This window comes from Coregonus clupeaformis, chromosome 9 (genome assembly GCF_020615455.1).
Source record: "Coregonus clupeaformis isolate EN_2021a chromosome 9, ASM2061545v1, whole genome shotgun sequence".
Classification (NCBI taxonomy): Eukaryota; Metazoa; Chordata; class Actinopteri; order Salmoniformes; family Salmonidae; genus Coregonus; species Coregonus clupeaformis.
In genome coordinates, this window is record NC_059200.1 from 32640879 (window position 1) to 32712967 (window position 72089).

Sequence of the window (72089 nt, forward strand, 5' to 3'; positions counted from 1 at the left end):
CTCTGCAGACGATAGGCTAGCCTACCTAAATAGGATGACTAAAGACAGTACAGTATGGGGAGAACAGAGGTAAAGTTAGATGGTTGTCTGTCTGGCTACTACTGCCTGAGCAGCAACCTGGTCTCAGAGCATTTGGTATTATTCTGTCCCTAAATACGAAATACTGCATTTAGTATGATATGTTACGTTTCGTATTGTATGTATTAATTTGTGGATATCCATCATCCAATTCGTATCATATGTAATTGCAATTCGTACGATGTTACGAATTAGCAAAATTTACAATATTTTAGGAATTTTCTAAATGTATGATATGTTATGTGGGGATCTATTCTCTAACAACTAGATGTGATGTCTAGCTTAGAAAGAATACATTAATGATTAAACATAATAGGTTTGTGCTGTACTGATATAGATTGTTTAACATAACAAGCTGTGATTAATGTGAGGAACCGTTAGGGGGTAGGCTGAGATAGACTTGTGACACACACACACTGCCTCTTTGTTAAACTGCTCAAGGACATGTATACTGCTACAATGAAGAAGTGCTGACTTTCTAGACAAGTTGCAGAAACAACTAATGCCCGGCAACAGGGATGCGCCAAGGGGCTGGGACCAGCCTGAGCGCCAACGGTAGGTTGGGTAAGTTTAAAACCACACCCAGCCTCTACTCTGACAGGCCCAGCCTGGAGCAGGAACTATCACTGTCAGAGTATTAAAGAAGAATCTTGGGTTGAAAAAGTTAGTTCTCTGACTGCCCTGTGTGGTGTTTCAGTGGGCCCGTATATACGAACATCAGCTTTACCATTCAAGTGTTTGCATTAATTAAAATACTAGTCTATCTTAGAAGACGTGTATTGACCTCTTTTTGTTCCTATACCAGATTTGAATTGACGCAATTTGACAGTTACTAATCCAATTTGTTGTAACTAACGTTAGCTAGGCTAGGGGTTAAGGTTAGGAGTTAGGTTAGGGGAAGGGTTAGGGTTAACTAACATGCTAAGTAGTAAAAAAGTAGCTAAAATGGTCATGATGAGATTTGAACACGCAACCTTTGGGTTGCTAGACGTTCACTTTATACATATTAGTCATTTAGCAGACACTTTTATCCAGAGCGACTTACAGTTATTTTTCATACTGGCCCCCCGTGGGAAACGAACCCACAACCCTGGCGTTGCAAACGCCATGCTCTACCAACTGAGCTACATCCCTGCCGGCCATTCCCTCCCCTACCAATTGTGCGCCGCCCCATGGGTCTCCCGGTCGCGGCCGGCTACGACAGAGCCTGGATTCGAACCAGGATCTCTAGTGGCACATTTCGTTCATTAAACAACTGATTGACAGACATCGGTTCAATTACTTCAATTCCATTTCGTTTTTTTTTTTTGTTTTTCGCGCTGTTTCTCTAGAGATAAATAAGTCACGAGAGAAATGAAGTCAATAACCATATGGGACGCTGGGCTGAAGGGAGTTGTAGTTTTAAATTAAGCAAATATTCGGCCTAGTTCAGTGCAGAAACATGGTAATAACTACAATGACCATGATCCATTGTGCCTGTTTTCTGCCACGGATAGATAGATGGATACACTTTTACCAAAGACCAAACAGTATGATTAGGAACTCTGTGCTTATATGCTTGGTACGTTGGTTAGATAGACACAGAACGCATACACCGCAGCATGCATGGGGAATGTACACAATACAACGAGGAGAGAGGGGGATAGAGACAGTTCGTGAAAGTATGCCATATCTACTTTGAAAAACAAGTAAAATGATTGTCGGACAGCTCTGCAGACGGTAGGCTAGCCTACTTAAATAGGATGACTAAAGACAGTACAGTATGGGGAGAACAGAGATAATTAAGTTAGCAAGCTAGTTTCTAGCTAGCAATAATAAGGCGCAGTCCTACTGTTAGCTAGGTAAGTGCCTTAGACCACTGCGCCACTCGGGAGACTACACCCACCCCGACCAACCACCCTCCTTTAGTTTTTGCCTTAAGTAACCTTCTGTCTTATGTAACCATACCAAATGTAACATATCATACTAATTTGAGTTTGATGAATTTACATTTACTATGTTATGTCTAGTCTGAGACCAGGCAGTGAGCATCGATGATGAGTTTAAGGAATGAAAAAGTAGTTAAGTAAAACAAATATTTTATTTCATAGTAATGTCCTATTTTTGTATGTGGACATGACAAAGACAATGGCATACTTTCAATTTTTTGGCAATTGAATGTTCACTATTTTAGGCTTTGGAATTTCCATTGAAAAGCTCATCATTTTAATGTAATTATTTCATAATGCATTAAATGTAACAACAAAAAAAACATCAAAATTGAAAACAGTGTATATTGTTTAATAATTAAACCGAAACGACCTCAAAAAGCATTAATCGCTCAGCACTAACATGTAAACATTGACATCATCATCAGTGCATGAACGTTATTTGGCTTGTGTATGTAACGCGGGCTCCAGCAGGACTCTGCTAGACTGGGTAGCAGTCTTTTTAGCTAACATTCCAGTGCCAGTAGGTAGGCGTGGAATGTTAGCTAACAAGACTGCTACCCAGGCTAGGACTCCGCCACTGCATAGTCCAATGAACCACCATTAAATTATAATGATATTAAACTTGTTTGTACATTATGAATCTGTGTCCGTTATTCTTTGCCAATAAATACAAGCTTTACTAAATAGCTAGTCAGTAAGTCTTGAATATGTAAACGCACATTCCTGAAATAATTAAAGGGCCTTGACTGGTGATCACGTGACTCAGGGGGGGGTGGTGTTGGCAAGGCGTCAGTAGACACATAGCTAGCTAGCTTGCAACGTCATTAGATAGATTTGACAGCAGTGTACAAGCTAAACGAATAAAGCAGTTGCTAACATCCTATTATATTTGTTAAGCTGTTGCTATGAAATGAGTAAAACATGGGAGCCAAAGAGTCAAGGATAGGTTTCCTCTCGTACGAAGAGGCCATCAACAGAGGTAATATAATTGATGAGTTGCTAACCTTGGCTAGCCAGCCAGTTAGATGTAAACACTAGCGTTAGCTTCATTAGCTACCTGGCTAGCTGTCTCTAAGGCTAGCTGACGTTAACTGGTGGATGGGGAATGTGTAACTAACGTTACTAGCTATAGATGGCGAACAACATTGTGACAGGCAACTAACTAGCTAGATAACCGTGTCAAGTGAACTAAGGTGTAATTAAAATATACTAGCTGGTCCAGGTTAGCTAACAAATTAAGTTAGCAAGCTAGTTTCTAGCTAGCAATAATAAGGCGCAGTCCTGCTGTTAGCTAGGTAAATTAATCCTCCTATTATGTTGTGGGTCAATTTGACCCATTTCCACTTTTGAGTTGTCTAAAATACTGGTTAACCTCTCTTTTTCTTCATGAAATTAAATGACTTTTCCTCATTTAGGGTCATGAACCTAACTGCAAAATGTGGACACACTGATGTGTTGTGGAATGTATGTGTAGATTGTGTATACAAACATGATGCTGTGGGTCATTTTGACCGGAGGCTTTTATGAGTATAGATAGTTGCACAGGTCCAAAATAAACAAGTGTCTTTGATGTATTTTGTTTTGACTGGTTCTGGTTGCACTTTTATAATTATGTTTGGGTGAAAAGGAGCTTTCCCAAGCTTCTTCTCAGTGCGAGAGCAGCAGACCTCTGACACAGACAATCAAAAATGAGCTCCAAAAGATTTTGTCAATGAAGCCTTATCAGTAATTTTGGACTGTGACAGTGAAATAGAAGAATAGGTTTCAGAGAGAGGATATTTCAGAGATAGAGGACAATGCTGTTGATGATCCAGATTGGGAATTTTTCTTTGGTGAAGAGGATTCAGAGGAGGAGTCTGCCATACATCCCCTCCATCAGATGAGAGAGAGCGAGAGCATGCAACAACCATCATCCAGAGAAGAGAGGACATGGAAGTCTAAAGATGGTAACATAGTATTGTTACCGTCACCACAACGAAGTCAAGGTAGACTGTCAGCTTCCAATGTAATCAAAATTGACTGTCTTGAGTGTGTTTAAACTGCGGGTCAATCTGACCCATACCACAATGGACTTAATTTTTTTTCAGAAGGCTATCTTATTGACCCTAAAAACGCTACTGCCCTCTGGATCAGGTAGAGGCCAACGACTGGTAACTAAGACCTAGAGCTATCTGCATTTCTGTCAACTAGAAGTACATTTATGACACCAAGTAGCCGCTGCACTGAGAGGCTAACGTCAATGCTAGCTGTTTGTTGACATTGTGTCTGCTTGGTGGTAATGTGTGGATGGGCGGATTCGATTATGCTGAGACGCGGGGCATCGGGCAAAGGCCAGTCACGTAATCGGGCGAAAACGGGGAGGAGCGCCATTTTCAAATCGAACAGTAATCTGTGCCGCTCAGTCATTTTATCAACAAGGCATCGTCCAGAAACATACATTTCTTTCCATAAATGTTTAAATTTTCGAACTATTTTTCATTTGGAAGGCAGATTAAGCATTTTTATCAAAAGCAATAACTTTTGCATGGGAAAACACAGAATCCTACTAATTACTACATGTGCTTAATTATGTGACCTTTGTTTTGAGCTGACATCGCGGGGGCTTTGAAAGGGGCACCTGGCTCCAAATCGAATGAAATCAACTTTCATCAGATGCGAAACACACCTTCATGGGCACCCGGGCGAGATTAATCGAACCCCCTCAGTGTTTCAATTTGACATATTCATTAAACACTATATATACAAAAGTATATGGACACCCCTTCAAATTAGTGGATTCGGCTATTTCAGCCACACCCGTTGCTGACAGGTGTATAAAATTGAGCACACAGCCATGCAATCTCAATAGGAAACAATTGGCAGTAGAATGGCCTTACTGAAGAGCTCAGTGACTTTCAACGTTGCACCTTTCCAACAAGTAATTTGGTCAAATCTCTGCCCTGCTAGAGCTGCCCCGGTCAACTGTAAATGCTGCTATTGTGAAGTGGAAACGTCTAGGACCAACAACGGCTCAGCCGTGAAGTTGTAGCCACACAAGCTCACAGAAGGGGACCGTAGAGTGTTGAAGCGTGTAAAAATCGCCTGTCCTTGAGTTCCAAACTGCCTATGGAAGCAACATCAGCACAAGAACTGTGTTAGTCGGGAGCTTCATGAAATGGATTTCCATGGCCGAGCAGCTTCACACACTTCTAAGATCACCATGCGCAATGCCAAGTGTCGGCTGGAGTGGTGTAAAGCTCGCCGCCGTTGGAGTCTGGAGCAGTGGAAACGCGTTCTCTGGAGTGATGAATCACGCTTCACCATCTGGCAGTCCCACGGACGAATCTGGGTTTGGCAGATGGCAGTAGAACGCTACCTGCCCGAATGCATAGTGCCAACCATAGTTTGGTGGGGAAGGAATTATGGTCTGGGGCTGTTTTTCATGGTTCGGGCTAGGCCCCTTAGTTCCAGTGAAGGGAAATCTTAACGCTACAGCATACAAATACATTCTAGACGATTCTGTGCTTCCAACTTTATGGCAACAGTTTTGGGAAGGCCCTTTCCTGTTTCAGCATGACAATGCCCCCGTGCACAAAGGGAGGTCCATACAGAAATGGTTTGTCGAGATCGGTGTAGAAGAACTTGACTGGCCTGCACAGAGCCCTGACCTCAACCTCATCGAACACTTTGGGATGAATTGGAACGCAGACTGCGAGCCAGGCCTAATCGCCCAACATCAGTGCCTGACCTCACTAATGCTCTTGTGGCTGAATGGAAGCAAGTCCCCGCAGCAATGTTCCAACAACAAAACCCTGGAATGAGTAGGTGTGTCCAAACCTTTGACTGGTACTGTGTTATATATAAACTCAGCAAAAAAATAAACATCCTCTCACTGTCAACTGCGTTTATTTTCAGCAAACTTAACATGTGTAAATATTTGTATGAACATAACAAGATTCAACAACTGAGACATAAACTGAACAAGTTCCACAGACATGTGACTAACATAAATTGAATAATGTGTCCCTGAAGAAAGGGGGGGTCAAAATCAAAAGTAACAGTCAGTATCTATATAATATAATATAATATGCCATTTAGCAGAAGCTTTTATCCAAAGCGACTTACAGTCATGCGTGCATACATTTTTTTTGTGTATGGGTGGTCCCGGGGATCGAACCCACTACCTTGGCGTTACAAGCGCCGTGCTCTACCAGCTGAGCTACAGAGGACCACAGTATCTGGTGTGGTCACCAGCTGCATTAAGTACTGCAGTGCATCTCCTCATGGAATGCACCAGATTTGCCAGTTCTTGCTGTGAGATGTTACCCCACTCTTCCACCAAGGCACCTGCAAGTTCCCGGACATTTCTGGGGGTAATGGCCCTAGCCTTCACCCTCCGATCCAACAGGTCCCAGACGTGCTCAATGGGATTGAGATCCAGGCTCTTCGCTGGCCATGGCAGAACACTGACATTTCTGTCTTGCAGGAAATCACGCACAGAACAAGCAGTATGGCTGGTGGCATTGTCATGCTGGAGGGTCATGTCAGGATGAGTCTGCAGGAAGGGTACCACATGAGGGAGGAGGATGTCTTCCCTGTAACGCACAGCGTTGAGGTTGCCTGCAATGACAACAAGCTTAGTCCGATGATGCTGTGACACACCGCCCCAGACCATGACAGACCATCCACCTCCAAATCGATCCCGCTCCAGAGTACAGGCCTCGGTGTAGCGCTCATTCCTTCGACGATAAACACGAATCCGACCATCACCCCTGGTGAGACAAAACCGCGACTCGTTAGTGAAGAGCACTTTTTGCCAGTCCTGTCTGGTCTAATGACGGTGGGTTTGTGCCCATAGGCGACGTTGTTGCCGGTGATGTCTGGTGAGGACCTGCCTTACAACAGGCCTACAAGCCCTCAGTCCAGCCTCTCCCAGCCTATTGCGGACAGTCTGCGCACTGATGGAGGGATTGTGCGTTCCTGGTGTAACTCGGGCAGTTGTTGTTGCCATCCTGTACCTGTCCCGCAGGTGTGATGTTCGGATGTACCGATCCTGTGCAGGTGTTGTTACATGTGGTCTGCCACTGCGAGGACGATCAGCTGTCCGTCCTGTCTCCCTGTAGCGCTGTCTTAGGCATCTCACAATACGGACATTGCAATTTATTGCCCTGGCCACATCTGCAGTCCTCATGCTTCCTTGCAGCATGCCTAAGGCACGTTAACGCAGATGAGCAGGGATCCTGGGCATCTTTCTTTTGGTGTTTTTCAGAGTCCGTAGAAAGGCCTCTTTAGTGTCCTAAGTTTTCATAACTGTGACCTTAATTGCCTTACCGTCTGTAAGCTGTTAGTGTCTTAACGACCGTTCCACAGGTGCATGTTCATTAATTGTTTATGGTTCATTGAACAAGCATGGGAAACAGTGTTTAAACCCTTTACAATGAAGATCTGTGAAGTTATTTTGATTTTTATGAATTATCTTTGAAAGACAGGGTCCTGAAAAAGGGGCGTTTCTTTTTTTGCTGAGTTTATATATACAGTTGAAGTCGGAAGTTTTGCATACACCTTAGCCGAATACATTTAAACTCAGTTTTTCACAATTCCTGACATTTAATCCTAGTAAAAATTCCCTGTCTTAGGTCAGTTAGGATCACCACTTCATTTTAAGAATGTGAAATGTCAGAATAATAGTAGAATGATTTATTTCAGCTTTTATTTATTTCATCACATTCCCAGTGGGTCAGCAGAAGTTTACATACACTCAATTAGTATTTGGTAGCATTGCCTTTAAATTGTTTAACTTGGGTCAAACGTTTCAGGTAGCCTTCCACAGACTTCCCACAGTAAGTTGGGTGAATTTTGGCCCATTCCTCCTGACAGAGCTGGTGTAACTGAGTCAGGTTTGTAGGCCTCCTTACTTGCACACGCTTTTTCAGTTCTGCCCACACATTTTCTATATGATTGAGGTCAGGGCTTTGTGATGGCCACTCCAATACCTTGACTTCGTTGTCCTTAAGCCATTTTGCCACATCTTTGGAAGTATGCTTGGGGTCATTGTCCATTTGGAAGAACAATTTGTGACCAAGCTTTAACTTCCTGACTGATGTCTTGAGATGTTGCTTCAATATATCCACATAATTTTCCTTCCTCATGATGCCATCTATTTTGTGAAGTGCACCAGTCCCTCCTGCAGCAAAGCACCCCCACAGCATGATGCTGCCACCCCTGTGCTTCACGGTTGGGATGGTGTTCTTTGCCTTGCAAGCAACCCCCTTTTTCCTCCAAACATAACAATGGTCATTATGGCCAAACAGTTCTATTTTTGTTTCATCAGACCGGAGGACATTTCTCCAAAAAGTACCATCTTTGTCCCCATGTGCAGTTGCAAACCGTAGTCTTGCTTTTTTATGGCGGTTTTGGAGCAGTGGCTTCTTCCTTGCTGAGCGGCCTTTCAGATTATGTCGATATAGGACTCATTTTACTGTGGATATAGAGACTTTTGTACTTGTTTCCTCCAGCATCTTCACAAGTTCATTTGCTGTTGTTCTGGGATTGATTTGCACTTTTCGCACCAAAGTACATTCATCTCTAGGAGACAGAACGCGTCTCCTTCCTGAGTGGTATGATGGCTGGGTGGCCCATGGTGTTTATACTTGCGTACTATTGTTTGTACAGATGAACGTGGAACCTTCAGGCTTTTGGAAATTGCTCCCAAGGATGAACCAGACTTGTGGAGGTCTACAATTTTTTTTCTGAGGTCTTGGCTGATTTCTTTTGATGTTCCCATGATGTCAAGCAAAGAGGCACTGAGGTTGAAGGTAGGCCTTGAAATACATCCACAGGTACACCTCCAATTGACTCAAATGATGTCAATTAGCCTATCAGAAGCTTTTAAAGCCATGACATAATTTTTTGGAATTTTCCAAGCTGTTTAAAGGCACAGTCAATTTAGTGTATGTAAACTTCTGACCCACTGGAATTGTGATACAGTGAATTATAAGTGAAAGAATCTGTCTGTAAACAATTGTTGGAAAATGTACTTGTGTCATGCACAAAGTAGATGTCCTAACCGACTTGCCAAAACTATAGTTTGTTAACAATACATTTGTGGAGTGGTTGAAAAACGAGTTTCAATGACTCCAACCTAAGTGTATGTAAACTTACGACTTCAACTGTATATATAAAAAATCACAGCCAGTTGTGGAACCCAAGCCTAAAGTTTGAGAGCTTGGCCTACTGTGCAATCACAGACCTATTAAGGCTATCTATACTGAACAAAAATATAAACGCAACATGTAAAGTGTTGGTCCCATGTTTCATGAGCTGAAATAAAAGATCCCAGAAATGTTTAATATGCACAAAAAACGTATTTCTCTCAACTTTTGTGCACAAATGTTTACATCCCTGTTAGTGAGCATTTCTCCTTTGCCAAGATAATCCATCCACCTGACAGGTGTGGCATATCAATAATCTGATTAAACAGCATGTGCTGGGGACAATACAAGGCCACTCTAAAATGTGCAGTTTTGTCACAGAACACAATGACACAGACGTGTCAAGTTTTGAGGGAGCGTGCAATTGGCATGCTGACTGCAGGAATGTCCACCAGAGCTGTTGGTAGAAAATGTAATGTTCATTTCTCTACCATAAGCCGCCTCCAACGTCGTTTTAGAGAATTTGGCAGTATGTCCAACCGGCCTCACAACCGCAGACCACGTTTAACCACGCCAGCCCAGGACCTCCACATACGGCTTCTTCACCTGCAGGATTGTCTGAGACAAGCCACCCGGACAGCTGATTAAACTGAGTATTTCTGTCTGTAATAAAGCCCTTTTGTGGGGAAAACTAATTCTGATTGTCTGGGCCTGGCTCCCCAGTGGGTGGGCCTATGCCCAGCCATGGATGTGCCCCTGCCCAGTCATGAGAAATCCATAGATTAGGGCCTAATTAATTTAATTCAATTGACCGATTCTTATATGAACTGTAACTCAGTAAAATCATTGAAATTGTAGCATGTTGCGTTTATTTTGGTTCAGTATAGCTAGCTGACAGCTAACATTAACTAGCAGTATACTAATGTTGTTTGTGTATTTGTGTCTCTTCCTGTACTGTATTGTTGACATTGTGTCTGTCTGGTGCTGTGCCAATGTTTAAATTTATGTTATGTTATGATATTCAGGCCTAGCCTAGAGCTGGAACTTGTGCAATCAGGGACCTAGAAAAGCCATATAGCTAACAGCTGATGTAGCTAACTAGCAGTATACTGTTGTTGTTGTTGATGATGGTGGTGTATGTGGCTCTGCCAGTACTCTATTGTAGTGCTGAGCACTTGCAAGCATTTACAAATCTGGCTGAGTGGCAGACATAAACCTTCCCGCAATTACTGATTAGTTATGATAGTTGCTATAGTAATACAATTTAACAGCCATGGTAGTCGTGGTTGTAGGTTTGGTTTATGAAGATAGCCTAAGCTTGTATTGGTGACCATGGTTTAATGCTCTGCCTGACCATACAGTCCATGTTTAATTTACAGAAAAGCGATTGTGTATATTCCTCACAATCACTGTGTCTCTAACCCTCCCAGTCACTGATGTGGAGCTCCAGCGTCTGAAGGATGCCTTCAGGAGGACCAGTGGCCTGTCCTGTTACATGAGCCAGCAGTGCTTCCTCAGGGAGGTGCTGGGAGACGTCGTACCACCCAGGGTTGCTGAGGTGAGCCTAGTTCAACAGACAAGACGGCCCCGGTGTTACATGAGGTCTGATGGGAGAGTCTCCATGTCATTTCAGCAAGCCATGGCACCCACCATCTCAGATTGTTCTTATATCGTTTCTGTAGTTAGAAACAGATAAGATTAGCATTCCTGCTAGAGGTCTTCACGGATCCACCTGTACCCGAGACCACCTGTCCGGATCCAGAATTCTAAATAATGTCACGAGTCTGGTTTGGATCTGATATGATTGTGATAGGTCTCGGGTATGTGTAATTTTAACTGACTTGTCAGGAAGGCCGAACGCGACTGTTGCAGTAGAGAGAGAGCGAGAGAGAAATGTTATAATTTATAATTTGTTTTTCACGAGAGTGGCGCATGTAGCTTGTTGTTGGCCAATCATAAGTCATCAAAGCGGCAATAGGCTACAGCCATAGAGCCTCGCTCCGTGTGTGGCAAAAGTTAGGAGATATCTAATCGATGGAAGATGGAATTACAAGTTAAAGGAGAAGGATAGGCGTCTCTAGCAACCGAACCGATAGAATGAACGACCAGCCGGCTTGGGTAGCAACCCTAGATTTGTGTTGGGACTATATCTTGTGGAAGGATGAAATAGTAAATTAATGAAAATATGTCAATCATTATTTGAATATGTTGGTATCCCGTTATATAACGGGTTACCAACACCCGTGCCAATATACAGTGGGGGAAAAAAGTATTTAGTCAGCCACCAATTGTGCAAGTTCTCCCACTTAAAAAGATGAGAGAGGCCTGTAATTTTCATCATAGGTACACGTCAACTATGACAGACAAATTGAGGAAAAAAAATCCAGAAAATCACATTGTAGGATTTTTAATGAATTTATTTGCAAATTATGGTGGAAAATAAGTATTTGGTCACCTACAAACAAGCAAGATTTCTGGTTCTCACAGACCTGTATCTTCTTCTTTAAGAGGCTCCTCTGTCCTCCACTCGTTACCTGTATTAATGGCACCTGTTTGAACTTGTTATCAGTATAAAAGACACCTGTCTACAACCTCAAACAGTCACACTCCAAACTCCACTATGGCCAAGACCAAAGAGCTGTCAAAGGACACCAGAAACAAAATTGTAGACCTGCACCAGGGTGGGAAGACTGAATCTGCAATAGGTAAGCAGCTTGGTTTGAAGAAATCAACTGTGGGAGCAATTATTAGGAAATGGAAGACATACAAGACCACTGATAATCTCCCTCGATCTGGGGCTCCATGCAAGATCTCACCCCGTGGGGTCAAAATGATCACAAGAACGGTGAGCAAAAATCCCAGAACCACACGGGGGGACCTAGTGAATGACCTGCAGAGAGCTGGGACCAAAGTAACAAAGCCTACCATCAGTAACACACTACGCCGCCAGGGACTCAAATCCTGCAGTGCGAGACGTGTCCCCCTGCTTAAGCCAGTACATGTCCAGGCCCATCTGAAGTTTGTTAGAGTGCATTGGATGATCCAGAAGAGGATTGGGAGAATGTCATATGGTCAGATGAAACCAAAATAGAACTTTTTGGTAAAAACTCAACTCGTCGTGTTTGGAGGACAAAGAATGCTGAGTTGCATCCAAAGAACACCATATCTACTATGAAGCATGGGGGTGGAAACATCATGCTTTGGGGCTGTTTTTCTGCAAAGGGACCAGGACGACTGATCCGTGTAAAGGAAAGAATGAATGGGGCCATGTATCATGAGATTTTTAGTGAAAACCTCCTTCCATCAGCAAGGGCATTGAAGATGAAACGTGGCTGGGTCTTTCAGCATGACAATGATCCCAAACACACCGCCCGGGCAACGAAGGAGTGGCTTCGTAAGAAGCATTTCAAGGTCCTGGAGTGGCCTAGCCAGTCTCCAGATCTCAACCCCATAGAAAATCTTTGGAGGGAGTTGAAATCTGTGTTGCCCAGCGACAGCCCCAAAACATCACTGCTCTAGAGGAGATATGCATGGAGGAATGGGCCAAAATACCAGCAACAGTGTGTGAAAACCCTGTGAAGACTTACAGAAAACGTTTGACCTGTGTCATTGCCAACAAAGGGTATATAACAAAGTATTGAGAAACTTTTGTTATTGACCAAATACTTATTTTCCACCATCATTTGCAAATAAAATCATAAAAAATCCTACAATGTGATTTTCTGGATTTTCTTTTCTCATTTTGTCTGTCATAGTTGACGTGTACCTATGATGAAAATTACAGGCCTCTCTCATCTTTTTAAGTGGGAGAACTTGCACAATTGGTGGCTGACTAAATACTTTTTTTCCCCACTGTATCCTCCAAACACCGGCTTCGAGGGCATGATCACTTAACAATAGGATGAGAAAGCGCATGCACTGCTTCCTCAGTTAGCCTAGCTAGCTAACGTTGGCTAATTTAACTAGCTTCTCCCGGTTCGACACAGTCAAGACAGGTACTACGTAATCATATTTGATGATAAATAACCTAGCTATGGAAGCTATTAGTCTACTATAGCGCGAGTCAGGTTGGTTGGTTGCTGTCTCTCCCTCCTCCTTTTTGGACACGTGAAGACCTCTAATTCTTGCAACATTATCTGAGAAATTAAGCTAATTGATTGCACCCAAATTGGCCATTTTAATTGATAGGATTCACATAATATTAAATAAATATAGTACCTAACATCCGATTTTGACCAAACTTCTTTCCAGACATGAAGAATCCAAAGTAATGGTGAAAAGCCACCCACGGATCCCCACACCCCATGCCAATCACACCCCAACAACCAGTATACAGTATCAGTTCTCCATGTCTGACAAGTAGTATGGAGCTGTGGCTTGGGAGTATTGCTTCTTCATCCTTTGTAATGTATTCCTTGTTAATCTGATGTCCCCCCCTGTTCAGAGAAATTAGTCATTGAAGTTAGGTTTATGGCCCATCAAACAACCTGATTAACGTATTCTGACCACTAGATGGTGCTGTTCCTGTCATTAGGTAAAAGTGTTTTTACAAAAATCCACCTCAATGTTATTTCAAAACATAACATTCAGATGATAATGATTTATACATGTAGAGTGAATCGTTAAAGTTATAACTATTTTGTCCATATACATCTCAAAGAAAAATCATATGAAAATAAAACCACATTGAGGACTACTCATTCTTCAGTTAATTATTTCACTTTCTTTTCTTTCTTCAGTGCATCTATTGCAGTGATGTCGCCATATCCTAAATTATATTGATGACCCGTTGCTCTGGTTGGTGCCTTAAAGGGATACTTTGGGATTTTGTCAATGAGGCCCTTTATCTACTTCCCCAGAGTCAGATGAACTTGTGGATACCATTTTTGTGTGTCCAGTATGAAAGAAGTTAAGGGGTAGTTTTGTGATTCAATGCTAACTAGCGTTAGCTCAATGACTGGAAGTCTATGGGTATCTGCTAGCATGAAGTATCCCTTTAATGGTGCAGATTATGCTTGTTTTTGGAACATAACATGTGTTCTCTCTATTTGGCCAATAAAATAACCTTGCTGGATAACTTGGGATGCGTTAATTTCACCTTTTATGTCCATGTTATCATCCACAATTACAATCCAGTATTCATCATCAAAGCAGCAAACTAGAAAATCAGATGCTCGCACATTCACCATTGTATACTCATCTATGGGTTTTCCGAGGACTAAGTCAAACTTAATGGCATAATGTGTCAGTAGCTAGGTTTCCATCCAATTTGTGACAGATTTTCATGCAAATATTCTAAAATCTACATGAAACAATATGCGCCTTTTCCCACCAGAGATGTTTCCATAAAACTGACGTATTGTGGATAAAAGTGTGCGTTTTGACGTAGTGCACATAAAAATAACTTTTGCAGTTAAACTCCTATGTACCGAATGAAAAATACAAGTTAAATGGGTATTCATCGCATTTAATGCTACTGATGGTTTTGTCCCAAAACTGTTGCGTTATATAGCAAACGTGCCCACTCTGGTCTTGCCACTTGCGCTCTAGCCAACAGCTCGCAGATACATTACGGGTAGGCTACCTATATTGAAATTATTATGGATATAGCGATATCATTTTTATTTGTCAAACGGCTGCCAAGCATCGATCATCATGTCACTAGAATAAGACCCTCGCTATTTAAAGGAGCATCAAGCACATCAAATGCACTTTGACCACCCTGTGAAGTTCATCATAACTTATTTCATCTGTAGCCTACAAAACTGCATGGTTTCCCAAGTCGTAGTGAGAGGACCACACAACATATCGCGTGACTCCAAGTTTACTTCGATTTGATGGTTATTATATCAATATTTGCCCATAAATGCGTTTCCACTGCCATTTCTCGCATAACACATTTTACTGACACCATGTCGAATGAACAAATTGTCTGTCGGCATTTATACATTTGTACCTGCATATCCTGTTTCCATCAGCCCGGTCGTGACTTTTTTCTTGCGTCAGGTAATTCAGTCGCATGAAATGGTTGGATGGAAACCTGGTTACTGGAAACTCTTGATGAGGCTTTTGGAGAGTAGAACAAAGTGATGGAAGCTGCGGGTTCCTGGCAGAGGTCTTGTGTCTTTCACTGAGTTCTATGTGCACATTTTCCATGTCCTGTTCTATGATAAACACTTTCACATCACATCTATGCACAACACCATCAGGTCCACTAATGCATGGCAGTCCTTATCCACCTTAACTGCATTTAGCATTAGTGACATTTTGGTGTATTGTACATACACACAGAGTGTGTTCCAGATGAGCTGACTGCCACACAATGCTTCGGACATAGACTGCATAATTTGGAAAAAAAACTTTTGTATACTGGACATTTATTTTTGAAAGCTGCATACAGTTCTTTAAGGTTGCACAGAATGAGTCTCTTCTGCTCATGAACTTTGAATTTGACAAAATCCTTTTCCCCTGGCATAAGTCTACTATATATTACATTGTCATTGTAGAATCTAATGACCAAATCCTCCACTCTTTGGCAATGATTTTCCAGTTTTCTGCTTTGGCAACTCCATGATACCTTTCTCTGAAGCCAGTTTTCTTGCTGCCCATATGTAAACACGGACATTAAAGACCTCTTTAGTTTTGACTATAGACCATGATGGTGGAGCCATTATTATTTTTGAATCTTTTACTTTCTGCTGGATAATTAGTTTTTCTTTCATTAAGTAAACGAGCCTGTCAAGATCTTCAGCATTTTGCTGAATTTCTTTAAAGATCTCAGGCTGCTCTGAGGCGCCAGTTCCTCAGGAGATACATTAACAGATTGAGCAGCCTGCTGATGTATGGTGGATTGTGCATCTTTGAACTTCATCTGCACGTGAAGATTTATTTTTGCACAGCATACCTTGGAATGAGATGCCACTCCATGGAGCCGTAGTGGACTTACACCAATGTCACTTAAACTGGAGTCAAGACAGGACTTCATTCTTTTAGCAGCCCCTCAACATCATGACCAGATTAATTATGTGGCTCTCCATTGTCACTTTTTTCATTGAAAGCAATGTGACATCATGGACGCAGTTTCATTCCAGGGATGACATTGTCACTGAACATTCCCTTAATTCTTAGCCACCTACACATTTACTTCTGAGTGATCTATTTACTGCTTTCATGTGTTTATTAAATGAATCACAACATTTTCTTTGGAAGTTTGGGTAGAAAATCAATAGCTTTTGCTCATGATGAAAGCAAATTGTGTGGTCATCCTCACAAGTCAAACCTGTCCTCCATGAAAACAATTTAGTTTGTCCTTCTTTTAGCAACCTCAAATGCTTCAAACTAACTTTCCTTGAATAGTCCAATGAATGGCAACTCTGAGGTCTTTCCCTATGGTGCAATTCTCATGAAGACATTTCCTACTAGCCCAAAACGTTGGAGCAATTGGCAAGTGGCTGAAATGCTGAGCGTGACAACCCTATTAAAAAAAAAAAAGAACCAATTAGAACATTTACCATTAAGTCCATTAGAAACCATTAAACCTACGCAATACACCATTATATAAACAATTTAAGCCACTCACCAATAGAAACTATTGCAAAACACAATGCAGTGTGTTTTTGGGATATTTACCTTTTGAAGACCATTAGAGACCACAACCATTGAAACCATTAGAACTGCTGTAGCCTAGTGGTTTGCTTGTTCACTGGAAAAGGTATAACTGCTCCAGACCTTTTTTGAAGGGAATAGGCCACACACTCAATGTATTCTCAACCAGTAAAAATGTTGCTCATGAGGTTGAAAATCCCTGAGCCTATCCCTCTATCTGGGTAGTACCCAACTTCCGTGAGTGGCTTTTGACAATTTCTTTGGATTCCTCATGTCTTACTCATTGTTAGAAAAAAGTTGGGTCCAAATCGGATGTTAGGTACTATATTTATTGAATATTATATGAATCTTATACATTTAAAATGGCCAATTTGGTGCACTCAATTAGCTTAATTTCTCAGAGTTCAAATGGTCTTTCAATAAAATGTTTCAGGAACGCTTATCTGTTTCTAACTACCGAAATGATTTCAGAACAATCTGAGATGGTGGGTGTCAATTCTCTTTCTTGTGCTTTTTAAGGTGAATGACTCGGGAGAGATTGTAGCCGATAGACTCACCAGAAGAGCACAAACTTAGCAAACTAGCTAGCTAAGCTGGCATATTTTAATTACATTTTAGTCCACTTGACAGGGTTATCTAAGATAATATACGTTTTTATCGATTTCTAAGAGGGCACTCACTCTCCAAAAAACAATCCGTCAAATAAAGTAGGTCAGGACTGGACAGGAATAAGTTGACATATTTACCTGAATTGAACCCAGCTCCCTTCCTCTGTTTCTAGGTGATATACAGCTCATTCGGTGGGACCTCTAAAGGCCTGCACTTCAACAACCTCATTGTTGGCCTGGTTCTCTTGACTAGAGGACGTGATGAGGAAAAAGCTAAATGTGAGTATTGTAACAGACAGACTGATGGAACCACTATAGATGTTTGTGTTGACCATGTAATTGCAAGAATAATCATAGAATGACATAATAATTTAATAGGATCTCTGAGAATAATCTTTAAACAAAGGCTTTGTATACAATATGTGAAGTTTTAACAAATAGACCCTCTTCACACAAATGGACCCCTCTTTTGGACCCCCATTGTGAATGTCACCTGTGACAGAGTTTCATATCAGGCTAAACTTCTTTTGTGGCTCTCCTTCAGATATTTTCAGTCTGTTTGCCAGTGATTCTGGCAATCATGCAACGCGAGAGGACATGGAAAGCATGCTACAGACTGTGGATGGAGAGATCCCACTTTCTCTTAGGAAGTGTTTCTCTGAGGTTAGCTCATATGCCTTATTTGAATGAATATGTACGGGTAACTGCCAAAATAAAGGAAATGCCAGCATAAAGTGTCTTAAGAGGGAGTTGGGCCACCACGAGCTGCCAGAACAGCCTCAATGCGCCTTGGCATAGATTCTACAAGTGTCTGGAACTCTATTGGAGGGATGCGACACCATTCTTCCATGACAAATTCCATAATTTGGAGTTTTGTTGATGGTGGTGGAAAACGCTGTCTCAGGTGCCACTCCAGAATCTCCCATAATTGTTAAATTGGGTTGAGATCTGGTGACTGAGACACACACCCTTTAAACCCCCTATGCTCCTTTGAGACCCCTCTTTCAAAGTTACTAAGATCTATTCTTCTATCCACGGTATCTAAAATAATGGGCAACTGGGCATTTTTATACATGACCCTAAGCATGATGGAATTTTAATTGCTAAATTAACTCAGAAACCACACGTAGAAGCACCTGCTTTCAATAGGTTTTGTATCCCTCATTTACTCAAGTATTTCCTTTATTTTGGCAGTTACCTGTATTTTACTGTTTTAAACACACATTTTGACAGCCATGTTTTCACATACTGTATGACCGCCAGGGTGGGTGCAAATCTGCTATTACTCGCTTACCAGGTCAATTTTAATCTGCAACTTTTGTTCACTACAAACATGCCACATATCCTAATGTATCCTCATGTCTTATCTAATTGTAAGCTGCTGACAGGACTTCTGTTATCTGTTTAACCAAGTGCACATGGCTGCTAATGCTACTTGACATAAGAAGATAATTCCAGTATGTGTTTTGCACCTTTGTTCAAGGCTTAGTGGAGGTCCTGTCAATATGTTGATCTCTCTTGTTATTTTCTTTACCAGGGTGAGAAGGTAAACTATGAGAAATTTAAGAGCTGGCTCCTGAGCAACAAGGATGCCTTCACCTTCTCCCGCTGGCTCCTGTCCAGTGGGGTGTGTGTCACCCTGACAGACGATAGTGACACACCCACCTTCTACCAGACCTTGGCTGGAGTAACACACTGTGAGTGACTGTCATCCTGATCCTTTGGGAGATACACTACCAGTCAAAAGTTTGGACACACCTACTCATTCAAGGGTTTTTCTTTATTTTTACAATTTTTTACATTGTAGAATAATAGTGAAGACATCAAAACTATGAAATAACACATATGGAATCATGTAGCAAAATATATTTTATATTTGAGATTCTTCAAATAGCCACCCTTTGCCTTGATGGCAGCTTTGCACACAGCTTTGCACATAATTGCCTGTTGTTAAGCACGACGCAACGCCTGGATACAGCCCTTAGCCATGGTATATTGGCCATATACCACAAACCCCCGAGGTGCCTTATTGCTATTATAAACTGGTTACCAATGTAATTGGAGCAGTAAAAATAAATGTTTTGTCGTACCCATGGTATACGGTCTGACATACCACGTCTGTCAGCCAATCAGCATTCACGGCTCGTACCACCCAGTTTTTAATAAATAATAGGCTAGGGGTCAGATTTGATCTCAAGTCTTGTCATGCCACTTATTGATTTTCTCTTGCAGTAGAGGAATCAGATATCATTGACCTGGAGAAGAGATACTGGCTGCTGAAAGCTCAGTCTCGGACCGGACGATTTGACCTGGAAACCTTTGTCCCTTTAATTTCTCCCCCTATTCATACATCCCTAAGTGAAGGTAAGAGAATACGCAGGATGTGGATTTGATTTATTGGATACTTCTTTTGAAGGCGATCGTTACGTCCATTTCTCCTTCTGTGCAGGTTTGTTTCATGCCTTTGATGAAAACAGGGACAATCACATAGATTTTAAGGAAATCTCGTGTGGACTATCTGCTTGCTGCAGAGGGCCTTTGGCAGAGAGACAGAAGTGTAAGTACATACACAAGCACTAAGCCTTGCTGTTTGTCATTCTTTCATCACATTGACAGTTTCAATGTGTGACTTTCACCTTGTTTCTTTTCCCCAGTCTGTTTCAAAGTGTTTGATGTTGACCATGATGGGCTTCTGTCTCGAGAGGAAATCACAGAAATGGTTGGGGCATTACTGGAGGTGTGGAAAGACAATCGCACAGATCTTCTACCTGTAAGTTCCATTTGGCCAGACTGGACATATGATGGACATACTGTAGAGAATGATAACTGTTGTAATGTTTGTAATTAGATTGTTTTGTTTGTTTGAACCTGTCCCATTACCACTCTGGTTTCTTACCTAAGCCTTACCCTGCCTCTGTCCCTTAAGGAAGCGCACAGTAATGTCCATACCATTGTGGAAGACATCCTGAAGGAGCATGACACCACTAAGGTATTACCTTACTGCTTGCATGACTTGGCATTCATACAGATTTCTTTAATGTTGTCAGAAAATTTTGAAACCGGCTATTGGTGGTTATTGTGTTCTTTAGCAAGGGCATTTGACCCTGGAGGACTACCAAATATGGAGTGTGAAGAGTGCATTTGCCAATGAGTTCCTCAACCTGCTGTTTCAGGTAAGAGCCAGCCACTGTGTGTTTCTACTTTGGTCTCCATTATGTGCTGTGCATGCTTTTATTGTTCTGCTGGATCACCAGTCTTCTGCTATCGTGTTGGTCACTAGGTGTGCCATATTGTCCTGGGGCTGCGGCCTGCTTCCCCTGAAGAGGAGGGACAGATAATCAGGTATGTGTGTCTGTGTCACCATGTCATTGTCCTTTCCTGCTGTCATACACATGCTTACTTATCCCCTCATCAATCAATCTAACACTCACAAACTCACTCACTCGTGTCTGCAGGGGCTGGTTGGAGAGGGCGAGCAGACACGGCCTCCAGCCAGGAGACTACTGGTTCCTCATAGCAGTGCCGTGGTGGCAGCAGTGGAGGGACTACGTCCAATATGTAAGCAAGGCTTTTTCACTGCTTGACACCATGATCATCTGTTTATCATACTGTGCCCATTCTTTACTGATGTGATTTTGGTTGTTGGAATCTCTTCCAGGACAACAAGCATATCGTGGTGGAGCAGCCATTAGTGTTTGGCACGGTGAGGAGTGGTGTAGGGACCGGAACCCAGGCCAGGGCGGAGCAAGGCCCAGAGGGGGAGAGCATGGCCAGCTCCCACAGCTCCCCAGAGGAGAAGTTCGCTGACAACATCTCCAGTGCATCAGAGGCCTCCGAGACCACCACCGGCAGTGAGTGGCTAAGAATTCTCAGCACCCAGTGTTACACTAGTATTAGCAAAACAGTTGGATACTAGTATAGCTTAATAATAAGTCAATTTACCACTCATTATACCTGACTTGACTTACACACTGTGTGCTGAGAGTGAGTTTACCACTGAATGTCACTGAAAACCATTAATTTGCTCTCCTTAGGCCTTCTTCCCCTGGGCTCGACTGCTACGGATATCTGCTTTGCCCGTCTGCATGACACCCCAGACACAGACAACCAGTGCTTCCTGGGGGCTGATGGGAACATGGTGGTTCTAAGGCCTGGGGCCATCGATAACCAGCCTCTGGTCACATCAGAGCCCTTAAAGGTACGTTAGGCACCACAAACAAAACTGTGGAAAGGGATAGACTCAATTAGAGATTAGAATGTTCCTCTTCCTCAAACTGACCTTGCCATATTGTTTCAGTTTTAAACCTGTCCCTCTTGAACTGTTTCCCCAGGCTCCCACATTGACCATGGAGGGGGGCCTACTGAGGTGCTCCCCGTCTCTGATTCTAGGCCGGGACTTTGAGGTTGTGCCAGAGCCTGTGTGGAGGGCACTCTACCACTGGTACGGAGCCAACCTGAGTCTCCCCAGGCCGGTACGTACAGTTCAACTCTGTAAAGCAGGACCACTTGTTGGATTTGCCCTTAAACAGTCACCATTATCATCCCTATTCAAATCACATTTTATTGGTCACATACACATATTTAGCAGATGTTATTGCGGGTGTAGCGAAATGCTTGTGGTGTAGCGAAATGCTTGTCATAATCCTGATATTGTGATAACCTCACATTCCCATCCCCTCCCCTCTTCTCCTGTTGGCATTCCCAGGTGATCAGAAACACCAAGACAGACTGTGCTGAGCTGGAGCTGTTCCCCCGACACCTGCTCTTCCTGAGGCAGCAGCAGCCCCCCGCCCGCACCCCCCAGAACAACGTCTGGGTCAATATGGGTAAGAGCTTCCCCTGCATGTGTCTCCAGCACTTCCCCAAAGGTTACAAAGCAAAGGAGGGACAAGAATAGCACAATGCCCTAGTGACTTTCTGCCCCAAGAGTGTCCAGGGTCAGTGCCATTCAGCATTTTGATCTCAAAAGCAAGTCCACTCCCGACTGTGGATGATTGAAAGACTGCTTGTGCAATAGATGCATTCAGCCTACAACACAATCACGAATCAATCTTACAAAGTTAGAATTGGTTTGGTTTGTTGCATTGAAAGGGGCTGATATTATATAACATAATTCACACATTAGAGGGGAAACATTGATCTGTTTAAGGAAATATGTAACGGGGCAAACTAGTAAAGTTGAATCACTAGAGTTCTCTGCACGGGCTGGCATTTCTTCTGCAGCAGTCCTGGAGGAGGAAGGCGCTTAGAGGGAACATTGGTCACAAGACTTGGGGCAGCACAGGAACACATAAACATCTCAGTCATGTGAGGTCATTTCTGTGTGGGTTCCCACTATCAGGGCATTAAATTAACTTTTTGGTCCACCAGCCACTGTGGCAGGTAGATAAAGAAATCAGCCAAAATATCTTTTTGCCGCTAAAATTACACCAACAAAACGGATGAACATGCTTTGTAATATTTCTAAAACAATAAATGTATTACTAGTAAGAAGTAACTAATGTGGTATATTGTTTAATTACTATTTTTTTGTGACCTGAGTCTTTTAACCAAAATATCACAGATTAGATAAATATTTTCACCTGCCCCTGTAAGGGCGGGGGGTTACCGTGGTAGCACGACTAGTCATGTTTGTGCCTGTGAGATTGAGTCTGACTAGTAGAAGCGTTGTCTTCTCTTCGCTAGCAGTTGAAACTAAAACATAGAAAAACAACCTAGCTTGTGAACAAAACAATGTCAGTAGCCAAGAAACACGAGGACAAAAAGTCTCACTTCAGTAGACTTTAGTTTCAAGTAAATTAGACAAACGTTTATGCCTGTGCGCAGCGCTTCTAAAAATGAATCTTTCACTCAGCTCTTCACATGTGCTCAGCCCCCAGCCAGGCAGTGTTGCAGCGCGAGGTGGAATAGGCTAAATAGGATTCAAAGTTCTTTTGACTTTGTGCGATTCATTTACCAGCTATGAAACAAAATGGCAGAAATATTTTGAAAACAGCTACTGCAGCATTTATACTTGACTATTGTTATTCACAAATGCGAGTGAAATGCTCGCACAGTGGAGCCCTGACCACCCGCCAATGTGGCTGGTGAAATAGATGTCTTACCTGCCAATGCCAAAATCTACCTGCATTTGGCAGGTGGTGGGTGTTAATGTTAGGCCTTACACACCGTTTTATCTGTGACACTCAGGGCAATATCCTAAAATGTGCACGCTCCATTGACGTCAATGAATGGTATACGCGATAAGCTAAGTGTGCAGATCACAAATTAGGATCTGGGCCTCATTATATGGCAGAGCATTTGGCCACAGCAACATAGTCTGTGAATATGCTACCACGACTTTTCCTGTGCTTTTTACCAATCATGTGTGCAGAGCAGTGCTCTATGTATCAATGGTTGCTCCCTGTCCTCCCCCAGGTAACGTCCCCTCTCCTAGTGCCCCCCTAAAGCGTGTGTTGGTCTACACGGGCTGTTTCAGTAGGGTGGGCACCATCAAGGACATCCATGAATACCTGTCCCAGAGACTCCGCATCAAGGAGGAAGAGATGCGCCTGTGGCTCTACAACGATGAGGTTGGTGTGACTCAGAAGGTTGACCCTTCATCAACATACACTGCAAGGTTCTACCCAAATAATGTAAGAGGGGCACTGTGCCACCTTGTGGACTTGGCTGCACCACTATGCATTAAAAAAATACAAAAAAACAACAACATGTAAACACACTCACAGTGAACACACACTGTGAATTACTTGAATTGCTCTTGCCTGGACATACCTATGGTCCCTGTTCTGTTGACCATTGAGTAATGAAATTAGTAGAATAATTCTAGGAAAAATACTGTGAAAAATATTCAATAATTCATTTGCACTTAACCAGTCAGTGTTTGCTACTTTATTTGTTATCATTTAAGGCTCTAGATTGCAGGAAATTGCAGTTACAGGTGTTCAAAAACACACAAATCTCTGAGTCCAAAAGGAGCCACAGCCCTCCTTGGGACCTCCCCCTCGACTGACTCCTCAGCACCACCTTGTTATGAAAACCTGGGGAGAACCCTGCACTGCAAACACAGACCTGCACAAGTGCACAGTAAACACTCAAACTCAAATGTAAACACAAATGCACTCACAAAAATGTTACAGTTCAACAATCTCTCATTTCTTTCAAAACAATGTTATCCACAGAATTATCTGACCCTCCTTGATGATGAAGACCATTCCCTGGAGGGGTTGAAGATCCCAAATGGACAGTATGTGGTCATAGAAGGTATGCATAACGAATCTCTGTGTTTGAATGGCTCCATCATCTATTGTCAGGATGAGAAGATGAAGATGGTTTCTTTTGTGTTCATCAGTTCGGAACAAGGACATGAGCTGGCCTGAGGAGATGTCCTTCATCGCTAACAGCAACAGGATGAATAGACACAATGGTATGCCCATTACTGCATACAGCTACTGCACCAATACAACATTAGCACTACTATTATGTATTCCTTATTGATAATTTAACATTAACTGAGCTGATTGGTACTTTGATGTATTATAGATAAGTCTGTCAGACAATACTTGTTTTGCTTTCTCCAAACATGAAAGGGGTCATACTGACTGCTGTAGGAGCTTTTGATGGTTGAATAACCTCCTCAGACTGTTGCCTCCTCCTGTTGTTCACAGTCCCTACTGAGAAAGGTGCTACTGGATTGAGCAACCTTGGCAACACGTGCTTCATGAACTCCAGTATCCAGTGTGTGAGCAACACCAAGCCTCTCACAGACTACTTCACCTCAGGAAACTACCTCTACGAGCTCAACAGGTATGTGTGTGCATTATTTTAGACTTAAAAGAATACATGCTTATTATACAAGAAAGTATTATTATACAAGCTTATTATACTCTTTGGGCAAAATGTTGGTCAAATAAATCCACAGCAAGCAGAAATGGATGTGCGAGTTTCTTTTTAATTTGTGCTGTTTGTCTCCATAACAGGACCAATCCAATTGGGATGCGTGGTCACATGGCCAAGTGCTATGGCGATCTGGTTCAGGAGTTGTGGAGTGGAACACAGAAGAACTTGGCCCCTCTGAAACTCAGAGTATGTCCACTTACAAGCCTCCAACTGACACCCCCAAATAACACTACAGACTACCAACCTAAAAAGTACAGACTACCAACCTAAAAACTCAAATGGTTGTCTTTTTCCCTTTTCTCCTTGTCCTCCGTCTCTTCCCTCAGTGGACGATAGCGAAATACGCCCCCCGGTTCAATGGCTTCCAGCAGCAGGACTCCCAGGAGCTGCTGGCCTTCCTACTGGACGGCCTTCACGAGGACCTGAACCGTGTTCACGAGAAGCCCTACGTGGAGCTGAAGGACAGCGACGGACGACCAGACTGGGAGGTGGCTTCTGAGGTCAGAGTTTATACACACTGTTCCTATCTTCATGGTGGGGAGATCCAGAAATAAGGCCTTGGGTGAATCACATCATGTAGCTGTTGGAGTATAAATATTGATTTGGAGGTGTAATATTAGCTTTCTGTGCCATCTTGAACTGCTAGAAGTTGTCCTTTGTAGCTCAGTTGGTAGAGCATGGTGCTTGTAACGCCAGGGTAGTGGGTTCGATTCCCGAGGACCACCCAAACGTGAAATGTATGCACGCATGACAGTAAGTCGCTTTGGATACAAGTGTCTGCTAAAAGCCGTATATTATTGTCTGGTGTGATGATGGTGAGTTGTGTTCCCCCAGGCGTGGGAGAATCACCTGAGGAGGAACCGCTCCATCGTGGTGGACCTGTTCCATGGCCAGCTCAGGTCACAGGTCAAGTGCAAGACCTGTGGCCACGTCAGTGCACGCTTTGATCCCTTCAACTTCCTCTCTCTCCCTCTGCCCATGGATAACTCCATGCACTTAGAGATCATAGGTGAGCCTTATAAATCAAATCAAATTTGATTGGTCACATACACATATTTAGCAGATGTTATTGCGGGTGTAGCGAAATCCAGTGTATACAGTACTACAGTGCAACATCCAGAAGATATATTCCAAAAGATTAAAAATTAGCATCATATTGGAGATGCGTCTCAGGAAGTCTGTCGCCTGTCCACCCTTTCCTGTACTAGACTCTGAGCTTTACAGTAACAATGGGGTGTTGAATAGAAACCTCATTTGTTCCTGTTGTCTTGTGAGAGAAAGTATATTGTATCCTGTGCCTCTACAACACTTTGCTCTTTGCTTCCTCTGTCCAGTCATTAAGCTGGATGGGTCATGCCCAGTGCGGTATGGGCTCCGGCTCAATGCGGATGAGAAGTACACAGGCCTGAAGAGACTCCTGAGTGAGCTCTGCTGCCTGAATCCTGAGCAGATCCTCCTGGCTGAAGTCCATGCCTCCAACATCAAGGTAGAGCCATCATCTATCCTCCAGCACTGTACATCCATCCATCACACTGTCAATATCACCGTCTGCACATAGACTAGTGATTGATTGTCTGTCTACCCAATTTTTAGAATTTTCCACTGGACAACCAGAAAGTTTGTCGGGCAGTGAGCGGCTTCCTGTGTGCGTTTGAGATCCCGGTGCCAGGCGCACCCACGTCTGTGGTGTCCACCCCCACACAAACAGATGGTATACCGATTGGTTCTTCTGTTTATCAGCAATGTTTCAGCCTTTAACATAAGCCACTTTTAAAATGTATTCAATCAAAGCCTTTGTCAGAAGGCTCTTTTTTAAAGGCAATCAGTAAGAAGTGATGAAAGAGGTTTAGAATACAATGAAGTAGCAAACGAGCACATCTTGGAATGTAAACAAATGCACAGGTTCTATAAAACAGTTGAAAAAGGTAGATACTTTGACACTGGAAAATGTTTGTTTTTCGTGTCATCTCCAGAAGCTCAAGCACTAGCCTATGGGAACGCTACCATGGTAACTGACAGTAACTCTCTGAACCTGGGACTGATCCCCAAGGGCATGCCCAGCACCGTCGTGCCCTGTGGCACAGAAGGCAGCCTTGCTAACGGTCTCCCCAACGGCCACGTGGTGCCCCCTCCGGACAGCCCCTTCACTGGGTACATCATCGCCATCCACAGGAAGATGGTAAGAACTGCAGGATGGGCTAAAGATGGAGAGAAGATTAGCAGTGCATCAAGATAAGTCAGTCTATATAATGCTCACTTCTAAACAATGTGTTATTTGTGTTTGTTTCCTAGATGCGGGCAGAGTTATACTTCCTGTCCAGTCAGAAGAATCGCCCCAGCCTGTTTGGGATGCCGTTGATCGTGCCATGTACAGTCCACACCAGGACCAGGGACCTGTATGATGCTGTGTGGACCCAGGTGTCCCGCCTGGCCAGTCCTTTGCCCCCTCAGGAGGCCAGCAACCATGCCCAGGACTGGTCAGTCTCTCCAGACCACTCTCTGTGTTCTGTCAGGTGGCTTTGCAGTGCTCAGTGTTATCCTAAAGGTACAGGTGTGTGATGCTGATCGGTGTGTATGTGTGTGTTATTGATTTTTTGGGGGTGTCAACACACAGTGATGACAGCATGGGCTACCAGTATCCCTTCACCCTGCGTGTGGTGCAGAAAGATGGCAACTCCTGCGCTTGGTGTCCATGGTACAGGTAATTAAGTCTGTCACACAGTACAACATATCACAATACGGTTGAAGATAGAGAATGTGTTCATTGATACCCTGTGTTGTTGTCCCCCTCAGGTTCTGCAGAGGCTGCACAGTGGAGTGTAACGATGACAGGGCTGCTGTGGGAAATGCCTTCATGACTGTGGACTGGGACCCCACTGCTCTGCACCTCCGCTACCAGACCTCTCAGGAGAGGGTAAGAGAGACAAGAGGCTGAGGATAACAGCAGCAGTGGAACCCTAGGGGTCATATCAATGTATTTATTAAATATCTAATGGAAATACTACATACACTAAGTAATGTGTGTGTCCTGCAGATCGTGGAGGAGCACCCCAGTGTGGAACAGAGTCGCAAGGCCCAGGCAGAGCCCATCAGTCTTGACAGCTGTCTGCAGGCCTTTACCAGTGAGGAAGAGCTGGGAGAGGATGAGCTCTACTACTGCTCCAAGTGCAAGACCCACCGCCTGGCCACCAAGAAACTGGACCTGTGGAGGCTGCCGCCCATCCTGGTCAGACATACAGCTCATTCCCTCTGCATTAACTTCCCAGTCCTCTCCCTATTCATGTTTGTGTCAATAGGCAACAGTTATATGCAAATATAAATGAATAAACCCCCAATCAAAATGTCTGCTATGTCTGAAGTGCAAGATTGCACAGGACCACCCACTCTAAAACTCCTTTATTCTGTCCATTTGAATTGCAGATAGTTCATTTAAAACGGTTCCAGTTTATGAATGGGCGGTGGATCAAATCCCAGAAGATTGTTAGGTTTCCCAGGGAGACGTTTGACCCCAGTGCTTTCCTGACCCCGAGAGATGCAGACCAAAGCCAAGAGAGCTGGAGGGACGAGCTGGGGGAGGAGCTACACGACACCGAGGGAGGAGTGCCAAAGTCTGGGGGTGGAGACACTGTCTGTAACTCTGCCCTGACTCTCAACAATGGGAAAGGTTTGTATAGAGTCTTGACTGGTTTCAGATGTACCTGTCATATCCCACTTATTATTTTAAAGAGGCGTTCTTCTATGAATGTATGTGTCTGTTTGCAGACTCTCTGTGCTCAGGGAGGATGGCCAGCACCCCCCCCAGCAGAGACGTCAGCCCCAACTGCAGCCCTCAGAGTGAGGGCAGGAGGCAGGGCCGTGGGCGGGTGTTTCCCCTGGGAAGCAGGTTCCAGCTGTCCCTCAGTAAGGAGAGCCTGGACAGTGGCAGGGAGAGCCCCATGGAGCTGGAGGCCAGCAGGACTGGGATGGGGAGCAGGGGAGAAGGCCTCAGTGACTCCACCTCTGGTGAGGACACGGCCAGGGAATGTGACAACACAATGTCTGAGCTAGAGAGCAATGGCTACACCGAGGACAGCATGGATCTGGAGGCCTCTCATGGCCAAAGAGACAAAATCTACCTGGATCCCATGTACAACTTGTATGCAATTTCAGTAAGTTTTAAGTGGGTCAAATATTTGTTTTTCTCTGTAAGAATATTACTCTTCTAACCTGAAGACACAGTAGAGCAAAGTGACTGTCTATCTACCATCTGAAATATCCTCTAACCCCCAATCACTTTTGGTTTTGCAGTGCCATTCAGGGATCCTAGGAGGAGGCCACTATGTGACATATGCCAAAAACCCAAATGAAAAGTGGTACTGTTACAACGACAGTAGCTGTAAGGTAAGCGAAGTCCTGAGTTTGTATGCCAAAAACAGAACTTATATCTCTGCTTTGTGATGCAGTGTCCATTGTCATCTGCAACTCAGTTATTTAAAGTTCAGAAGTATAAACAAAGCCTCACTGTGTTTTCTGTGTTCAGGAGTTGCGGTCAGAGGAGATTGATGCAGACTCTGCCTATATCCTGTTCTACGAGCAGCAGGGAGTGGATTATTCTCTGTTCATGCCCAAAACTGACGGCAAAAAGATGGCCGACACAACTAGCATGGACGAGGACTTTGAGTCTGACTATAAGAAGTACTGTGTTCTTCAGTAATGGACTGTCTGTTGATATGTGTCAATGTGTTGCCGGTTCATCGACATGCTTGTGCTAGAAAACCACCTTACTATTTAACTCAGAAATCTCTCAGGTTGAGATGAGCTGAAGCTTAGAAATCATCCCTGGTGGTTAGAAGTGGACAACAAACCATTTTTACACCTCTTCATAGTGGATGGACCTTTTTTCAAGCAATGGTACTCAAGTTATTTCTCGCTAGCGATGTCAAACAAAATGGAGGGTATATTGGTTTGTTTTGGCACCAACATCTTGTTGCAGGGTGACAATGCTTAGGCCCATAGTTCTGGTCCTAGGCCAGATGTGACAAATGTGGGACTGTGTTTTTGTTTGTAAACCAATGTCAGTTGGAATATGCCATTAATGTTTCAACACATTTTGATTGGTACGCTCTGCAGTTAATAATACAATTGATATAGTGAAATTTAACTGAAAAATCTCCTCATTGAATAATACAAAAAATGATTGCAGTAGAAGCAAGTGTTCTCACTACCTCATCATACCCTGCTTTGGACAGTAGTCAAATCCAATGTAACAATTCGAAAATGTCTCTTTAGAAAATTCCCTTTTTTGTTGTCCTCCTCAAATGTACATTATTTAGACTCCAGACCGATAGTCCTGGATTATATTCAGTGTTTCTGAACTGTATGTATTTGCATTGCAATGTACCTTTTGTCTTTTGTGTTTGTTTATCATGTCAGGTCTGCTAAGAACAAAGCCTCACTCTCGCCCATCTGAGAGAATCTTCCTGTAGAATCTGCTTGTACCATTTATGTGTGCAGGTCCATTCTAACAACATATCAGTCTGTGCCATCACAACATTGTGATGTTATCCCATCACATCAACAGCTGTGTCATTACAGTAGTGCCACAAACAGGCTATATCATACTTTATCATTGTGCTCAATTTAACAATTCTTTATGCAAGTCATGAGATCACAACTTCGAAGGGCAGAAGTTGTGGATAATGTTGCATCTCTCTGAATGCCATAGGTATGAGGTATTTGATTTAGGCAGAGTGGGACATTTGACAGTTTATGAGTGGTTATACCTTACCGTTATGCGACAAGTGAATAGGTAGCTTTTCCCTCCGAGCTTTGGAAGACATTGTATTTACTGTAACTATATTGACATACACTGTATGTGAAACATAGGAGTTGAATTGAATCTAATCAGATGGAGAAAAAAAATCAAACTGTTTAGGCCTTGAGCTATAGTATATCCATTACAACACACAGCTATCATTTCTGCTCGGTCTTAAAAGTCTTGTTGAGGTATATGCTTTATTTGGTAAATAAATTACTGATTATAACAGCTGGACAGAAATCTACCCACTCTACCTGGCCTATGATGGTAGAATGATGCGTATTCTGATGTCTAATTTTTAAAAACATTTTTAACCTTAGCCAACTGTTGCGTTGGTCATTTTCAGTATTGTCCCCCTGAAAAGCTTGATGCAGTGAATACTACTGAATGATTTATTTGATGATTTATTTGTTTTATGTCTATTTAGTTGTTTTTCTTTGATTTATTATTAATTTAATGTACTTTTGTAAAATGTTTAAATTCAAAGATTATTTTGCACTGACCCTTGAGGAAAAACAAATGTAAATAAATACTTTTGGAAAAAGGATGTATTGGAATATGAACTGTAAATATCTGTCTTGTATATGGAGTGAATTAGTTTATCTGTAACTATTAAAGCAGCCAATGAAATACACAGCCTATCTCCCTTTTCTTGTACAGACTTATTAGGATGGTTAACATGAAAAATTGGATGTAATGTAAATGTATAATGACTTAATAACAATGTCATAACTAGCCTAAGATAGACAATATTCTCAGAAAGGAGTTAGTAAACCTTAGGGCCACATACATTTGATAAGCAAAGCTCAAAGAACTGTTGTAGAAGAAGCATTCCCTCAAAGGAAACCACAATATAAATACCATGTCATCCCCCTTACAGCCCAGCACTGTGGGTTACGTCAATCTGCTCAGACCTGTAAGTGTTGGTGAACGTAAACATCAGAGCACTGCAGGGAAATGCCTCCCACCTCATAGCCCTCTGACACACACACTTGATAACCACAGAGAGATGACTTATGGAACATGTTTGTAAAAAAAAAAAAATCATATTACGGTCATATTTCCAGCTTTCACTCTTAATGTTTAATTTGAAACAGTAAGTGGCCTGTCATAAAGTGTGACAACTGCCATTGTCACCCAAAAGCTCATACTAGTGCATGAATGTAGGATGACTTGAAAGCTAAATTGTTCCAGCAAGACAGTAGTGCTGAAGACTAAGCACCTCCTTCCTGTGAGTGAGGAACTACAGGAAGTGAGGTGAAGAACATACGTATAGAAAAATATTTAACATGAATTTGTACAGGAGGTGTTTGAATATCTATCTGCATGGGCTCTATGGGTGAGATTTCCTCTCTTTCTACATCAGCTTTAACATAACTCTTAAAAAGTAATTATAGCTCTATGCCAACTTGAAATCACATTTTATTGGTCACATACAAATATTTAGCAGATGTTATTGCGGGTGTAGCAAAACGCTTGTGTTCCTAGTGCAGTAGTATCTAACAATTCACAACAATACACAAATCTAAAAATAAAAGAATGGAATTAAGAAATATATAAATATTAGGACGAGCAATGTCGGAGTGGCATTGACTAAAATACAGTAGAATAGAATACAGTATATACATATGAGATGAGTAAAGCAGTATGTAAACATTATTAAAGTGACTAGTGTTCCATTATTAAAGTGGCCAGTGATTCCATGTCTATGTACAGTGGGGAAAAAAAGTATTTAGTCAGCCACCAATTGTGCAAGTTCTCCCACTTAAAAAGATGAGAGAGGCCTGTAATTTTCATCATAGGTACACGTCAACTATGACAGACAAATTGAGAAAAAAAATCCAGAAAATCACATTGTAGGATTTTTAATGAATTTATTTGCAAATTATGGTGGAAAATAAGTATTTGGTCACCTACAAACAAGCAAGATTTCTGGCTCTCACAGACCTGTAACTTCTTCTTTAAGAGGCTCCTCTGTCCTCCACTCGTTACCTGTATTAATGGCACCTGTTTGAACTTGTTATCAGTATAAAAGACACCTGTCCACAACCTCAAACAGTCACACTCCAAACTCCACTATGGCCAAGACCAAAGAGCTGTCAAAGGACACCAGAAACAAAATTGTAGACCTGCACCAGGCTGGGAAGACTGAATCTGCAATAGGTAAGCAGCTTGGTTTGAAGAAATCAACTGTGGGAGCAATTATTAGGAAATGGAAGACATACAAGACCACTGATAATCTCCCTCGATCTGGGGCTCCACGCAAGATCTCACCCCGTGGGGTCAAAATGATCACAAGAACGGTGAGCAAAAATCCCAGAACCACACGGGGGGACCTAGTGAATGACCTGCAGAGAGCTAGGACCAAAGTAACAAAGCCTACCATCAGTAACACACTACGCCGCCAGGGACTCAAATCCTGCAGTGCCAGACGTGTCCCCCTGCTTAAGCCAGTACATGTCCAGGTCCGTTTGCTAGAGTGCATTTGGATGATCCAGAAGAGGATTGGGAGAATGTCATATGGTCAGATGAAACCAAAATATAACTTTTTGGTAAAAACTCAACTCGTCGTGTTTGGAGGACAAAGAATGCTGAGTTGCATCCAAAGAACACCATACCTACTGTGAAACATGGGGGTGGAAACATCATGCTTTGGGGCTGTTTTTCTGCAAAGGGACCAGGACGACTGATCCGTGTAAAGGAAAGAATGAATGGGGCCATGTATCGTGAGATTTTGAGTGAAAACCTCCTTCCATCAGCAAGGGCATTGAAGATGAAACGTGGCTGGGTCTTTCAGCATGACAATGATCCCAAACACACCGCCCGGGCAACGAAGGAGTGGCTTCGTAAGAAGCATTTCAAGGTCCTGGAGTGGCCTAGTCAGTCTCCAGATCTCAACCCCATAGAAAAACTTTGGAGGGAGTTGAAAGTCTGTGTTGCCCAGCGACAGCCCCAAAACATCACTGCTCTAGAGGAGATCTGCATGGAGGAATGGGCCAAAATACCAGCAACAGTGTGTGAAAACCTTGTGAAGACTTACAGAAAACGTTTGACCTGTGTCATTGCCAACAAAGGGTATATAACAAAGTATTGAGAAACTTTTGTTATTGACCAAATACTTATTTTCCACCATAATTTGCAAATAAATTCATTAAAAATCCTACAATGTGATTTTCTGGATTTTTTTTCCTCATTTTGTCTGTCATAGTTGACGTGTACCTATGATGAAAATTACAGGCCTCTCTCATCTTTTTAAGTGGGAGAACTTGCACAATTGGTGGCTGACTAAATACTTTTTTTCCCCACTGTATATAGGGCAGCAGCCTCTAAGGTTCAGGGTTGAGTAGCCGGCTAGCGATGGCTATTTAACAGTCTGATGGCCTTGAGATAAAAGCAGCAATTACAGCTGCAAGTCTCTTGGCGTATGTCTCTATAAGCTTGGCACATCTAGCCACTGGGATTTTTGCCCATTCTTCAAGGCAAAACTGTTACAGATCCTTCAAGTTGGATGGGTTCCGCTGGTGTACAGCAATCTTTAAGTCATACCACATATTCTGAATTGGATTGAGGTCTGGGTTTTGACTAGGCCATTCCAATTCATTTAAATGTTTCCCCTTAAACCACTCAAGTGTTGCTTTAGCAGTATGCTTAGGGTCATTGTCCTGCTGGAAGGTGAACCTCCGTCCCAGTCTCAAATCTCTGGAAGACAGAAACAGGTTTCCCTCAAGAATTTCCCTGTATTTAGCACCATTCATCATTCCTTCAATTCTGACCAGTTTCCCATCCCTGCCGATGAAAAATATCCCCACAGCATGATGCTGCCACCACCATGCTTCACTGTGGGGATGATGTTCTCGGGTAAATCAGTATTTCTGGGTTTACTGTTACCATTGTCATTTTACTGGCCATTCTGTGGACAATTAAATAAGTTTATAGCTCAACTACTTGTTAACATATCAAACATTTGTACCTTTCCTTAATACAGTATCGGCAACATATGTGTTTATTCCATACTGGAGGCAGTAACATACAGTATAACACTAACTTTCTTCATACCCTATCCAGGTATCGCACTTTGATTCACACCATTCGAGAGCTGCGGGGTGTTGAGGGTCTATTGGGCAGAGCTCCTCCATCCAACCCCCCAGCCAGAAGTCCCCTAACCTTGAGGAAGTGTCTGGTGCGTGAGACTAGAAGCCCACTAGAGCTTGTCTCTGTCACTCTGGGACAGGAGTATCAGAACACTAGCTCGGCCACTCCCCTGCACAGGCAGACAACCAAGTCAGCTTCCAGGTCTCTCTGGAGACCACGGCAAACAGTAAACTCACTGTGAAGAAAAAGCTACAGTGTAAAAAAACATTATCATATTTAGCTGTGGAATGTTGTAACAGTGTGGACTTAATTTCCCAGGGTTCCTGCTTCAACACGTCAGGGCTGGGCATACAGCAACTCATCAAAGCAGGGAGGGAAGGGGTGTACTACAAGGCTACAATGACACGTGGCACCAACAAGGGCCACTCCATTGTCACCTGCAAGATGACCAAAGAGGGTAAGGACAAATCCACCAAGCTTACTACTAACATTCATAGTCAATACCAAAAAGACAATGCACTGTTCTCCTCACAATAATACATTTACCAATCACAGAGTAATGCCCTCCAACCCTCATCGTCAGAGGTTTACTGTTGCATGTGGTCACCACACATACTGTACATATTTGACTACAGTCCCCATCAGCACTATTGCACAATTGTTCATACTCCAGGTGGTGCACTGTGACCTAGCCCTGAGGAACATTGTGGTGAACCATTTCCCCAGAGAGGTGAAGCTGGCAGAGTTTGGACTGGCCCAAGACCTGACTCGCATGAGGAGCCGTCGCAGAAGCCACAAAGGAGACCACATGGTGAGGAGGACTGTCTTGGAGTCACCCAGACGTTGTGACCAGAGCATAATTTAACTTGGCTGTTCATTATGGATCATAGCTTTCACCTGGATTTACCTGGTCAGTCTATGTCATGGAAATATGTCTTGCACACTCAGTGAATAATGCATCCTAATAGGCTACAGATCCCCTCAGGTACAAATAATAAGAACATTAACATGACTAGTTCACAGGATTTGGTTCCAATGCAACATTTGCATTGTGTGTGTTTGAAAAGCTGTACATTTCATTAAATAGCCTACAATTGTTCCGTAGTGTTAATGTTAGTCATTTTGATGCACTTTAAATCAAATAGGAAGCTAGGGAGCAATTTATGTGTAGAGTAGGCCAGGACTCTGGGTTTTGGAGATTGAGTTTTGTCCAGTGGGTCATGCAAGGATTAGGGTTACTAAGATTTATGAACTTGAAATGAAAGCAAGTGGTTAAATTCTTAAAGGGCCAGTGCAGTCAAAATTTTGATTTTCCACACTATGAGGTTGGAATAACATTGTGAAAAATATGATAATGCCTTTTTAGTGTAAAAGCTAATTGAAAAGACCTCCTGAAATTTCAGCCTGTTTTGGTGGGATTGAGTTTTGGCCTGCCTGGTGACATCACCAGGAGGTAAATTAGTTAATAGACCAATAAGAAAAAGAGAGTTCCAAACCTCTCTGCCAATAACAGCTAGTTTTCAGTTTTCCCCTCCCCACTCACACCACTCTCAGACAGTCGTAGCAGAATTACTGCTTGAGAAATTGCTCTTGCTAAGGGACATAAAAACTCAAGGTGTCATAAAAAAAAATGTCCCCCCCTCCCGAACTTAAACAATATTCTCACATGACCCTCCCCTTGTACTGTAAAATAAATGGAACACCCTCCCCCCTCATATAATTAACTCAAAATAATGTTTACGACCACAAATAACAATAACTGTAACGACCCTGTGTTTATAAACGTGGATATCAACTTTGCCACTTCAGCATGCTTTTGTGGCACAGTCGATGCCACACAGGGCTACGGGCCAGAAGGTTGAGGGTTCGCTGACCACCACAGACGAGCTCACTCTCCCTGCCTGTTTCATTACTTCATGATCAGAGCCAGTTGCAGACAATGATCAGCTAGGGGGGAATCAGATTTTCAACATTTTGATGCCATATTTATTATTATATAAATTATATGCAACAAATTTTCCACCAACAGGTTTCTGTGCCAATGTACCACACAAACAATAAACAACACATACCGACTTCGGGTCTTCAATATAATGGTTTGCATTTTCAACACCACAATAAATTGACTATCTCAACAAATTGAAAACACAGCCCTCCCTACCTTAGGCTTACACAGTATCGAAGGCTTAGCTTGACAATCTCCAAATGTCATTCAACTTTTTGGTGTTTTGTAACAGATGTCTCTTTCCATTTATCAAAATGCCACTGGACAGTTTGGAATGATTGATTGATTTTATTTGGCAGTAAAATAAAATACATATACAGTATTAGCAAATAATTGTAAAAGTGACCGGGATTGCACAATAAAGTCGGGGACTTATTTCCATTGTGGTCCCTACATTTGCTACAGCATATGCTATAGTAAAATAAGGACTAAATGCGCGTCTAATTTACACATCACCATCTGGCTTTCGGGGTTCAACCTATTTTTTATTGTAAAGATGCTGTTTTATTTATTTCAGCTGTATAGTTTTAAAACAGCATATCACTTGAATATTGTTGCTTTAAATCAGTGTGCACGGGAGCACTCTGTCATAGTCTTCCTCTCTCTCCATCAATTCCATTCAAATTGCATCCAAAATAGATAATCCTGTTCAAAATGTATATAATTTATATCCTAGCCTACCTCTTTCAGGTAATAATTTCAGGTAATAAATTACATTCAGTTATTAGCCTTATATTTAGCTAATGCATTATGGGCTATAAATAAGCTTCTAACTTATAGCCTCTGTCTCTTGCACAATACACACCATGTGCTCTGCTGGCTTCTCTCCTTAAAAAATGCTCCTTAGCTCTTGGAGTCCCAGGAAAAGCTAGACTACAATAGCTTGCTTGAAGAATTTCTGCATTTCTTATACTAATAGGCTATTGGAAGAGGGATGCAAGCTCTTGTTTGCTGAATGTTAACTACAGCAGCCAATAGAACTCATGGCTGGGGAGTTTGAAAGAAGAGAGAATGCGGGATGGCGGTAGGCTATAGCAGTTATTTGTTCAGGCCCGTAACCATTCAATCTTAATGCATCTTATTCTAGTCCTATATTATTCAAGCATGTCATTACAATGAAGATCAGGACAACGAAACATTTAATTTAACTGTTGAATGCGAGGACATAATGAAGCAACAATAGAGAAATAGCAGGTATGCAAATACGCACATTCACAACATTAGGGGAAATATTTTGAAAGGTATGCATGCGTCAGCCTATAGCCTAATTGTAACTTTGTAGGCTGCATGTCCTGCACCAGCAACACATGTTCTCTCCCAGGTTCATGGTTTGAAAGAGGTGTGTAATTCCAGGCCATATAATACAGTATAATACAATACATTAATAGAGCACCCACAGTGGAGGTGTCATAATACCCATAAAACCTAGCGGTCAAAACAGGGAAATGATTCCAATCTTTTTTCCACCATTCATTTGTCCGATAGGGGATTTTAGATACCCTTAAAATAAGGGCTGTGTTTCGTGTAGGCTTACCCTGGCGTGACATTTTGATAACCATGTAAATCTCTTTCGGACAAGGTGACTTATCAATATCTTTGGCTCTATTTGCTCTCAGATTTGAAAATGCTAATTAGCATCAAAGTAGACATCATGCAAAACTACAAATCCCTGCAAGTCATCTCTAGCTGACACATTTGCTAACAGGTATTGTGTCAATTTAAAACTTGCACAAGACAGTTGACAGAATTGTCAATTTAAAGAAATGTAGCCAATGTATTCATTGCTACATTTAGCTAACATTAGATCCTTAATCCAGAGATTTTTACCTTTGCCTCGATTCAGCAGTCTCGTCCAGATCATCATGGCATTTGTAGTTCTTTATGATAGCCACATTAGCAGCTAATTAGCGTTTCATTTATTATGATAATTTTTTTATTATTATTATTATTATTAAAAAAAAAAAATGGGGGGGTAAATACAGGCGAATATATTGAGAGATTTAGAAGGTTATCAAAGCGTCACACCAGGGTAAGCCTACACGAAACACCACCCTTATTTTAAGCTTCTAAAATCACCTATGGGAAAAATTAATGGTGGAAAAACGATTGGAACCATTTCCTGTTTGAACGCTAGGTTTTATGGCTCATACTGTGGTACTCTCTATTCAGTCCACACAAAAAGATTAGCTTACTGTGGAGCTTGTTTCATTTACTTACCCAAGAGAGCATAGCTACATCTATGGGCGTTTTTGTTTTTCTGTCTTGCATAATGTATGGTAGCCTATTTTAGGCTTTGTGTTGCACTGTCGGAGCTAGAAGCACAAGCATTTCGCTAGCTACACCTGCAATAACATCTGCTAAACACGTGTATGTGACAAATACCATTTGATTTGATTTTGGTAAAAAATTAAATAAAGAGATGATGGCACAATCCTTTGGGCTTTTTTGGGTTTGGGCTCATAAAATGTCTTTAACGTGGGGATTATAAAATACATATATTTAATGTAAGGCTCATCAGGCTCAAGTAGCATCATACTTGAATTTTCATGCTGATCAAAGCTGGTTTAGGGCCAAAGTAGTAGGATGAAGTGGTGGGTTTTGGGGGATAGTGTATAAATGCAGGGTTAGATGGTGGTGTAATTACGTTTTTACATTCCCCTTTTTTTTGGTGACCAAAATGTGCAATCCGCATTCCGACCTGCGAAAGGCAGCAATACGCAACACAGCGTCGCGTCTGCCGGAAAGCTACACGAAGAAGATCTATTTACCACTGAAATAAAGGTGGGAGGAAAACTAAAGAGGAAAATACAATTTAGGGTAATTTACCATGTCATTTAAGTTATTTAGAGAGCGTCGCTGGCACACACGGGTGTGTTTATAATGGGAGAATGATGGTGTTACGAGTCAACTAGCTAACAAACATTAGCTAGCTTGCCAACTCGATTCATTTTGACGGCGTATAAGCTATGATACATCATCTAGTTCTAAAGCTAGATAGATAGCTATAAATGTGTGCCACACGTGATTAGATATAAATATTGATAGCCTCCCCCCCCCTCCCCCCTTTAGCTAGCTAGCAAACTAACGTTAGCTGGCTAAGTTAGCTAACGTCAGCTAGCTACATTCCAGGATACTGTATGTTCTTCTGTTGAACTAGTTAGATGTGCTATCCTCTGTCCGTCATTTTCATTGCATAGTAGCATCTAGCTAATATGCAGTGGGCCTTTACCTAACTAGCCTACAGTTTGTGTTGCATGTATCCTTGGATTCCTTGTGGTAGGAGCTGAAATCACTGCATGACAGTCGTTGCCAGTAGCTAGCTAACGGTTTGCAATCATATGCCTGCTATATTTTTGTAATCAGATGAGGCTCAAATAAGATCTATCTAATGCAGACCATTTAAACACTGATAAATGGAGTTCTCCATACATGTGTGCATGTTGTGGTAAACAAACACCTTTAGGCCTACCTCTGTTTGATTTCCTGTTTCCCCCACATCCCAACAGTGGTTCTCAGCTCTCTGCCATGTCTTTGGAGAAGACCTCCGATCTGGCCAATGAGAACACATGTCTGCCGTCCTCACTGACCCTTGACCTCCGCTCCCCACATAGTGCTCTGCTTGATTCTGACCTGAGCAAGAAGGCCAAAGGCATCTCCTCCACCAAGAAGCGGCACAACTATGCCACATCCACTCCTCTGGACCTGCTGAATGGCACCAAGGTCGGCAATGACATCGATGAGGATGAGTCCAGTCAGCAGCGAGAGGAGGAGAGGGTCCGGAACCAGGAGAACGAGCAGGGCCAGCACGGCACAGGGACCAATGCCAAGTGGCTCAAGGAGGATCAGAATCAACTGCGCAAGGTGGCAGAGAGGCAGCAGGACCAGAATAGAAATTCTGACCAAGATCTGAATCACAACGAGAGCCCAGAAGGAAACCCCAACCAGAACTCTTTAGTGGTGGACCAGCAGGAAGAGGACAGTGAGCAGAACCCATCTTCTAAGACCCTGAGGTCCCTGTGCTCTGACCTGAATGAGCCTCTGCTGATCGAAACCTCCGAGGCCCCTCATGGGAAGGAGGAGAAAGAGGAGGATGGGGATGAGGAAGAGCCTCTACTTCTTCCAACAGGTGGAGAGAGGGACACTGACTCGTCTGAGGCGCAAAGTAGCAGTGAGTCTCGGCGAGATGACAGTAGAGAAGTCAAGGAAACCTGCCTGCTGTTTCATGGCAGAAATGCTGCACCCAGTGATGAGGACTCCAGCTGTATGTCACTGTCTCAGGGCAGCACAGCCAACAGCACGCCAGATGGTGACCCAGGTAACAGGGGCAGCAAGATGTCTTAACAATGGATGGGCTTTGAGTGCAGGGTTGTGTATAAGACTTGTGCTTTGCTTTAGCCATAAACAGGAATTGGGACACAATCAAATTGTTTTCCAGGTTTGTGGAACATTTGTCATCTCTTATGTCCTAGTTATCTCTTTACATTTATCTCACTTGTTTCTCCTTGTTGTAAAGAGTCTTACTGGGATCGCAGTGCATTTGAGACTGACACAGACCTGCCTGCAGGGTGGATGCGGGTCAGAGACGAGTCCGGTACCTACTACTGGCACATCCCCACAGGCACCACCCAGTGGGAGCCCCCTTCTCCCCTAGAGGAGGGAGAAGCCCCAGAGAGACCCTCCAGTACCTCCCCTGCCATCACACCCAGTGAGGAGCCACAGGTGAGAGCTAGAGGGCAAAGAAAGTTTAGTTTATTAGGATCCCCATTAGCTACTGCACATGCAGCAGCTACTCTTACTGGTGTCCACATAAAACGTACAAATACATGACAAAGTACAGAACAGTTATAGACAAGAACAACATAAGATATTACATTTTAAAATAAAATAAATAAAATGTTTTGCTAGGTCTTTCTTTGCTGCACCCGACCTTATTACCGGAAAGTAATCAAGATGGGACAAGATCAGAGCCTGAACAAACTAGTACAGTTGATGTTTGTGTCAAAAACGCATATTATCTTTTTATAACAGACATACCTCTCCTCATCTTCACAACAACTTTGTCAATATAACTTGACCATGATAACTGACCATGCAATGTTACTCCTAGGAGTTCAGTTTCTTCAACTTGTTCAATGGTCACACCCTTTATGCACAACTCCAGTTGAGGTTTAGGTCTAAGAGAATGCTTTGAACCAAATGTTCCCGAACCGATTTCACTTGGTTTCTAAATCTAAACTAATTTTACATATTAGTAAAGACACGATTAAATTGAGAATAGTCTGATGGGTGAAAATATGATCACTTGATGCAAGAATGGTGTGTGCAGCCTGAAGCAAGGAACAGAGCGCAAGCTTTTTCTACGACTTTCTCAAATCATCAATATCCTATAGTCGCATCATGCAGCACATATATGTTTTGATTTCCAAGTCATTCTAAGGTTTGTATCATTCACAACTAAAGTAGCCAAATAACTCTAAATCTAACATATAGAACCTGTTTCAAATGATCACTTTTACGTTCAACATAGCCACTTCGCTCCAGAATGGGAAAAATATTAATTATATTTTATTCAGCGAAGTTCAATTATATTTTTCTTACTATAATGTTATATAAAATAATGGCACAGGACTTAAGCATATATTGTCTGCTAAATGAACTAGCCTATGACATGGTACATGGCTAGATAACACAGAGTAGGCCAAATCATATTCTGTTCTTCTGAAATACATTTTCTTCATATCATTATGTTTATTTAGACCTGCCTAAAATAAATAATGGATTTATTGTGATTGTGTATATTAAATTGACTTATTATACTTTTTTATTAGATTCAAAGGCGCGCATCAGCGGCTTGTATGTGGCTTGTATGCGTGGAGGCCTGGAGATGCTAAACGTGTTTATGTTAATTAACGGTCAATTATCGTGAGACCGGCAGTCTTTTGCATGACAATAACCAGCTGACAAAATGTAACGACCGCCACAGCCCTAGCTCCAACTACAGTATCTAATATTACATTTATTTTAGCCAATCATCAGTCATCTCAGTCAGTGCAGTACAAGTTGAGTGCCCTTTCCTAATGCATGCTGAAAGTCAGTCATTAACTTGTTCTTTGAAAAATAGCATTGTATTTGTTCAAACACAAATTTCTCCATCAGTTTGCTAAGAACATGCAGCAAACTGATTGGGCGGCTGTTAGAGCCAGCAAAGGGTGCTTTACTATTTTTAGGTAGTGGAATTACTTTAGCTTCCTTCCACGTATGTGGACACACAGTTCTTTTAGGTTTTGGCCTGCCTGTGTCAATTAGGGTGCACAGTCACTGTATTTCCATTTAAGCACCCACTGCTAGTGCTAACTGATTTAGTTTCCTACTTTTAATTGAACCTTGTCTCCTTTTTATATTTTCAGTTGACGTGGAGTAGTCTCACCCAGTCCCGCCCCAACAGGTTTAATGACGAGGAGTTCTGGAAGGTGAGTGCCAAATGTACTTGAAACAAGCCTAACATCAATGCAGTTTGCAAACCTTTTTTCAAAGAGATTTTCAATGTTTAGGTGTCAACTGCTTATTTTCTATCTCAAATGTAGAAATGTGTCTTCTTACTGTTGTTGTTATGTCTTCAGGAGGAAGATGCGATGGCTGATCAGACCCTGAAGGATTTTGAAGGAGCCACATTGCGTTATGCCTCTATCAATCTCAGGTGAGTTGTCCGCCCCCCCTCCCCCTCCCCCAAGTAGAGTGTCTTATTATATGCTTGTATTGTCTGATTCCTTTCACGTCCAGCTGTTCACAGTCTGAAGGAAAGGAGAAGATGCATTCACTCATCAATGACCTGGACGCTAAGGTATGTACTCTCACTCAGACAAATAGACATAACCAATCATTCCACTCCCATCCCACACACATTTTTCTCTCTTTCAACACTCAACATGCTCTTAATCACTCTCTGTCTCCTTGTGTCTCTCAATAGGTTTTTGCGGTGCGGTCTCTGGGCTGGGTGGAGATATCAGAGGAGGAGATGGCTCCAGGGAAGAGCAGCGTAGCTGTCAACAACTGCATCAGACAGCTCTCCTACCACAAACACAACCTGCATGACACGGCTGGGATCTGGGGAGAGGTCAGAGAATGGCTTGTGTGTGGGAATATGACTGAATGACGTGTGTGTGTGTGGGAATATTACCTGGATAGTGTTGGTAGAACAATGTTAAGAGGAATGTTATGTAATGTGTTTCCATACAGGGAAAAGACATGCTCCTTGTTCTGGAGAATGAGACATTGAACCTGATTGATCCGTTGGGCCAGACTCTGCTGCACACCCAGCCTATCGTCAGCATCCGAGTGTGGGGAGTGGGCCGGGACAACGGCAGGTCAGTCCCCTGCTACTCTAACTACACTGAACAAAATATAAACGCAACGTAAAGTCCCATGTTTCATGAGCTGAAATAAAAGATCCCAAAAACGTTCCATGCGCACTAAAAGCTGATTTCTCTCAAATGTTGTTCATAAATTTGTTTACGTCCCTGTTTGTGAGCATTTCTCCTTTGCCAAAATAATACATCCACCTGACAGATGTGGCATATCAAGAAGCTGATTAAATGGCATGATCATTACACAGGTGCACCTTGTGCTGGGGTTGTGCAGTTTTGTCACGTGCAATTTGCATGCTGACTGCAGGAATGTCCACCAGAGCTGTTGCCATAGAATTGAATGTTCATTTCTCTACCATAAGCTGCCTCCAAGGTCGTTTTAGAGAATTTAGCTGTACGTCCAACCGGCCTCACAACCGCAGACCACGTGTATGGCGTTGTGTGGGCGAGCGGTTTGCTGATGTTTACGTTGTGAACAGAGTGCCCCGTGGTGGTGGGGTTATGTTATGAGCAGGCATAAGCTACGGACAACGAACACAATTGCATTTAGTCGATGGCAATTTGAATGCACAGAGATACCGTAAAGAGATCCTGAGGCCCATTGTCGTGCCATTCATCCGCTGCCATCACCTCATGTTTCAGCATGATAATACATGGCCCCATGTCGCAAGGATCTGTACACAATTCCTTGAAGCTGTTAAATGTCCCAGTTCTTCCATGGCCTGCATACTCACCAGACATGTCACCCATTGAGCATGTTTGGGATGTTCTGGATCAACGTGTACGACAGCGTGTTCCAGTTCCGCCAACATCCAGCAACATTGCACAGCCATTGAAGAGGAGTGGGAAAACATTCCACAGGCCACAATCAACAGCCTGATTTAACTCTATGCGAAGGAGATGTGTTGCGCTGCATGAAGCAAATGGTGGTCACACCGGATATTGACTTGTTTTCTGATCAACGCCCCTACCTTTTTTTTAAAGGTATCTGTGACCAACAGATGCATATCTGTATTCCCAGTCATGTGAAATCCATAGATTAGGGCCTAATGAATTTATTTCAATTGCCTGATTTCCTTATATGAACTGTAACTCAGTGCAATCTTTGAAATTGTTGCATGTTGCGTTTTATATTTTAAGTATACATTTCTTTATATTTTCTTCATATTTGAAAACTAGAAATATCTGTTTGTGCCAGTTTGCTATAGGCAATGTTTCTTATTTTGGTTTTATTTATCTGGCTTTTAATTTAAACTCCTGTTGCCTTACTTTGTGAACCCTGCTTTTTCTGTTGAATTGATTGATTTGGGGTTTTCTCTCTAACCGGCTGCACTTCGGCACACAGGGAGAGGTAGTGTATTGTTATTGTCGTATCCACCATCTTCCGTCATGTCACGTAGAATAGATCATAGTCGTGGTTGTCATAGTTAGCATATTGATTCCACACCCCCATCCCATAATGTTCAACGTTTCTCACTCACACCCATAACTTTCTGATCAGTTTCACTTTGTAAGTTTTACATATAGACTAGAATAATGTAGACTTTTAGCTATTAATAATATTGTGACTACAGTAAGTGTTCTCAGTCCTAATTGTTAGTACATTTGTTCATTGTTGTATTCGTGAAAGCTTACACTATTAGGTTGATAGTTCTCTTGAGTAGATCCTGATATTATCTAAATTTATTTCAGCATTGTCCATTTCATCAGCCTCATTTGTCATGATCAGCCTTTATAACAGCCTCTTTCTCTAGTGACACCTCTTTGTTTGTGTGTGTTTGTGCTAACTTTAGGGACTTTGCCTACGTCGCGAGAGACAAACTGACTCATGTTCTGAAGTGCCATGTGTTCAGATGTGACACACCTGCTAAGAACATTGCCACGAGCATGCATGACATCTGCTCTAAGGTAAGCCCATCTGCTTTGGTGCACTGCACCATACTGTGGTCTTCAGATTGAGCCTGAGTGAAATCTCCCTTTTTTTTACATAACTTCGAGACTGTGGTTCAGGGGTTGTTTGTCTTTTTTTTTTTTTATGTTGAATCGGTCTTTCCTGTCATTCCTTTTCTGTAGATAATGGCCCAGAGGAAATCATCCAAGTCCTCTCTGAACAGACTCAACATAGACCCCTCTAAACTGGTGGACATTCCTTTCCAGGGTAAAACACTGGCACTTACTGTATGACTTAGGCTTGGCGGTATACCATACAGTGCCTTAGGAAGTATTCAGACCCCTTGACTTTTTCCACATTTTGTAAGGTTACAGCCTTATTCTAAAATTGATTAAATTGTTTTTTCCCCCTCATCAATCTACACACAATACCCCATAATGACAAAGCAAAAACTGGTTTTTAGTTTTTTTTGCTAATTTATTAAAAATAAGAAACGGAAATATCAAATGTACATAAGTATTAAGACCCTTTACTCAGTACTTTCTTGAAGCACCTTTTGGCAGCGATTACAGCCTCGAGTCTTCTTGGGTATGACGCTACAAACTTGGCACACCTACATTTGGGGAGTTTCTCCCATTCTTCTCTGCAGATCCTCTCAAGCTCTGTCAGGTTGGATGGGGAGTGTTGCTGCACAGCTATTTTCAGGTCTCTCCAGAGATGTTAGATCGGGTTCAAGTCCTGGCTCTGGCTGGGCCACTCTAGGACATTCAGAGACTTGTCCCGAAGCCACTTCTGCGTTGTCTTGGCTGTGTGTTTAGGGTCGTTGTCCTGATCTCTCTGTACTTTACTCCATTAATCTTTGCCTCGATCCTGACTAGTCTCCCAGTCCCTACTTCTGAAAAATATCACCACAGCATGATGCTGCCACCACCATGCTTCACCGTAGGGATGGTGCCAGGTTTCCTCCAAATGTGACGCTTGGCATTCAGGCCAAAGAGTTCAATCTTGGTTTCATCAGACCAGAGATTCTTGTTTCTCATGGTCTGAGAGTCCTTTAGGTGCCTTTTCGCAAACTCCAAGTGGGCTGTCATGTGCCTTTTACTGAGGAGTGGCTTCCGTCTGGGCACTCTATCATAAAGGCCTGATTGTTGGAGGGCTACAGAGATGGTTGTCCTTCTGGAAGGTTCTCCCATCTCCACAGAGGAACTCTAGAGTTCTGTCAGAGTGATCATCGGGTTCTTGGTCACCTCCCTGACCAAGGCCCTTCTCCCCCGATTGCGCAGTTTGGCCGGGTGGTCAGCTCTAGGAAGAGTCTTGGTGGTTCCAAACTTCTTCCATTTTAAGAATGATGGAGGCCACTGTGTTCTTGGGGACCTTCAATGCTGCAGAAATGTTTTGGTACCCTTCCCCAGATCTGTGCCTCTACACAATCCAGTCTCGGAGCTCTACGGACAATTCCTTCGCCCTCATGGCTTGGTTTTTGCTCTGACATGCACTGTCAACTGTGGGACCTTTATATAGACAGTTGTGTGCCTTTCCAAATCATGTCCAATCAATTGAATTTACCACAGGTGGACTCCAATCAAGTTGTAGAAACATCTCAAGAATGATCAATGGAAACAGGAAGCACCTGAGCTCAATTTCATGTCTCATAGCAAAGGTTCTGAATACTTATGTAAATAAGGTTTTTTTTTTTAAATACATTTTCAAAAATTTCTAAACCTGTTTTCGCTTTGTCATTATGGGGTATTGTGTGTAGATTGCTGAGGAAATTGTTTTATTTAACCTATTTTAGAATAAGGCTGAATACTTTCCCAAGGCACTGTATGTACCGTATACCGGGGTATTTGTGAGTTAGTCCCCTGTCACATGTCACGTGGTGTTTGTTTACAAGCACAGAACAACGAGAGACTGGAGCCTTGTGAGTCAATGACTGTTGTGCAGCATGTGCCAGGTGGTCTAATTACATTATGGAATTCAATTAAAATCAAATCAAATTGTATTTGCCACATGCAACAGGTGTAGACCTTACAGTGAAATGCTTACTTACAAGCCCTTAACCAACAATGCAGTTTTAAGAAAAAAAAGTGTTAAGTAAAAAATAAAAATAATTAAAGAGCAGCAGTAAAATAAAAGAACAGTAGGGAGGCTGTATACAGGGGGTACTGGTACAGAGTTAATGTGCAGGGGCACCAGTTAGTTGAGGTAATATGTATATGTGGGTAGAGTTAAAGTGACTATGTATAGATAATAAACTGAGTAGCAGCAGCGTAAAAGAGGGGGTGGGGGGGACAATGCAAATAGTCCGGGTAGCCATGATTAGCTGTTCAGGAGTCTTATGGATTGGGGGTAGAAGCTGTTAAGAACCCTTTTGTACCTGGACTTGGCGCTCCGATACCGCTTGCTGTGCGGTAGCAGAGAGAACAGTCTATGACTAGGGTGGCTGGAGTCTTTGACAATTTTTAGGGCCTTCCTCTGACACCTCCTGGTAGAGGTCCTGGATGGCAGGAAGCTTGTCCCCAGGGATGTACTGGGCCGTACGCACTACCCTCTGTAGTGCCTTGCGGTCGGAGGCCGAGCAGTTGCCATACCAGGCGGTGATGCAACCAGTCAGGAACTCTCAATGTTAATAATCTGAAACCAAATGGATCTATGGGCACCTTCAGGTCCTTTGTATGGTTTTAGCAGGTCACAGTGGTTTTCTGTCTCTCCTCTCCCTTCAGAATTCCCTGCACCAAAGAATGAGCTAGTCCAGTGCTTCCAGGTACGTTACCTGGGTACCGTGCCGGTGGCTAAACCCGTAGGTAAGGAACGCTTTGGTAAGGAATGCTTTTTCTTCTCTTTCCTAGTTGTTGTGATGGTGTATATTGTGGTGTATTGAATTACATTTCAGGTAAACTTGTGTGTGTTTCTCAGTCACTGCCTGTATTTAACCTTCCATTTGTCCTCCCGTATGTTGGTACTGCATTTCAATTAATGCTGAATTTCCACTAAGTTGGGGTTCACTTATTGAATGTCTCTCAAAGTATTGCATGTATTCTTCTACTAATTTCTCCTACATATTGTGATACTGATTTCTTACTGTGTGAAGTCTCGACTGCTATGAGCTATTCTCGTTAGGGATATTGAGCTATTAGCTAACTCTTGGTTTTCTGTGAAGTATGAACTAACACAATTCCTGTAATTCCTTCCCTTTTCCTGACATTCTCAGGTATTGAGTGTACTCAGATGTGCAGCTAACCTGAGTGGTTGTGTATGTCCTATCCAGGTATGGACCTAGTCAACGTAGCCCTAGACACAGCAATGAATTCCAAAGAGAAGGATGAGTGGACGCCAGTTACTGTGAATGTGGCTTCAGCCACACTTACAATAGTCACAGCTGAGGTGAGCACACACACACGTACACGCACAATCTCAAAAATACGTTTTTTAAATGTATTTCCAATTTGAAGGTCTGAGGTTGTTTAAATTGCTATGGGAATAGTCTGACCCAAGGTGTTCTGTTGTGCTCCCTGCAGACAGAGGAAGTTCTGTTTGAGTGCCGCGTGCGGTTCCTGTCCTTCATGGGCGTGGGGAAGGACATCCACACTTTTGCCTTCATCATGGCCGAGGGCCACGGGGACTTCATCTGCCACATGTTCTGGTGTGAGCCCAACGCTGCCAGCCTCAGTGAGGCTGTGCAGGCCGCCTGCATGGTGAGTGCAATGTTTCTGTCAGCCAGCAATTGACAGCTTTTGGCCGATACAAATGCACATTGTCCAGCAGAAAATATCCTGATGAAAATAAATGTCCTCTATAAATCACATTGGCTATGCACAGAGGTTGGTTCAGGTTGTCTTTCAATCACATAATCTCTCTACTCCGCCTGTCTGTATTGAGTTCACACTGTCACTAGCAAACTTTCAACATTGTATCAGCTGGTGCTGCCCCGCAAGTTACCCATGTCAGTGAGTTTGTGACAGCTCTATGCACACAGGGGAGAAGAATTTTATGATCTTTTGCTAGACATCCCTATAAGAGACTGTACAGAAATGTCATTCAAGTCCTGCATGGTGTATTTAGATGAAGTGATTTTGCTTTCCTACGCTCATGCTAGTCTAATGCTTGGTTGTGTAGTTGGCTTAAAAATGCCAAAAACAAAGTTGGCTAACTAGCTACGGTACCAAGGCTGGAAGCACAGACAAGTGGAAAAATAAATTGACACTGAAACAGAGGATATTGATAAGCCAGATGGACAGAGAGATGCGCATTGTGCAAGGAGACAACGTTCACTTGGTAGGCTATCATTCCTCCTTGCATAATTATTGTAGTCACTTCCATGTATTGTCAATGAATCGGCAGTGAGCACTCCTAAAAATGCAAATGGTTTCTATTTCATATGGCAACTTTTTCAGAAACATTAGGTGAGTGGTTCTTCTAAATGGGAGGAGTTTGCAGGGATTGGACCGTTTTACTACGTGCCGATAGTAAACATACACAGCCTTGTTGCACTAAATATTTTGAGTCCAAGTATATTTTTCTATTCAGATTTAGTGCTAATGTTGTGTGACTTTTGACAGCTGCGCTACCAGAAGTGTCTTGACGCCAGGCCCCCCAGTACCAGCTCCTGCCTGCCAGGGCCGCCGGCCGACTCCGTGGCACGTCGTGTGGGCTCCAGTGTCAAGAAGGGGGTTCAGAGCCTGCTGGGCAGCTTCAAGAGGTCTGGGTCCCAGACGCCCTGAGAGGTGCCAACCAACTAACCCACTCCACTCCTCCCCCAGGCCCAACCCACCATGCCAGCCATGGCACTCCTCACTCCTCCACCCTGAGGTGTTATGGTATAACCTGCTTCCCTCTCAACACCTGTCATCTCTTTTAGATGTGATGTCAGAGGCATGGGCAGTGTGGGCTGCCTGTGGGGTTGGGGTATCAGTAAGCCTAGCACTGCCCACAGCTGCTCCATGCTTTTCACTTCCTTCACTTCATCCTTGGTTGGACAAGTAGGCCATGTTTTCCTTCCCTTGTTTGTTTAATCTGTCAGTTATTAAGAGGAAACTGCTTGACTCTTGGATAGAGGTTTGAATGACAGCAATAGTTGGTTAAACTTGGTCTAGTTTACCAACACTAATTATGCTTAGGAAAACAGTACTGTTCTGTAACATTGTCTCTGCTATTTGTTTTGCAGAACAAATATAGTATATTATTTGTGAAGATAGAAATGGAAGATGTGCAATTGAATTGTGAATGTTGTTGAACTCATGCCATTAGCTTGTGGCACTCATGTTGGTTTTCATTTAAAAATAGATTTTAAAGAAATTATTGAGAAACAAAATGGCATGAGAAGTCTGTATAATATGCATCATGGTGGATGTCTGAGTGTCAGAGGTGGAAGAACTGAGACTTGCTAGCTACCAATATAATATTCTGCAAATAAAATGCTAATCTTTTGGGGCATTAAAATCTATAGTTTGTACAGTACATTTGTTATAATACCATTTGTTCTAAATAGCTTAGCATCCCCTTTTCCATCTGATGGAGCTGGTAAATCAGAAAGTGCATTATCTTTATTTTATAGCTATATTTTTTATTTGTATGTGTATTGCAAATTGCAGTAAAACGTGTAGTTCAGCTCCTCAAATCTGAAATGGAGATAGCATACTTTTAGAGCATGGCTCGAGTTTTAACGAAACCTCTCAAATCTCAAAGAAAGCGTAGGCTATCTCTTACTGCACTCCAACTGTATACCAAGTTGAGGGTACTGTATGTTGGAGTCAAGGAATATGTAAACTTTGTGATGCCAAAGCGAGAAGAATCATGTGTTTTATGGTGTTCCTCTTCAGATCTATTGTGTGGAAATGGACCTGAAGCTGATTGTACCATCCTTTTGTAATGTTCAGGTAACCAAAAAATGTTTAATCTGTTTAACCACGTTTTTCTTTTGTATACGTTTTTACACAAACGTGTCAAGTGTTATACATTTTTCCCTTTACTCCATTCTCTAAGCATGTTTAGTGTTTATTTTTGTTACGTCTAAGCAGAGTGACAGAGCTACTGATGGCTACCCCATTGTCCCTGCACACTGATAACATCTGCCAACTTTTGTCTCCTAATCAATTGGGTCTAAGGGCAGATGGAACGTTAGTATCGTTGCGATAGACATGACACTGACATGACACCAACTTCTGTCAGTACCACACACTGTTCATCTAACACCCACCTTTTTTTTTATTTACATTTTTGTAACTCATGACTGCCCTCGGGTGGGTTTTATAATACTCTTGTTCATGAGCAGTGTGTCTGACAACACTATAGGAGAGCTAAGTAGCCTGACACATTCAGTCTTCAGAAGGCATTTTGTTATGCAAAGATTGTAATATGGAAAGTGTTGCTTACCCACAGACAATGTTTGTCTGTGAAAGAGACAGACTGAAAGTATGCGTTGGAGGTTCCTCCTTGCGGTATGTGTAAGTCATATGAACACTTCACTGCATATGAATGCGACATCTTCTAAAATACTTTATCCCATAGTTGACTGACTAGAGTTTCCCTTTTTGCTTTTGAATGCAGTTGGTTCAAAATAAGTTATACTTTTTATGAAATTATTATATTTTTCTAAGTGTGTATAATATACTTTATCTGTGAGGTAGAGATTCCTTTTTAGCCTCTGTTCTTACAACTGTGGTCACTGATGTTTCCAAATCTGTATCGCCAGGCTACAGTTATCCTCCTCCTCCCTCTCTCTGATCTGTTTTGGACAGCAATTTGACCAGACAATAATGGGTTTGGCTAATGCTTTGCTTCAGTTGCTCTGTCACTAACTTTTGACTCATAAAAACATAACTGAGTATGTACAATTTTGTTTTTTTGTTTTACACATTGATAACTACATTTTGTTTTGTTTTTTGTGTCAGTGTGATTTCCCTCGCTCCTATAATTGTTACTCCTTACTCTACACACTATGTACTCCACTACTTACTGTAAGTGTCAGACATTGGTTGCCTTATACTAACAGAGCTTCCTTGTGTTATAATTTATTTTTAATGCACACGTTGTAATATTGTGCCATGCTTTGAGGCTTTGCTTCTGGAGGCCTCAAGAATACTTTCAAGAAATGTTGTGGGTTGTGGCTATAGATATGACTGTACATAAACTCAAATCTTTTTCCTCCCATTTCAATAGTGACTGTCACTACACAACTCATCCACTTATTTCTCACTCGTGTCTTTTCAGTTTTGCTGTTTTCACCCATACAGTACATTCGGAAAGTATTCAGACCCCTTCACTATTTCCCTTGTTACGTCACAGCATTATTCTAAAATTGATTAAATATGTTTTCCCCCTCATCAATCTACACACAATACCCCATAATGACAAAGCGAAAACAGGTTTTTAGAAATTAACAATTTATAAAAAATGGAAATATCACATTAACATAAGTATTCAGACCCTTTACTCAGTACTTTGTTGAAGCACCTTTGGCAGCGATTACAGCCTCGAGTCATCTTGGGTATGACGTTACAAGCTTGGCACACCTGTATTTGGGGAGTTTCTCCCATTCTCTGCAGATCCTCTCAAGCTTTGTATATATTCCCTCCAGTGTAGATGTCAACCTATGGGAGCACATTGCATGGCTGATCCATAGATGGTATATAAGGACTGACCTCAGACTCTCAGAACAGGGGAGCTCAGAGGTCTTCTGTGTGTTTTAGCTCTGTAAGGACAAATATAGGACACGATGGGAAGTCTGAGTATACGTTTAACCTACCCATTGGATTCTCTATTTAGATGCCTTTTTGTGTATGCTCGAGATATTTAGGTTGCTTTGGTGACATTAAAGGATAAATATTTGTCTTATTAAGGATTAGTCATAACAATAAAAAATGAGTAATAAATGCTTTTCTTTCATTTAAGATCAATATTATTGAATGTTAAGGATGAGAAACAGACTGATCCAAATGAACTGCAACACTAATATGATAGGGATGTGATCATGTCCTCTGTCATAAGCCATGAAAAATATATGTACGTTCTCTTGACAAACCTGAACTTTTGTCTGCCTTTTTGTTTGTTTGCATAATGTGTTCAAAGAGTATTAAGAAAACCTTGAAGTGATAGCTTTTGTTCATACTGTATGTCAGCCACATGAGAGTATGTGAGCATTTAAAAAAAAAATTTTTTGTTTCCTTTAATATCCACTGATGACTGTATTGTAAGAATTTATATTTTATTTTATTATATGTAAAGAATGTAAATGAGATGTTATGTGCATTCGGAAAGTATTCAGACCCCTTGACTTTTTCCACATTTTGTTACGTTACAGCCTTATTCTAAAATTGATTAAATTGTTTGTTTCCCCCTCATCAATCTACACACAATACCCCATAATGACAAAGCGAAAACAGCTTTTTAGAAATGTTTGCTAATTTATTAAAAATAAAAAACTGAAATATCACATTTACATAAGTATTCAGACCCTTTATCAGTACTTTGTTGAAGCACCTTTTGGTAGCGATTACAGCCTTGAGTCTTCTTGGGTATGACGCTACAAGCTTGGCACACCTGTATTTGGGGAGTTTCTCACATTCTTCTCTGCAGATCCTCTCAAGCGCTGTCAGGTTGGACAGTCTGAGATCCTGAGCGCTCTGGTGCTCTGTTTAACGTTCCCTTGATCCTGACTAGTCTACCAGTCCCTGCCGCTGAAAAACATCCCTACAGCATAATGCCGCCACCACCATGCTTCACCATAGGGATGGTGCCAGGTTTCTTCCAGATGTGATGCTTGGCATTCAGGCCAAAGAGTTCAATCTTGGTTTTATCAGACCAGAGGATCTTGTTTCTCATGGTCTGAGAGTCTTTAGGTACCTTTTGGCACTTTCCAAGCGGGCTGTCATGTGCCTTTTATTGAGGAGTGGCTTCCGTCTGGCCACTCTACCATAAAGGCCTGATAGGTGGAGTGCTGCAGAGATGGTTGTCCACAGAGGAACTCTGGAGCTCTGTCAGAGTGACCATCGGGTTCTTGGTCACCTCCCTGACCAAAGCCCTTCTCCCCCGATTGCTCAGTTTGGCCGAGTCTTGGTTGTTCCAAACTTCTTCCATTTAAGAATGATTGAGGCCACTGTGTTCTTTGGGATCTTCAATGCTGCAGAAATGTTTTGGTACCCTTCCTCAGATCTGTGGTTTGACACAATCCTGTCTCTGAGCTCTACGGACAATTCCTTAGACCTGATGGATTGGTTTTTGCTCTGACATGCACTGTCAACTGTGGGACCTTTTATATAGACAGTTGTGTGCCTTTTGAAATCATGTCCAATCAATTTAATTTACCACAGGTGGACTCCAAACAAGTTGTAGAAACATCTCAAGGATTTTCAATGGAAACAGGATGCACTTGAGAATAATAATAATAATAATAATATGCCATTTAGCAGACGCTTTTATCCAAAGCGACTTAGTCATGCGTGCATACATATTTTTTTTGTTTATGGGTGGTCCCGGGGATCGAACCCACTACCTTGGCGTTACAAGCGTCGTGCTCTACCAGCTGAGCTACAGAGGACCACCACCAGAATAAGGCTGTAACATAACAAAATGTGGAAAAAGTCAAGGGGTCTGAATACTTTCCGAAGGCACTGTACATGTATATTAAAATCAGCTGTCACAGGACAAAATAAAAAGTGGAGCTGTTCTGTTTTATGGGCCGTTGTGTCTGCTGAATAGCACAGTGAGTAGCTGGGTACACATCACCTCATTCAGGATGCACTCCAAGCATGGTTTAAAAACAAACAAAAATGGGTTTACTTGTAAAAGACTAGATGCATACACACAGTTTGCAATGAATGACATGGATATGTTTATTTCATCATCAATGTGAGTGCCTCTATTCAAACGACTGAACAATATTGAGAATTCTCCTCATGCCCCTGGTTGGCTCAGTTTACAGCTGAAATGAAAAAATCATACAAACAAACATGAATATTTATGAGGCTGTGTCAATAAAACAAAGGCAACACCATCTACAATTATTTCAACATTTGATTTCCTCCTCTCCACGTTGCCTGCTGTTCTAAATGAGTTACACACTGCCAGGGGTAAATATAATCACATGTAGATATGCTGTGTTCCAGTTGACAGTCAGTGGATTACCATTTCCATAGCCTCCTCTACCTGTATTAGCTTTCATCTCGTTTCTCTAATTGTCCCAGCAGTGCTTCTGTTGTCTTTCACTATGCAGCCTCCTCGGTCCAAACTCCTCTGTTGTCTCACAGACCTTTATGTTGGTCATCATAGGGCATTACTTTTAGATGTACAGTGCCTTCAGAAAGTGTTCACACCCCTTGACTTTTTTTGTGTTACAGCCTGAATTAAAAGTGGATTAAATTGAGAGATTTTTTGTCACTGGCCTATACACAATACCCCATAATGTCAAAGTCGAATTATGTTTTTTGAAATGTTTACAAATTAATTAAAAATGAAAAGCTGAAATGTCTTGAGTCAATAAGTATTCAACCCCTTTGTTATGGCAAGCCTAAATAAGTTCAAGAGTAAAAATGTGTGCATTAATAGTGTTTAACATGATTTTTGAATGACTACCTCATCTCTGTACCCCACACATACAATTATCTGTAAGGTCCCTCAGTTGAGCATTGAATTTCATACACAGATTCAACCACAAAGACCAGGGAGGTTTTCCAATGCCTCGTAAAGAAGTGCACCTATTGGTAGATGGGTAAAAATAGAAAAAAAAGCAGACATTGAATATCCCTTTGAGCATGGTGAAGTTTTTAATTACACTTTGGATGGTGTATCAATACACCCAGTCACTACAAAGACACAGGCGTCCTTCCTAACTCAGTTGCTGGAGAGGAAGGAAACCGCTCAGGGATTTCACCAAGAGGCCAATGGTGACTTTATAACTGTTAAATGGCTGTGACAGGAGAAAACTGAAGGTGGATCAACAACAATGTAGTAACAATACTAACCTAATTGACAGAGTGAAAAGAAGGAAGCCTGTACAGAATAAAAATATTCTGAACATGCATCCTGTTTGCAACAAGGCACTAAAGTAATACTGCAAAGCAATTCACTTTTTGTCCTGAATACAAAATGTTATGTCTGCTATAGATGAAATAATTTATGCTGAACTTCATAGGGTGGTGAAAGTGCATGGTGATCTTGATGCTCCTTTCCAATAAATACCGAGGGTCTTATTCTGGTGACATGATGATCGATGCTTGACTGCCGTTTGACAAATTAAAATATTCTCGCTATTATCCATAATAATCTCATCATACAGACTAGGATACCTGCACTGTATCTGTGAGCTGTTGACTAGTGCGCACGTGCCAAGACCAGAGTAGGCACATTTGCTATTTAACACAACAGTTTTTGTGACAAAACTATCAGTAAAGTTTAAAATGATGGAAACGCATTGAACTTTAGATTTTTATTTGGTGCATGAAAAGGTTTTGTGTGCGCTACGTCATCACGCACTGACTTTTATCCTCTGGTGGAAACACACCACTGGTGGAAACAATTTCTTTGTGGATTTTTGAATATTCGCATGAAAATCTGTCACAAATTGGATGGAAACCTAGCTATAGACTGACCAGGTGAATCCGGGTGAAAGCTATGATCTCTTATTGATGTCACTTGTTAAATCCACTTCAATCAGTGTAGATGAAGGGGAGGAGACAGGTTCAAGAAGGATTTTTAAGCCTTGACGATTGAGACATGGATTGTGTATGTGTGTCGTTCAGAGAGTGAATGGGCAAGACAAGATTGATGTGCCTTTGATCAGGGTATGGTAGTAGGTGCACCGGTATGAGTGTGTCAAGAACTGCAACACTGCTGGGTTTTTCACGCTTAACAGTTTCCTGTGTGTATCAAGAATGGTCCACCACCCAAAGGACATCCAGCCAACTTCACACAACTGTGTGAAGCATTGGAGTCAACTTGGGCCATCATCCCTGTGGAACGCTTTCGACACCTTGTAGTCCATGCCCCAACGAATTGAGATTGTTCTGAGGGCAAAAGGGGGTGCAACTCAATATTAGGAAGGTATTCCTAATGTTTTGTACACTCAGTGTAGACTGGAGTTGCTTACCAAGAAGACAGTGAATGAGTGGCCGAGTTACAGTTTTGACTTAAATCTACTTGGAAAATCTATGGCAAGACCTGAAAATGGTTGCCTAGCAATGATCAACAACCAATTTGACAGCGCTTGAAAATTTTTGAAAATAATAATGGGCAAATGTTTTTCACAATCCAGGTATGGAAAGCTCTTAGACTTACCCAGAATGACGCACAGCTGTAATCGCTGCCAAAGGTGCTTCTACAAAGTACTGACTTAGGGGTGTGAATACTTATGTAAATGAGATATTTCTGTATTTAATATTCAAAACATTTGCAAACTTTTCTAAAAACATATTTACACTTTGTCATTTGGGGTATTGTGTGTAGATGAGTGAGAAAAAAACAACGATATTTAATCAATTTTGAATTCAGGCTTTAACAAGAAAATGTGGAATAAATCAAGCAGTATGAATACTTTCTGAAGGCACCGTAGCTGATAGGCCTACAGCTTCCCTGGGAGGAATTGGGAAACAGGCTCTGTTTTGATACTCTGCCTGCATTCACAAGGTGCCAATCAGGATTTGATATGATTCAGCTTTCTAAGATGCTAATCACATCATTAATTATTTCCATAATGGTCTCCTCTATTTGGAGGCTTGTTTGAACAAGGAATAAGAAGTCTGTGTCTCCAAGGGGATGTGGTGTTTGTAAAGTGTCCCTACTGTACATTCTCCTCTACATGAATTAGAATAGATGGATCCATAGTCTGAGTGAGAAGGACCCTAGAGTAAGGACCCACATTCACAGTAAAGACCCATGGGGCGGCGCACAATTGGCCCAGCGTCGTCCAGGGAAGGGGAGGGAATGGCCGGCAGGGATGTAGCTCAGTTGGTAGGGCATGGCGTTTGCAACGCCAGGGTTGTGGGTTTGATTCCCAAGGGGGGCCAGTATGAAAAATAAACTAACTGTAAGTCGCTCTGGATAAGAGCGTCTGCTAAATGACTAAAATGTAAAAATGTAAATGTAATTCACAAAGTACTGTATCTCCATTCAAACTGCACCACATGCCAGCCCAGCACAAATGAGAAATCATAAGTCTTACAAATGTTATGTTAATATATTTATGCAAAACATCTGTCTGTTGTTTAAGAAGCTCTTTGTTCCAAGACAATATATTTCCTCCACCCTTTTCTAACCTGTCCTCCTTCCTCCAGCATACAGTATACCTGTCAAAAGCATTTGATTACACTAGTGAGCCCTGCCATGGCTATGGTGATGATGAAGCTGGTGAGTGAATTTTGTATATCTTTTTTGTCCTTGGGTTAATGGTGATGGGGAGAGGGTGATGTGAGGCAGGGCCAAGCTAGCCTTAATCCACAGCACTGGCTCCAGAGGGAGTCTGCTAGCCTTCTAGGGGGTTTCCATGGGCGGTAATCTCTGGGAATGACATGAGATGACATGTCCAAGGTGCTTCATAACTCTAGAGAAATGGTTACCTTGTCATTACTTACTTTCTCCATCATCTCTCCTTTTTTACCCAGCTACCTTCTTTTTTTCTCTTCTCAATTTCTGCCTTGTGTTTTCTCCGTGGATTTGAAGCCTTGGAGCAATGGATGATATACAGAGAATATAGAGTGTACTGTAAATGTTGTTTGTATTTATCTTGGTGTGGCATGCCTGAGTGTGTGTGGTTCTGGCAGCAGTGAGATATGGCCCCCAGCTCTCTGATGTGAAGCAGTCACTCCTGGGGTATGCCTCTAATTGCATACAAATGTGTGAGTTTAATAAAACGTTGAGAATCATCTAATGATGATTTATTGTCAAAGCCGGAGGATGCTGCCTGCCTATAAGAGCCAGGGGGAATAGAGGCCCATCGCACAGCCAAGAGAAGAAATCTAGTAAACGTGAACCTACAACTATAGTCTGTTTTCAGCTCGCAATCGAAGCACAGAGATACAACCTTCATGGTACTGAATAATTTCTCAATTGGATCAGATAAGGATGTTTTGTTCATGCCTGGATAAGGAACCTTTAATTTGCCATGCAACAAGTTCAATTTCTGTTGCCTTTGTCACAGAATGAATGCGTATAGATTAAGGAATTACTTTCCTTAAAATACTGTATTGCGGTGAAATTGAAAGGCAGTCTTTAAAATCACTATAGACTATCAAAGACACGTTTGTTTTTGACCCTCCACTATGCTGTTCTACTCTCCTTGTATTACCTTTGGTTCAGATGTTTATGCTCATAGACTCATTAGACTTAAATTATCTCCTATTTGATTATTAAAGATTTAATGGGGCTTCATTAATCACCTTTTAGCTGCTGGCAGTGAGAACTTTCTGTTACACAAACACATACATACACATACACACAACTGAACATTATAGAGGGGGAGAGCTGAAGGAGAGAAAAAATAAAAACGTATGACAACTGAAGAAATAGCTTTAACTGATAGAGGTTGGGCGCCCCATATCTCACCTGCACGGCATCATCAGCTCAGATTCAGGACCAATCTATCGACATGAGTGATGGTTCTGTTGAAATAGAACGGGGTGATTTGGAGTTCACCTGTGTCTTCACTTTCAACCCTTACAGCACTCAATCCCACACACCCTTTCCCAGTTTCTCAGTTTACAGAAATGTTCATTCTATTCCGTTTTTGCTGGCATGAAATATCCACAATTGTATGTCCTTTTGGACTTGGTATAGGCAAGACTAGAGACCAGATGGCATGTGTGGAAAGAGTTCTACATGTAGCAATACCAAAGACAGCTTTAAACTCTCATGAAAGGAAATACTCCAGTATTTGCTCCACTATTGTAGTTTAGAACAATGTTACGTTGCCCGTGATTTAAGCATGATCTCCTCTCATTCTCAGAAGACATGGAGAAGGACAAATGAGGAGGAGATGAAGAAGGCAGGAACCACCTGGAATGAGGTCAAGAAAACTGCCCAGACCAGAGTTCACTGGAGAGTGGAGATATACCGTTGAGGCCCTTTGCTCCACTAGGAGCTGAAGGGAATAAGTCGAGGCCTCTCATTCCATTAGCCATGTGACCATGTACTCATTCATTTAGCCACTTCACTCACCTATCCATGAAGGTGTGAAATCATTTTCATGGCAGACAGAGTCTGTAACGTCAAATCCAATGTGGGTGGATGCTAAACTAAGGACATGACTGACTCCGCTGTGAATGTATAGTCCCCAGGGTGTTGAGTGGGTTGGAGGCTATTTATGAATCCTACCATTCTCGGTTGAGTCTGTGAAATTATACTCTCAGGAGGAGAACATTACAGATTAGAAAATATTGAGAGTAGGTTATGGTCTAAATACTGAAATGGGCTCTAGTTCCATGTTATCTGAGAAGCAGCAGCTGAGTTCCGCTTGAATGAGCTTGAACATGAGCTAGGCGGCTCTGTGAGTGGCATTTGTCTTCCGCTCAAATACCCGTCCCCTTATGACTAAATGACCTGAGCTAATTGACCGAGTGCCATGGAAATCTATCTGAGGATGTTGTTTACGCGTAAACCCCTCGAAATAGTACTCAGTTCAAACACAGTCACACTTGCACCCACACACATGCACATTCATCAGATACCAGCAGAGGGCAATCATGAGCCTTATCTATCTTCTCCTCCTTTGTGAGTCCAGACCGTCTGGATCAGTGGAGGCTGGTGGGAGGAGCAATAGGAGGACAGGCTCATTGTAATGGCTGGAATAGAAATTCATGGCACGGTATCAAACACATCAAACCACATTTTTGACTCATTTACATTTATTCCATTCCAGCCATTACAATGAGCCCGTCCTCCTATAGCTCCTCCCACCGGCCTCCACTGGTCTAGATGTACCTGATCCTGTCATACTATTTTACCAATGGATTAGATATACCTGAGAGCCACTCAAAGTAGGAATAGTGTATGTTTTACAGGGCTCAGGTCCTCTGTAATGCATTATCCTCAGCATTATACCTGCTCCTAACCATCACTGTCGTCCAGTGGGAGGTTGAATTCTGGGCCAGCCCAGCCGTAGATGTTGGCTCTCTACTTGGCTTTATGTGTGTCAGAGGCAAATGCCAGATCACTGTCTCTCTCACAGTTAATCAATAAGCCTATCTTGATTAGTCAACTGTCTACCAAGCATCAAAGTCAGATCTCAGGGAGGTGGAGGTCTATTTGCTGTGATCTTTCTGCTGATGTGTGTAGTTCTACTGTCTTGTTGTTTTGAACATGGTCAGGACATGGTACAGCTGAGCTCCAGTATGGGGTGGGGACCCCACTGGGGGGGACTGGGGCAGTGTGTGAACACACTAATCCTTGTAGTGGATGTGGGGACACACAGGGCCTGTGCAGCCAGCTGTCCCAGCAGATGCTGAGAGTAGAGGAGAGATGGAGTCACACACACGGGCATGGGCAGCATCAATCAGTGTGCTTTGGTGCATGTTTATTTCTGTGCTAATGCAGTGTTTTGTGAAATACAAAGTGGACATTCCATGTGACCTCTGTTGATGGATAATGTCTGTGTATGGCAACATAAGGAATGGGTGGTAGACCTGGAGAGAAACGTGCATGTTAATAGCAACATAGTTTACAGAGCAGACATGACTACATCTAAACCAAATTATATATTGCAGCAACCTTTATTTAAATTTTTCAGTATTCTCAGTGTGCAATGCTAGGCTAGCTTGGAGCTTGTAGGCTGGAACTCTCCTTTGTCCACATTTTGAAATACAAAAAGAGAGAGGGAGGTAGAGGAGTTGCTACAGGGGTTGACTGAGGCATGTGTACCATGAAAAATCACATAGTGAAAGAGGAGAAAAACATGTCTCTCTGACCTCCTCTGGATCAAAAATACCATCACACGGCTTGTTAGAAATACACATGAAACCAGCTGCACATAACCACCTGCACGTAAACGCACACACACAAACACACACAGACAGACAGACACACGTACACACACACACACAAAAGGCACAGCCTCCCATTCTCTCGCCACACAAGATCAAACATTTCCAAGACTCCCTCCTGCATCAAAGACACTGTCGGTGAGGAATACAACATCATTATGTACTCCTACCCTCTCCTTTAAGGTAGAGGGAGTTTTAGTGAAAAATGTACAAAATGTTTACTTGGATATAGCGTGTACGTTGTTCAAAAACCTTAAACATAGTCAACAAATGGTCCAGTTGCTCTTTCCACTAGAATGGCAGCTCAGTACCTCAGACTTTCTGAAGTGTTTGGCCAATAATGTTTTTACACAGTTTTAAGCATTGATTGCTGCCTGTGAGATATTTAATTGTCAGTGAGTATGCAGTGGAGCCAGTGTTGAATAATGCTTCTCCACTGTAGTCTCTTTGTATACCTCAAAGCTTCTCTCCCATATCTCCTCCACTGTTGCCCCACTAGGCTCACAGCCCCTCCCCTCCCCCAGCCTCTCCTCCAAGACCAGCGCAGTACTGTGGGGGTGCGTAGAGGGGAGAAGAAAAGATTTATGGCTGAAATTAAACACAGAGACACGCACATCAGGAGAACAGAGGTTAGGGGGATCAGCAATGTGGAGAACTGAGGAGGTGTAGGACTGCCATAGCTCATGAATGCTAATACTGGCTCACTTATGAATCACTGGTCTACATTAAAATAAAAATGGCTGTCCTCTCCTCCAACCTGTAAGAGGAATGCACAAAAACCTACCAGGAGAGTGTATGAAGTTTAAAGATGAGGAAGTTATGGGTTTTACTCTAGAGGAGAACTTTCAAAAGGATATTGCAACATAAAAGGATAAAGGATTACATTGATACCATTTCGTGTTTGTGTTTTCATAATGGAGGCTGTTTGTGAAGTTGACAGAAGGGGCTATGCTGGGAAATCACACGTCTCTTCGTCATCAAGCAGACAGGTCACACTCATCTGGGCGAAACCTGGGCGATTAATCTCCTCTGTCTGATCATTGCTTTTCTATTCCACCATCATCTCCTCTCATCTCCATCATCTGTCTCATTTGTCATATGCAAATGATGCCACAGATATTTACTGCTTGGTTTCCCAAAAACCATTGATGAATGCTTCGACCAAACAAAGGCATTCCCATAGAAAGGAAACAACATTTAAGGAGACATAAAGGAGATGACATCGGAGTGTCAATCTTTTATCCTTTCAGATGGCTCTGTGGGCTATGCAACGTGACTGGAGCTAGATATTCAACAGGCCAGGTGTGGGGGCATCAAGCCAGCGTTTGTTTATGTTTGTTTATATCACCAGACGGCTAGACTTTTTGTCTGGCTGTCATGTCTTCAGCCGCTCAATCCCAGGATGTTATCAGTGCTTGGTGCTAACGAGGCCCTCTGTCTGCTCTGTCTGGCTCCCCACAGGTAAAGGTCAGGCCCAGAGCAGAGACATGCCCTTCCTTTCACTACATCCACACATAGCCCTCCGCTCCAACCAACAACGGGCCTCCCAAACACTGTCTAACACCCTGAACCAGACACTGCAGCCTTCTAATCTGCTTCCTGCTCCTGTGATTGACACTATTCATCTCTTTATTGTTGCTCTTGATTGTCTCATTCACAATCAGCTCCGTCATATTTTCCTATTCTACAGGGTTTCTGCTGATTCAGGTACCATACACAAATAGGTGAGATGCTTCTCTGGCAGGTGAACAAAATGTGACTCACCATCACATCTAACTGATAGTTGTAGACAGATACCATACGACCAAACAGCAGAGCATTCTGATGCAAAAGTAACGCAACACTTTATTTTCCTTCGTCAGAAATTCACACTGCAACCATGGCTTTGTGGGGAGAAAAGTGGCTGAAAAGTCTTAGCTTGGTCTGTAGCTAGGTAATTGCTGTACCGTGTTCTTCATTTCTTTAGTTATTTATATATGACCAGTGGGGATTTAGCATTTTGCTGCATAGCTTTTGTATCCCAGGTCTTAGAGCAGTCATTCCCCATGTTTCAACTCTCCTCATCGATACCTCTATCTGTTCGCAAACACATGGCCTCTATCTGTATAATTACAACATGGATTTTCCTGCTTGTCATTTGCCTTAACATTGATTTGAAGAATAATTCTCTCTTTCTCATCTCTCCTCTCTCTCTCTCTCTCTCTCTCTCGGTTTCCCTTTGTCATCATAACATCCTTCTGAAGCAGAACAATAATTACTGATGGAGAGGTGGGGGGGCATAAGAGAAGCTACTGAGAGCATATCGACCATTTGACAGGGTGTTTTGTTTTGGGTGTTCATGAGGGAGGCTTCCTCACTCCTCAAGGGGGTAAATTAAGAGCCAGTCTCTATGCATGAGTGAGTATGAGTTTGGCTTCCCAGAAGCCCACTCTGCTGTGGAGGTTTGTGCCTGCTTGCCTGGGTATAGCCTGGGGGAGGCGCTGCCAGGTGGAACGATAGGGAGGGTCTGCTTACTGAAACTCACATGCCCCCCAGGAGACCATGCTGATTGACAGTTACTAGCTTGTGGTGATCTACCCTGGCACTGCATCAGTAATGAGAGGGTGTGTGCTAAAAGAGAGCTTTAAATAGAGGATGTAATATTAGAAAGGGATGTGAGAGCCTTGTGAATTAGACAGTGAATTCTCTTTAACACAAAGGAGCTTGTGGTTTTAAACCCATAGTTACCAAAGTGCATATGCGCGTGCGTGTGTTTGTGTTTGTGTACGCTGTGTGTGTTCCTGCCTGTGTCTAAGATCTTTCCATCAGGCAGCTCTGTCATGCCACTGCAGTATCCAGCACAGAAGCTGACAGGCATGCAGGTCAATAACACGGTTCACTAATGCAGAGAGAAAAGTTCTAACACAGGTTGGACACAGAAAGTATAGTATCTCCAAAAGATAGGGCATCTCTCTGAAAACCCAAATGTCTGAAGGAAAAGTGAGATTCAAAGCAGAACATGTGCAAAATGTGTCACAGAGGAGACGCCGCATGGCACAGAGCTGAGACAGGTTAGATGCCTGTGGTCTATTACTGTCGGCGTCAAGTTATTGAGTGTTCGCTGTAGGTCTTTCTCTCTGCCTCATATCGAGAAGTAACACTCACAGAGGACTATTCAACAGATTGCCTAATTAATAATTTATATAACATCACTAATCCATAATAAAAAACCTTTATGAAAACTTGGAGGAAAGTGAATATGTTATATTATCTATGGATTTATTGGCAACAGGATTGCTATAAGATACTGTATTTCTTAAATAGCAAATCTTACCATTTTCACAAGGAACAGGTAGGGATGGGGCCATTATAGCTGCATTTGATAGGTACAGTATTTTGACTGCACAATCCCATTGTAACTCAATGATTTGGTAGGGTTCTTAGCACTACCTAAGTATTGTATTTCTGATTTTGAAATGACTTCGTCTTCCTCATAGTACTGTATGTGCTGTGAATGTCCTAACAGGGTTTTATGGCTCAGTTGAAATTCCTGTTAGGTGTGAGGGATTCACCTGCAGATCTGTCAGCAGAAAGCCCCTATTCTGTAATCGAGTGTGTGCTTAATTTTTATCTCACGCTCAGCAAAATCCATAGTGTTGAGCGGTGTAATCATAAAGCTTTGGAGCTTAGAGAAATGGCTGAATACTCCATTCTCCAGCTGCTAGTTGGGCCTTTCAGTAAGTACTGGATATCCTGTCATTTATCCTCTCTCAATTGCCAAGGTAACTCTCAACAACCGGCTTTAGATGCCAACAATCCCCAAGTCAGCAAGTCTACCCAGCATAGCTTTTTGAAACAGAAACTAAGCAATCCCTTTTAGTGTTGAAACAAAGTTGAAACATCGTTAGAGGTAAGTGTTTAGATACAGATGACTTAGTGCAGATGTGAGGTCATCAGGAAGTACATGGCCAGGATTGGCTGATGAATCTCCACAGTCATTATTTTGGAATGCAGCGCATCACAACAGGGGTTGACTATTAGTGAAGCCCATGCGGTGAGCCATTGACAGTCTGCATCCGCGCAGTGTGGTTCTGAGTTGTGCTGAGTTAGGTCTGGAATCTCTGAACTAATCTAATAGAAACGGTAAATAGTGTTAGCTAAAAGACTGTTTCTGCTGACACCGCAAGTCAGTTTTTTTTGTACTTCTACTCTGACCTTGTTGAAGGATTCACGTGTTTGACAGGTCTGTGTGTGGGAAGTGGGGGGGGGGGGAGACAAACATACACAGACAGGGACACATAGAGGAATAGCTAGATTGAGTTTGTGCAGTGGCACCATTATAGAGCGGGAGGATGTCTTTGCAGACAGCTTGATAGTGAAAATTGGAGTGAATGTGGCCTGATGGGATGTGACACTTTGCTGAATGGGAGGATGAGAAGGTCAGCGGCTGGAATGAATAACTCCTCCTCCCACATGGGAACAGTACCTAGAGCTCTATCAGCCTCAAAAGCCATGGAGGCTGTAACAGAGATTTACTGAGCAGCTTCAGCTTCGCCTGCATGGTGGAGTCAGAGAAAGTCACTTCCTGCTCCTCAGCATTAACAACTACTGTAAAAACACAGGCCTCATGTACAACTGAGGAGAGGAAACATATTGATTATCAAGGATTGTAGTAATTGGCTGACTACATTGAGTGTACAAAACAATAAGAACATCTGCTCTTTCCATGACATAGACTGTCCAGGTGAATCTAGGTGAAAGCTATGATCACTTATTGATGGCAGGAAGGAGTTCCTACATTTTATTTAACTTACAGTACCAATCAAAAGTTTGGATACACCTACTCATTCAAGGGTTTTTCTTTATTTTTACTATTTTCTACATTCTAGTATAATAGTGAAGACATCAAAACTATGAAATAACACACATGGAATCATGTAGTAACCAAAAAAGTGTTAAACAAATCAGAATATGTTTTATATTTGAGATTCTTCAAATAGCCACCCTTTGCCTTGATGACAGCTTTGCACACTCTTGGCATTCTATAAATATATATAAATATAATATGCCATTTAGCAGACGCTTTTATCCAAAGCGACTTACAGTCATGCGTGCATGGGTGGTTTTGTGTATGGGTGGTCCCGGGGATCGAACCCACTACCTTGGCGTTACAAGCGCCGTGCTCTACCAGCTGAGCTACAGAGGACCACCATTCTCTCAACCAGCTTCACCTGGAATGCTTTCCCAACAGTCTTGAAGGAGTTCCCACATATGCTGAGCACTTGTTAGCTGCTTTTCCTTCATTCTGCGGTCCAACTCATCCCAAACCATCTCAATTGGGTTGAGGTCGGGTGATTGTGGAGGCCAGGTAATCTGATGCAGCACTCAATCACTCTCCTTGGTCAAATAGCCCTTACCCAACCTGGAGGTGTGTTGGGTCATTGTCCTGTTAAAAAACAAAAGATAGTCCCACTAAGTGCAAACCAGATGGGATGGGGTATCGCTGCAGAATGCTGTGGTAGCCATGCTGGTTAAGTGTGCCTTGAATTCTAAATAAATCACTGACAGTGTCACCAGCAAAACACCCCCACACCATCACACCTCCTCCTCCATGCTTCATGGTGGGAACCACACATGCGGAGATCATCCGTTCACCTACTCTGCGTCCCACAAAGACAAAGAAATCTCAAATTTGGACTCATCAGACCAAAGGACAGATTTCCACTGGTCTAATTTCCATTGCTCGTGTTTCTAGGCCCAAGCAAGTCGCTTCTTCTTATTGGTGTCCTTTAGTAGTGGTTTCTTTGCAGCAATTTGACCATGAAGGCCTGATTCACACAGTCCCCTCTGAACAGTTGATGTTGAGATGTGTCTATTACTTGAATTCTGTGAAGCATTTATTTCGGTTGCAATCTGAGGTGCAGTTAACTCTAATGAACTTATCCTCTGCAGCAGAGGTAACTCTGGGTCTTCCTTTCCTGTGGCCGTCCTCATGAGAGCCAGTTTCATCATAGCGCTTGATGGTTTTTGTGACTGCACTTGAAGAAACTTTCAAAGTTCTTGAAATGTTCCGTATTGACTGACCTTCATGTCTTAAAGTAATTATGAACTGTCATTTCTCTTTGCTTATTTGAGCTGTTCTTGCCATAATATGGACATGGTCTTTTACCAAATAGGGCTATCTTCTGTATACCACCCCTACCTTGTAACAACACAACTGATTGGCTCAAACTCATTAAGAAGGAAAGAAATTCCACAAATTAACTTTTAACAAGGCACACCTGTTAATTGAAATGCATTCCAGATGACTACCTCGTGAAGCTGGTTGAGAGAATGCCAAGACTGTGCAAAGCTGTCATCAAGGCAAAGGGTGGCTACTTTGAAGAATCTCAAATATAAAATATATTTTGATTTGTTTAACACTTTTTTGGTTACTACACGATTCCATATGTGTTATTTCATAGATTTGATGTCTTCACTATTATTCCACAATGTAGAAAATAATAAAAAAGAAAGAAAGAAAAACCCTTGAATGAGTAGGTGTGTCCAAACCTTTGACTGGTACTGTATATTGTATCATGGAGTCTCTTTTACAGATGAGCCCTGAATTACATAAATTGCAGAAAATACACACATTCAAATATAAATACAAAATGCAAGTATACAGAAAAACATGGTCATAAAAAAAACATCACATTCATCAGTAATAAGGTCCTCAATCAGCTTTCTGAATTGCCCTAGAGGCAACAGAACATCACATTTACGAACATTTAGAAAACTTTTCCACAAATAATTTGCAAGAAAAGTAAAAGCTGATTTACCTAACTCAGTAGAGACCAAAGTAATATTCTGAGTTAGCCATCCCTGAGACTGGGTGTGGTAACTTGTATGTCTAAAGTACAGTATGTTAGGTACAATGGGACTTTTTGTAAAAGGGATTTATAAATGAAAACATAGCATGTATCAACCTATGTGACATCAAAGAGGGCCAACCAACTTTCTGGTAGAGAATGCATTGATGAGTACTAAAATTGTCGCCCGTAATAAAGCGCAGTACGCTATGATAAACTGCATCTAACGGCTTTAATGAAGTGGCAGCTGCGTTCAAATAGATGATGTCGCCATAGTCTAGGACCAATAGGAACGTCGACTGAATAACCTGCTTTTCACTACTTAGCGAGAGGCAGGACCTATTTCTATAGAAGAAGCCCATTTTTATTCTTAGCTTCTTAACTAACTCATCAATATGCTTTTAAAAAACCAGTCTTTCATCTATCCAGATGCCCAGATATGTGTAAGCAGGGACACGATCAATATGGACACCATCGAAAGTACATGCTTAAATCATCAGTTATTTTTATGTGCTCTAGAGAACAACATATACTTAGTTTTACCTGCATTCAGTAATAATTTCAGGTCGATAAAGTTTTTCTGTAATACAATGAAGGCAGACTGTAGTTCAGATGTATGGTATACTTAGTGGATATTGGAACGGTTAACCTTTTTAGTCATTGCATCACAGTAACTCTGCGCTGGGTTGTAGTGAGAGTGCGACAGATGGGTCCAAACTTTCAACTCATTTTATGTTGCCAGATGCTGCCAGATGTGGATCTCTGAGAAACAGAGAAAATGCACTGGTCTTGATTTCTCCCTCTCCTACAGAGATGATACACTGCAGTGTCACTGCTGAGACTGGCTCTGACCTGAGATGTACAGGCAGAGAAAGTTAAATAAGTTCTGGAGTAAACGTGTTTAAAAAGTCACATAATAAGTTGCATGGACTCACTCTGTGTGCAATAATAGTGTTTAACATGATTTTTGAATGACTACCCCCTCTCTGTACCCCACACATACAATTATCTGTAAGGTCCCCCAGTCGAACAGTGAATTTCAAGCACAGATTTAACCACAAAGACCAGGGAGGTTTTCCAATGGTTCGCAAAGAGGGCACCTATTGGTAGACGGGTAAAAAAAAGAAATATGAATATCCCTTTGAGGATGGTGCGGTTATTAAATATAATTTGAATGGTGTATCAATACACCCAATCCCTACAAAAATATAGGCATCCTTCCTAACTCAGTTGCCAGAGAGGAAGAAAACCGCTCAGGAATTTCACCATGAGGCCAATGGTGACTTTAAAACAGTTACAGAGGTTCTCTTCTCCAGACCATCTCCGGTGACCTTCTCCCCTACCTCACCTCGCTGATCAACTCATCCTTGACCGCTGGCCATGTCCCTTCCGTCTTCAAGAGAGCGAGAGTTGCTCCCCTTCTCAAAAAACCAACACTCGACCCCACTGATGTCAACAACTACAGACCAGTATCCCTTCTTTCTTTTCTTTCCAAAACTATTGAGCGTGCCGTCTTTAGCCAACTCTCTTGCTATCTCTCTCAGAATGACCTTCTTGATCCAAACCAATCAGGTTTCAGGACTGGTCATTCAACTGAGACTGCTCTTCTCTGTGTCACGGAGGCTCTCCGCACTGCTAAAGCTAACTCTCTCTCCTCTGCTCTTGTCCTTCTAGACCTGTCTGCTGCCTTTGATACTGTGAACCATCAGATCCTCCTCTCCACCCTCTCCGAGCTGGGCATCTCCGGCGCGGCTCACTCCTGGATTGCGTCCTACCTGACCGGTCGCTCCTACCAAGTGGCGTGGCGAGAAGCTGTCTCCGCACCACGTGCTCTCACCACTGGTGTCCCCCAGGGCTCAGTTCTAGGCCCTCTCCTTTTCTCCCTATACTCCAAG

At 42.3% G+C, this 72089-nt stretch overlaps 2 protein-coding genes across 7 annotated transcripts; both read left to right on the forward strand.

Moving 5' to 3' along the window:
* Positions 1-2790: 2790 nt before the first annotated feature.
* Positions 2791-31680, forward strand: LOC121573767 (ubiquitin carboxyl-terminal hydrolase 32). 2 transcript variants are annotated; one of them, XM_041886007.2, is made up of 35 exons: positions 2791-2988; positions 3848-3994; positions 10570-10697; positions 17526-17631; positions 17897-18015; positions 18890-19049; positions 19585-19716; positions 19802-19909; positions 20007-20122; positions 20279-20341; positions 20442-20525; positions 20633-20694; positions 20808-20910; positions 21011-21203; positions 21387-21550; positions 21684-21824; positions 22058-22178; positions 23770-23924; positions 24534-24615; positions 24704-24778; positions 25020-25158; positions 25332-25437; positions 25578-25751; positions 26086-26260; positions 26586-26737; positions 26845-26962; positions 27225-27430; positions 27544-27728; positions 27866-27952; positions 28045-28165; positions 28286-28477; positions 28672-28915; positions 29014-29399; positions 29539-29631; positions 29771-31680. In XM_041886007.2, exons 1-35 carry the CDS (start codon positions 2931-2933, stop codon positions 29942-29944), a joined length of 4869 nt encoding a protein of 1622 aa, XP_041741941.1. In that variant the 5' UTR covers positions 2791-2930; the 3' UTR covers positions 29945-31680. The 2 variants fall into 2 exon arrangements, with proteins under 2 accessions (XP_041741941.1, XP_041741942.1); XM_041886008.2 differs by lacking the exon at positions 3848-3994.
* Positions 31681-39814: 8134 nt separating this feature from the next.
* Positions 39815-51841, forward strand: LOC121573768 (amyloid-beta A4 precursor protein-binding family B member 1). 5 transcript variants are annotated; one of them, XM_041886009.2, is made up of 15 exons: positions 39815-39962; positions 40652-41460; positions 41659-41864; positions 43553-43615; positions 43766-43842; positions 43926-43986; positions 44113-44259; positions 44382-44509; positions 45855-45860; positions 46303-46417; positions 46583-46667; positions 49124-49219; positions 49669-49784; positions 49919-50095; positions 50960-51841. In XM_041886009.2, exons 2-15 carry the CDS (start codon positions 40671-40673, stop codon positions 51119-51121), a joined length of 2229 nt encoding a protein of 742 aa, XP_041741943.2. In that variant the 5' UTR covers positions 39815-39962; positions 40652-40670; the 3' UTR covers positions 51122-51841. The 5 variants fall into 5 exon arrangements, with proteins under 5 accessions (XP_041741943.2, XP_041741946.2, XP_041741944.2 ...); XM_041886012.2 differs by having other exon boundaries at positions 49124-49204; XM_041886010.2 differs by having other exon boundaries at positions 39815-39926.
* The last annotated feature ends 20248 nt before the right edge of the window (positions 51842-72089 follow it).

Excerpts from the sequence above, each read along its gene's own strand:
- LOC121573767 (XM_041886007.2), top strand. The coding sequence starts at position 2,931 with ATGGGAGCCAAAGAGTCAAGGATAGGTTTCCTCTCGTACGAAGAGGCC. Across the intron at positions 20,342-20,441 it reads AGGAGCATGACACCACTAAG|CAAGGGCATTTGACCCTGGA; the intron begins GTATTACCTTAC and ends TGTGTTCTTTAG. Across the intron at positions 23,925-24,533 it reads TGTGGCTCTACAACGATGAG|AATTATCTGACCCTCCTTGA; the intron begins GTTGGTGTGACT and ends TGTTATCCACAG.
- LOC121573768 (XM_041886009.2), top strand. The coding sequence starts at position 40,671 with ATGTCTTTGGAGAAGACCTCCGATCTGGCCAATGAGAACACATGTCTG. Across the intron at positions 43,843-43,925 it reads TATGCCTCTATCAATCTCAG|CTGTTCACAGTCTGAAGGAA; the intron begins GTGAGTTGTCCG and ends TTTCACGTCCAG. Across the intron at positions 44,260-44,381 it reads CGGCTGGGATCTGGGGAGAG|GGAAAAGACATGCTCCTTGT; the intron begins GTCAGAGAATGG and ends GTTTCCATACAG.